The 72089-nt window shown below is 33.9% G+C and overlaps 4 protein-coding genes across 4 annotated transcripts in view; 1 reads left to right on the top strand and 3 right to left on the bottom strand.

Annotated features, from left to right (window-relative positions):
• The window catches only part of LOC139902381 (uncharacterized mitochondrial protein AtMg00810-like), a 986-nt gene extending 662 nt beyond the window's left edge, over nt 1-324 (bottom strand). Inside the window, exon 1 of the mRNA XM_071885014.1 lies at nt 1-324. This exon is cut by the window's left edge and continues 250 nt beyond it. Coding sequence (XP_071741115.1) covers nt 1-324 — 324 coding nt within the window.
• A 46805-nt stretch (nt 325-47129) lies between these two features.
• Nucleotides 47130-58643, bottom strand: LOC139902380 (uncharacterized). The gene is made up of 2 exons (XM_071885013.1): nt 58118-58643; nt 47130-47137 (listed from the first exon to the last, which is right to left on the bottom strand). Exons 1-2 carry the CDS (start codon nt 58641-58643, stop codon nt 47130-47132), a joined length of 534 nt encoding a protein of 177 aa, XP_071741114.1.
• A 380-nt stretch (nt 58644-59023) lies between these two features.
• LOC139902379 (uncharacterized) lies at nt 59024-68166 on the bottom strand. The gene is made up of 11 exons (XM_071885012.1): nt 68093-68166; nt 67387-67441; nt 67070-67077; nt 66504-66882; nt 65395-66322; nt 64919-65160; nt 64801-64814; nt 64615-64752; nt 63694-64522; nt 59844-60039; nt 59024-59358 (listed from the first exon to the last, which is right to left on the bottom strand). The coding sequence occupies exons 1-11, from the start codon at nt 68164-68166 to the stop codon at nt 59024-59026; spliced, it is 3198 nt and encodes a 1065-aa protein (XP_071741113.1).
• Nucleotides 68167-68970: 804 nt separating this feature from the next.
• LOC139902378 (protein ALP1-like) lies at nt 68971-69702 on the top strand. The gene has a single exon (XM_071885011.1). It carries the CDS (start codon nt 68971-68973, stop codon nt 69700-69702), a length of 732 nt encoding a protein of 243 aa, XP_071741112.1.
• Nucleotides 69703-72089: the final 2387 nt, after the last annotated feature.

The raw sequence follows: 72089 nt of genomic DNA, 5'->3' as shown, positions 1-72089 counted from the left end.
ATTTAAGTGTGAATTTAAAGGAGCATGCATATGTTGACTTAAACAATGAACATCATAGGCAATATCAGGTCTGGTCAGTATAATGTAAATAAGTTTTCCAATAAGTTTTTGATAATCACTTATATTAGATAAAGGATAATTAGTATCAGAATGATTATCAATACTGGAAAAGACAACACCAGATTCCATAGGAGTAATAGCAGGTTTACTAGCTAACAAACCAAATTCATCAATTACTTCTAAAGTATATTTTCTTTGTGTCATACTTAAACCTCCATTTTGATCTAAAAGTTCAATACCAAGAAAATATTTTAATAAACCCATTTCTTTAACTTTGAATTTAGTTTGCAAGAAATGCTTACACTCACTAATACAACTATCACTATTGCCAGTAATAATAATATCATGAACATAAACAAGTGAAACAACCCAACCCGTATTCTATACGATAAATTTTTTTTTATATAATACACATTTACGCACCAATTAAATATGTAAACCATTCCACAAGTTCCACTTAAACGTACATCAATTTAAATGTTTACAAAAGGCACGAAGGCCATTAATTAAGTTTTATACAAGTTTGACCCACTACAATGATAGTTTATAATCTAAACGACACTCGAGCACGGTTTGGGGCTAAACTACCCAAAACATTAGGCCAAACTTCAAAAGCTATGCCAAAAGCACCCCCTGTCAACATAAACGGGAGACAACTAATCCAACCGTATGCCCTTACCCTTGTCCAAGCCGGAACCTATAAAATGATAAACAACGAAAGGGTAAGCAATGCTTAGTGAGTGCAACAATTATACATACATATATATAACCCATCCATTTGCAATCACAATACCAAATACTCCGTACGAACTTGTAACTCAATTAGCATGTCAACATACCCGTAACACTAACAAGTCGTACATTATCACATCACTTCATTAGCATATACTCAACTCAATATATATTATATGCTAAACAAAACAATAATCTCAATATGGTTAACCAATAACGCTATGGTGCTACCGGCTCGAGGTTCACACCATACGCTTGAGTCATACTCTTTTATAGTGCTACCGGCTCGTGGTTCACACACGATGCTATCGGCTCGTGGTTCACATCTTATTTTATAGTGCTACCGGCTCGTGGTTCACACTCGATGCTACTGGCTCGTGGTTCACATCCTATCTCACACATGTTATGGCACTACCGGCACGTGGTTCATAACATAACATTCACAAATAAACACGCCATATACATGAACGCATAATTATTCCACTCACCTTGTCACAAGGATGATGATTTAGCACTTTCAAGCTTCAACGCAATGTACCTAAATCATTAAGTGCACATTCAATTTCACAACTAGTGGGATTAACCACAATACTCCCACTTGAGCATTTAATGACCCTAGTTGCATTAAATGACTCAACTACTCACAACCGCCCATAAATGGCCAAGACTCGACTTTAATCGTTAAGACTAGTGAATTAAAGTCTATTAACTTCAATTAACACAAAACTTAGGGTAATCCATACCTATTTCATCTAATTAGGTCAACTAGTACATTTTGACCCATTTTATTTTACTTAAACTCACAATCAAGTCAAACCTACCCATTAACACTTCTTTCATAAATCTTAAAGTGCATTAGTGACTAACAACACCAATTGACACTTATAACCTCAAATCACAAGGCCAAAACCCTAGATTGTGGCTTTTAGGGTTTCATTACAACAACATAACCCAAACTCACCCATTTTACCACCAAATGGGTCTTACAAATATCTAGTAACCAAAACCCTAGCCATTAACCAATTAAAACTCAAGACTTAGAGTTAGAACTTACCGAGACTATCTGTAGCGACCCCGACAAATCGTCAATTGACGGCGTCGACTACTTAGGTCCCTTTACGTGGTCATAGGTCTTTAACGTGACATTTGACCAAAGATATATCGCATTCCTTTCAAAAATAAAGATTGTTTCAAAGTTTACAAGAATTGTTCATCCAAAAGTTACGTTACAAAGTTATAGTTACATGTGAAACCTATGCGACACAGTTTTAAAGAAAGTCAAAAGACGCTCCATGAAATGCATGTATACTCGACATCCAATGCAAGTATCAAAATAATGAGCGGAAGCATGTATCATGTATCGTTCAAGGACCTGAGAAAAACATAGAAATCTGTCAACGAAAACGTTGGTGAAATCATAGGTTTAAGTAAGTAAGTACAAGTGAACCACAAGATTTGCATCAATGAAATAATAGTAATACATTCCAAAAGTTTGTTTCACGAGCACCCAATTATCAATGCTTAACATTTCCTTCCATTGAACCCCATCACTTAGTGCTAGAACATACACTGTTTCTCGAAAATATATTTCATTCGTAAACGGTAGCGAACCGTTTAAATGAGGGTTTGTCAAACCCATATGGATCCATACAACATAAGTTCTCGCTTACACCCGGCAAGTGTAACTAATGATAATCGAATTGAGGATTTTGTTCTAAACTCGTATGTAGAATGTTTGTTTTCCTGTACTTGTGTTCACTTAGTAAAGAAATGTTTATGTTTTCTCATCCCAAATGTAAGTTCAAAAAGAGTAAAAGTGGGACTATGATCTCACCTTGAGTGCACGAGTAGTAAAGTACTTCAACAAGTAAACGTGTGCAAAGAACAATGCTAGTCTTGACCTAAACAATAGGTTGTATCAATAACGGTAAACACGATAGGTCAAAGATGTTCAATTAGTCCTATGGCTCGTTAAGACTCGATCATAATAGCATGTGAATCAAATTGTCATGTTTCATGCAAGGTACAAGTATAAAAACATGTTAGAACGATTGCACAAATATTTGGTTAAGTTTGATTAAAAGTCAACTTGGTCGGGTCAAAGTTAACGAAAAAGTCAACATGTTCGGGTCAGGTCCCGAACTATTTTTCTGAGGTTTTTAATCATATATGAGCATGTTAGAACAAGTTTCATGTGAATCGGAGGTCCGTAGTATGCCAAACATTTTTCGTTTTTTGGACATGGAGGTCAGAGCCTGGACACGGCTTATGCCGCGCCGCGGCCCACAATTGTCGCGCCGCGACAATACACGGGAGCTGGTACCTGGCCAGTTTCAATTGTTCAAGTCTTGATCCAAAATTCGTTTTAGCACAAAATGCAAACCGTAAACATTTAGAACTCGCACCTTATATCGTTGGAAAGCTCTTTTGACAAAGAACATAACTAAACATGTTTCATCAAACAATCTACCTATTACAACAACCAAAACCGCATCTAATGCTTAACATTAACCGCATACAAGTTCATAAATGCAATTCAATGATTCGGGCAACCAATTTACATGAATGATATGCCGTTTCGAAGGTAATCAAGCATACAATCCAACTAAACACTTACCAATAATAATCCATGGCATTCAATGCATCAAAAGTCCATTTCAAGTTCATCAAACCCTAACCCAAATTCACCAAAATCCATAATCAAGTTCATGAAGTTTTCTAAGGCAACCTACACATCAAATTGAAGCTAGTTATGCTAGTAACACAATTAAAACATCAACTTTTAACATCTAACAACATATGATCATCCAAAATTCAAGAACAACACACCAAAATTCAAGTTCATGCTAGTTACACTAAAACAACGAGATCGAGCATATAAATCATATATTCATGTTAGACTTGAGCCATAGACACTAATTAACACTTTTATAAGTTAAAAACATCAAGAACACAAAATCTAGTGATTTTAGAAAGTTACCCAAACGAGATGAAGTTGGTACCAAAATGAAGAGGATGAAGAGAGGATCACGAATATGTAATTTATTTTGTTGTAAGCCTCCTAGATCGAATTTAGATGATGATTGAATGAATTTGGAAATTGGGTGTGTGTTCTTGCTAGAGAGAAAGAGAGAGATGGAGATGAAAGTGAATGGGTGAAAGGGGTTTGACCCTTTGACCTAGTCAAGGGTTTGATCCCTTGTCAAGTTTAGTCCCTCAACTTTCGTTCGGGTGCGGGAATTACCTAAACGAGATAATTTAAAACGCGTATCAACGGGAGATGTTATAAACATATAACGGACTTTATATTAGTATAACGGAAAAGTAAATGGAAAAAGGCGGGATGTTACATTACCTACTCCTTAAAAGAAATTTCGTCCCGAAATTTAAGTAGGCGTAGTAGTCGTTGTTTCTTCCTCGAGATCTTGCGTTTCCGAATTCACGAATAGATGAGGATACTTCCTTTGCATTTGATCTTGTCTTTCCCAAGTAAACTCGGGTCCTCTTTTGGCATTCCAACGAACCTTGACAATCGGGATTCGGCTTTGTTTCAATGTCTTGACGGAGGTGTCCACAATTTCAACCGGTTCCTCCACAAAATGAAGTTTGTCATCAATGGTAAGCTCCTCGAGAGGAATGACGATATCGGGTTCGGCAAGACACTTTTTCAAGTTGGATACATGGAAAGTAGGATGAACGGAGCTCAATTGAGGCGGAAGATCTAAACGATAAGCAACGGTTCCAATACGCTCCAAGATTTCGAAAGGACCAATATACCGCGGATTTAGCTTCCCGCGTTTCCCAAAACGGATTACACCCTTCCAAGGTGCGACTTTTAACATTACTCGGTCACCGACTTGAAATTCAAGATCGTTGCGTCGTTTGTCGGTATAGCTCTTTTGACGACTTCGGGCCGTCCTAAGCCTATCTCGGATTTGAACGATTTTCTCGGTGGTTTCGTGAATGAGTTCGGGTCCGGTGATTTGCACGTCGCCTACCTCGGCCCAACAAAGAGGTGAACGACATTTGCGGCCATATAGCGCTTCAAAAGGTGCGGCTTTAATACTCGCGTGATAACTATTGTTGTAAGAGAACTCGGCGAGAGGTAAGTGCTTGTCCCAAGCTTTTCCGAAATCAACCACGCAAGCTCGTAACATGTCCTCTAAGGTTTGAATTGTACGTTCGCTTTGTCCATCGGTTTGAGGATGATATGCGGTGCTCATGCCTAAACGCGTTCCCAACGCTTCTTGCAATGTACGCCAAAATCTAGAAACGAAACGGCCATCTCGGTCGGAGATAATCGATAAAGGTACACCGTGTCGGGCTACGATCTCCTTAATGTAAAGTTGTGCAAGTTTCTCCATTTTGTCCGTTTCTTTCATGGCAAGGAAGTGTGCGGATTTGGTGAGACGGTCAACAATAACCCAAATGGTATCATAACCGCCCGTCGTTTTTGGTAGCTTGGTGATAAAATCCATCGTTATCCTTTCCCACTTCCATTGCGGGATCTCGGGTTGTTGAAGTAGTCCGGACGGTCTTTGGTGTTCGGCTTTGACTTTGGAACATGTCAAACACTTGGAAACATAAGTAGCTACGTCCCTTTTGATGTTCGGCCACCAATATAGTTGTTTAAGGTCGTGGTACATCTTATTGGCACCGGGGTGAATCGAGTATCGTGACTTATGGGCTTCATCTAAAATAAGGCTTCGTAGATCCCCATAACTAGGCACCCAAATTCTTCCGGCGAAATATTGGAGTCCGGTTTCTTTAACTTCGAATCGAGAGGTGAGGACGTTCAAGTGTTCGAGAGAGATGTTTTCATCCTTGAGAGCCTCATCTTGGGCTACCCGAATTTGGCTATTAAGGTTGGTGTGAATGGTGATGTTTAAAGCTCGGACACGGAGAGGCACCGCTCTTTCTTTTCGACTTAAGGCATCGGCTACTATGTTTGCCTTCCCGGGATGGTAACGAAGCTCGCAATCGTAATCGTTCAAAGTTTCAATCCACCGTCGTTGTCTCATGTTTAGTTGCTTTTGATCGAAAATGTGTTGGAGACTTTTGTGGTCGGTAAAGATAGTACTCTTGGTTCCATAAAGATAGTGTCTCCACATTTTAAGTGCAAAGACGACGGCTCCGAGTTCGAGATCATGTGTCGTATAGTTTCGTTCATGAATTTTGAGTTGTCGAGAAGCATAAGCAATGACTTTCGTTCGTTGCATCAATACACACCCAAAACCATGTTTTGAGGCATCGCAATATACAACAAAGTCATCATTGCCTTCGGGAAGTGACAAGATAGGAGCGGTGGTTAGCTTCGTTTTCAAGATTTGGAATGCGGATTCATGTTCGGTCGCCCAAATGAATTTCTTTCCCTTGTGAGTCAATGCGGTTAGAGGACGTGCAACCAAAGAGAAATTTTCGATGAATCTACGATAGTACCCGGCGAGACCCAAAAATTGACGAATGTGAGTAGGAGTAGTAGGAGTCTCCCATTTGCTAATGGCTTCGATTTTCGTTGGATCGACTTTAATACCTTGGTCACTTACAACATGACCAAGAAATTGAACTTCCTTTAACCAAAATTCACACTTGGAGAATTTGGCATAGAGTTGTTCTTGTCTTAAAAGTTCAAGCACGAGTCGGAGATGTTGTTCGTGCTCTTCTTCATTTTTAGAATAGATCAATATGTCATCGATGAACACAATAACAAATTTATCGAGATACGGTTTGCACACGCGGTTCATAAGATCCATGAACACCGCCGGTGCGTTAGTGAGACCAAATGGCATGACAAGGAATTCATAACTACCGTAACGAGTCCGGAAAGCGGTTTTGGAGATATCTTCCCCCTTAACCCTTAATTGATGATAACCCGAGCGGAGATCGATTTTCGAATATACACAAGACCCTTGTAGTTGATCAAAGAGGTCATCGATGCGAGGAAGAGGATATTGGTTCTTAACCGTCAATTTATTTAGTTCACGATAATCAATGCACATTCGTAGGGATCCGTCTTTCTTTTTAACAAACAAAATCGGAGTGCCCCAAGGTGAATGGCTAGGTTGGATAAAACCACGATCAAGTAGTTCTTGGATTTGACTTTGCAATTCTTGCATTTCAGATGGAGCGAGTCTATATGGTGCACGTGCTACGGGTGCGGCTCCCGGAATAAGATCGATTTGGAATTCAACCGGTCGATGAGGCGGAAGACCCGGCAATTCGTCGGGAAATACATCGGAATAGTCACTAACAATTGGCACATCATCGATGTGCTTCTCATCGGACTCGACTTTCTTAACGTGAGCAAGGATCGCAAAACAACCCTTACGGAGTAGTTTTCTAACTTTAACACACGAAACGAGGTTGAGTCCGGTGCAACTCTTATCGACATAGACGATCAAAGGTTCACCATTCTCGATAGGAATTCGGATTGCGTTAAGATCACAAAGAATGTGAGATTTCGTTTTGACTAACCAATTCATACCGATTATTACATCAAAGCTTCCTAGTTCCATGGGTATCAAATCAATTTCAAATTCCTTACCCAAAATGTTTATCGTACACCCCCGGTAATATGTGTCGGCACTTAATAGTTTCCCGTTAGCCACTTCAATGGTGTAAGTGGTATCTAATGGAAGAGGTGGAGTGCTAAAAGAAGGAGTCAAAGTCTTGGATACAAAGCATTTATCGGCACCTGAATCGAATAAGCAAGAGACATAAGAATTGTTGAGAAGAAACGTACCCGTGACTAGTTCAGTGTCATCCCGGGCTTCCTCGGTGTTGATGTTGAAAGCTCGGCCGCGCGTATTGGTGTTATCTTTCCTTTTCGGGCATGCATTTCTATAATGACCCGTTTGACCACATTCGTAACAAGTGCCCGTCTTTGGTGCATTGGGCCACTTTCGAGCAACGGGAGTGGCACTTTTACAATCGTTGGCCTTATGACCAACTCCTTGGCACCGGTGGCAAATTAACTTGCCACATTCACCAAAGTGATGTTTGTTGCATTTGTTGCAAAGAGGTAGATTCCCGGCATAACCCTTCTTGCCGTCGGAAGTGAAAGATTTCTTGGCAAAGTTGTTGTTGCTTGATTGGGAGGGTTCCCACTTTCTTTTGTTGCCGCCCGATTTATCCTCGGCCTTAGGTGCCGGAACTACGATTTCGTCAACCGTTTCAATTAGTTGGCGAGCCATGTTCATAGAGGCTTGATGAGTAGTGGGTTTGGATGACATCACCCCTTGTTTGATGCTTTTTGGAAGACCGAGCATGTAGAGCTCAATCCTTTGAGATTCGGGGTTAACAAGATTAGGACACATCAAGGATAGTTCGGCGAAGCGTTGATTATAAGCTTTAAGATCGTTTCCGACCGCTTTCAAAGCTCTTAGTTCTTCCTCAAGCTTTCGAGTTTCTTCGCGCGGAAAATATTCAACAATCATCTTTTCCTTTAGATCGGCCCAAGAGAGGGCATGAGCTTCATCGGTACCCACCGATTGAACATAGGTGTTCCACCATGTTAGAGCAATTCCGGAGAAAGTGTGAGTGGAGTATTTGACCTTGTCTTGGTCCCGACAACCGCTTATGCTAAAGACGACTTCCGTTTGCTCAAACCATCGGGTGAGCACGACCGGTCCCCCGGTTCCATCAAAAGTGTGAGGTTTGCACCCCATGAAAGCTTTATAGGAGCATCCCTCATTTGAGTTTCCGGCTCCATTGTTGTTGTTGTTGTTGTTGTTGTGGTTGTTATTATTATTGTTGTTGGATGAGTGACCGGCCATGGCCGCATCTACGGCGGTAGCTATCATCCGTTCGAGAGCTTGTTCGGGAGTTTCATTGCGGCGTACACGACGAGGAGCCATTGTTCCTTCAAGACACAAGAATATCATTGATTAGTATTCTCAATAATACTAACCGTGATATAGAATAAAGATAAAGAGAAGTTTTTCCTCGACTCGCCTTAAATTCTTTATGTCATAATGTCGGAACGTTCATATGAGTCACCGTAATATAATCCCGGAAATTATATTACCCTGATTCATATGTGCATTCGACATCATTTCATATAGTCAAGCTGGCGCGTCAATCAAATTAAACAACGTGAGATTAAGATGAACTAAGAGTAGATATGAGTAGAAACGTTCGAGTATAAATGCACAAGTAGTCAAGTAATTCCTACTTCAAGTCTATATGCCGGTTGTAGTCTAGACTCACCAATGTACCCTATGACTCGAGGTTGACACCAATGAACTCTAAATCCCTACAACCAATGCTCTGATACCACTTGTAGCGACCCCGACAAATCGTCAATTGACGGCGTCGACTACTTAGGTCCCGTTGCGTGGTCATAGGTCTTTAACGTGACATTTGACCAAAGATATGTCGCATTCCTTTCAAAAATAAAGATTGTTTCAAAGTTTACAAGAATTGTTCATCCAAAAGTTACGTTACAAAGTTATAGTTACATGTGAAACCTATGCGACACAGTTTTAAAGAAAGTCAAAAGACGCTCCATGAAATGCATGTATACTCGACATCCAATGCAAGTATCAAAATAATGAGCGGAAGCATGTATCATGTATCGTTCAAGGACCTGAGAAAAACATAGAAATCTGTCAACGAAAACGTTGGTGAAATCATAGGTTTAAGTAAGTAAGTACAAGTGAACCACAAGATTTGCATCAATGAAATAATAGTAATACATTCCAAAAGTTTGTTTCACGAGCACCCAATTATCAATGCTTAACATTTCCTTCCATTGAACCCCATCACTTAGTGCTAGAACATACACTGTTTCTCGAAAATATATTTCATTCGTAAACGGTAGCGAACCGTTTAAATGAGGGTTTGTCAAACCCATATGGATCCATACAACATAAGTTCTCGCTTACACCCGGCAAGTGTAACTAATGATAATCGAATTGAGGATTTTGTTCTAAACTCGTATGTAGAATGTTTGTTTTCCTGTACTTGTGTTCACTTAGTAAAGAAATGTTTATGTTTTCTCATCCCAAATGTAAGTTCAAAAAGAGTAAAAGTGGGACTATGATCTCACCTTGAGTGCACGAGTAGTAAAGTACTTCAACAAGTAAACGTGTGCAAAGAACAATGCTAGTCTTGACCTAAACAATAGGTTGTATCAATAACGGTAAACACGATAGGTCAAAGATGTTCAATTAGTCCTATGGCTCGTTAAGACTCGATCATAATAGCATGTGAATCAAATTGTCATGTTTCATGCAAGGTACAAGTATAAAAACATGTTAGAACGATTGCACAAATATTTGGTTAAGTTTGATTAAAAGTCAACTTGGTCGGGTCAAAGTCAACGAAAAAGTCAACATGTTCGGGTCAGGTCCCGAACTATTTTTCTGAGGTTTTTAATCATATATGAGCATGTTAGAACAAGTTTCATGTGAATCGGAGGTCCGTAGTATGCCAAACATTTTTCGTTTTTTGGACATGGAGGTCAGAGCCTGGACACGGCTTATGCCGCGCCGCGGCCCACAATTGTCGCGCCGCGACAATACACGGGAGCTGGTACCTGGCCAGTTTCAAATGTTCAAGTCTTGATCCAAAATTCGTTTTAGCACAAAATGCAAACCGTAAACATTTAGAACTCGCACCTTATATCGTTGGAAAGCTCTTTTGACAAAGAACATAACTAAACATGTTTCATCAAACAATCTACCTATTACAACAACCAAAACCGCATCTAATGCTTAACATTAACCGCATACAAGTTCATAAATGCAATTCAATGATTCGGGCAACCAATTTACATGAATGATATGCCGTTTCGAAGGTAATCAAGCATACGATCCAACTAAACACTTACCAATAATAATCCATGGCATTCAATGCATCAAAAGTCCATTTCAAGTTCATCAAACCCTAACCCAAATTCACCAAAATCCATAATCAAGTTCATGAAGTTTTCTAAGGCAACCTACACATCAAATTGAAGCTAGTGATGCTAGTAACACAATTAAAACATCAACTTTTAACATCTAACAACATATGATCATCCAAAATTCAAGAACAACACACCAAAATTCAAGTTCATGCTAGTTACACTAAAACAACGAGATCGAGCATATAAATCATATATTCATGTTAGACTTGAGCCATAGACACTAATTAACACTTTTATAAGTTAAAAACATCAAGAACACAAAATCTAGTGATTTTAGAAAGTTACCCAAACGAGATGAAGTTGGTACCAAAATGAAGAGGATGAAGAGAGGATCACGAATATGTAATTTATTTTGTTGTAAGCCTCCTAGATCGAATTTAGATGATGATTGAATGAATTTGGAAATTGGGTGTGTGTTCTTGCTAGAGAGAAAGAGAGAGATGGAGATGAAAGTGAATGGGTGAAAGGGGTTTGACCCTTTGACCTAGTCAAGGGTTTGATCCCTTGTCAAGTTTAGTCCCTCAACTTTCGTTCGGGTGCGGGAATTACCTAAACGAGATAATTTAAAACGCGTATCAACGGGAGATGTTATAAACATATAACGGACTTTATATTAGTATAACGGAAAAGTAAATGGAAAAAGGCGGGATGTTACACTATCAACGCGTAGCTAGAGACACAAGGAACGACTTTAATTCTTGTTCCAAAGATCAACCCTCAATCCTTCACTCTCAAATCTCACTTTTAATCCAAATGAGTTTTAAGTTTTGGGAGAGAAAATGGAGAGAAAAGAGAAAAAGAAATGAATTAAATGGATATGTGGTGGAGAGTTAATGCTCCCATCAGATCCACATGTCAATTTACTATTTTGCCCCTTAAAATCCCTTAAATTGAGCTAAGTTCGACACCAGTTCAGCAGAACTGTCGCGGCGCGGCCTTAGTCGTCGCGGCGCGACACGTAAAGGGAAAATAGGCCCTTCTTAACCCAATCTCTGATCCAGGTTTGCTCTGTTTGTCGCGGCGCGGTCCCGCCCGTCGCGGCGCGGCGTTTGCCTGAGCCTGGTCACTTCGACCATTTAACACAAAACGATGGTTCAAACAACTAGCACACCTCATTCACACTTCCTATGCACGCCTAAGCTTCAACCTTAAGTCTCGCACGACTCAACTCCATCGCGACGTATTATATATACTCATAAGCACGCATTCACGTATATATATATATATAATTATAAATTTACTCATAAACTAACACTTTGGCTCATTTAATCACATAAACGAACATGTATAATCGTGCTAATAATTTAGTTTGTACCTTTAAATATGTACGGGAAAAACGGGATGTTACAACAAGCAGAAACAAAGAGCAAACATCAGTATGTTTGGTAAAAAGAGAATAATCATTCACACTTTGAACAAAGCCATATTCAAACAATATTTCACAAAATTTCTCATTCCATTTCCTAGGAGCTTGTTTTAACCCATAAAGAGACTTAACAAGTTTACAGACTATTTTGTCATCTTTATCAAAATATCCCTCAGGTAAAGTCATATAAACATCTTCAGTTAAGTCACCGTAAAGAAAGGCATTATTTATGTCAAGTTGATGTAAAGACCAGTCATTTTGAATAGCAACAGTAAGAATGACTCTAACTGTCACGTCCCTACTTTTTCCGTTATCTTTTACCGTTTATTATTTAACGCCTATTAATTGTTATTCGTGTCACGTCATTTCTATGACCTATATTATTATTTTAGTAATAATATATTAATTATTATGTGTTAAGTGAATATTTGTATTCATATTTAAATTCTACGTTTCTACGTGTCGTGAATTTCTATCCGGCGAATCTTTTCGGTTTTCAATCTAACGGTCAGACTTTTGAGATTTTCGAATCCTAATTATTTTAAATATGATATTTTTATGTCATATGTTTATATATAGTGTTCATATATTTTATTTGTCGCGTATATGTTATCTCTCCGAAGATTTAATCGCGTAGTAGCGTTTTCGCGTTTCAGGCTTTGTTCGGGCTTTCGGGCCACAAATAAACTCTCTAGTCATCAAAATGGTCCAATTTGGGGCCCACTCTAACCATTTTTGGCCAAAAACCCCTTAGGGAGGGGAGTATTTTGTCAAACTTGCAAACTAGTGACCTTTACTCTAAACTTCACTACTTACTCTCATTTCTAAGCTAATCATCTAATTTTTTTTCACCTTCTTCCTCCCTCTCCTCCCTTGAACGTCCCCTTTCATCATCATCATCACCATTTCATCATCAAATCAAGGTTAAGAATTAGGGCTTTCTACATAAATGGATTCCTCTCATCGTTCTCTACGCGTCTATATCAATTGATTATTGATTTGGGTATAAACACAAACCCTAGATTTTTTATTTTTATTTATTTTGACTGATTATGATCTTATTTTGATATGATAGTACTTGTGTATGACTGTGTTGTTGATTTGATGCTTAGAAATACTCGATTTCATGTGTTTTCGGTATGATTAAAAGCGGACAGCATACTTTTTGTTAAAATCAGTGCACTTAACTTATGTTTATGACTAATTAAAGTGTATAAATGATTTCCTCTCATCAATAGCATAATTTTAGGCTTTGGATTCATGTCATTTCGAGTTACGGATCATAAAATATGCATGATTTAGTGTTTTGTTGAAATTGAAATATGATAACTTGTAAGATCAGTTTTGGTCCGACTTTTTGTCCATATTTGGAGCCTTTAGGGTGTACCATTGGGTTAGGATTGATGATTGGACAAACATTCATGTCCGGGTCATCGAAATCCGAGCCACGGATAACCCGGAATGGCAAAAACAAGTTTTAAATCGGATCAAAGAAAAGTTTGGTTCATGGCTGTTCTTCACGACCCCATGAACTGATATTAGGGTGTTCATGAGTGTTTTAAGGTGTCGGGTTGATTGATTAGACGAGAATATATATAAAATTTATCAAAAACCGACCCCCGAGGCTCAAGTTATGACCCGGCGAACTTTTAATTAAACTTATGGTTATGAAATTGAAACTTAGGTTATAAATAATGATTTTCATTATAATAAAATTACTTATGATATAAAAATAATTATTTTTTAATTAATACTTATGATATATATTTATTATATCATTTAATAATTACATTATGATTTAATTATTTTTATAATTAAATTTATGATTAATAATACATTTATTATTAATGAAATACTTATGATAAGTATAAAACTTATGTTATGAGATTATTATATAAAGACTTATAATAAAGGATAATTATTTATTTATTTATTATAAGACTTAGTTATTATTTAATTATAATACAATTTTATTATTAAATACTTATGGTTTAATAATTATAGTAAAATACTTATGATATGTGTAACATTTCATAATTAAATCAAGATACTTATATTATGATTAATAATTCTTTATTAATTAATAGTACTTATGATATGATTAATATTTAATTAATTAATTAAATACTTATGTTATATCTATTATATCATTTAAACTTATATTAACTTTATAATTCGATTTAATTCAATTAAACTTATGATATAACATGATTATACAAATATTATTTTAAATAATATTATAACTTATATTATTAATGTAATTTACAATATTGACTAAGTTTGACCAAGGTTGACTTTTGAGTTGACTTTCGGTTAACTTTGACTTTCAGTTGACTTTTGTTGACTTTTCTAATTAAGGAAACTTTCCAAAGATAAAAACTTTCTAAAAATAGAAACTTTCTAAAAATAGAAACTTTCCTAAAATAGAAAATTTCCTAAAATAGAAACTTTCCTAAAATGGGAACTTGCTAAAAATAGAAACTTTCTAAAAATAGAAAGTACGTATTATATGCTGTCCTGCTCATACCGAATCATACCGAGTGATTTTCTCTGCTTTACTACAACAAGTACTATGGTTATCATATAAAGACTTGACCTAAGTTAGTTATTTATATCGACTTGCTTTATTTATGGGTCGGCGTTGTGGTCATTCTTGATCACTTTACCTTTTGCTGTTTGCATTTCTGTGTCGTTGCTTCATTTGCTTTAAGGTGAGTTATAGTCCCATTTTTCATACTATTTTAAAGTATCTTTGGGATGTGATTACATGCATTTTTGTTTTATGTTTAGACACAAGTGGCAATTAAATTTAAATTATTCATTATGAGTTGAACAAAAATATTCCCTAGTCTGGTAACTGTAATCACTGGTTTCTACTGGTGAACGCGAATCCTATGGATAGATCTATCGGGTTTGACAGCCCCATTTCGAGCTAGTCGCGGTAGCAATTTATAATCGGAATGTATTAGTACTTCGTTATTATTTGAAGATACAATTGTTCAGTGTATATTGTGTTTGGTAAGGGTATGGAAATGGTTAAGTGGTTACCAGGTGAATCATGGATTAATGGAATAATATTTTATGTTTTCTAACCTTTGAAATCTTGTGGTCTAAAGTTTATACGTTTATTTAAACCTAAAATTCACTCAACATTTTTGTTGACAGTTTACTCGCATGTTTTCACAGGTACTTGATTATTTGGGCTTCCGCTATGTTAGAGAGTCTGCATGCATTTTGGTAGATTTTGTTAAACATTAAACTTTGCATTCTCTTTTTGGTTTGTTAAACTGTGGGTGTTGGTTGACATTGTTTTGGTCAACTTTGGATATATTAATAAGTTGGGTTTGTTTAGAACTACTTATTTTGGTAATTTCCTTTTTGGGAAACTATTTTGAATAAAGAATGCAATGTTGCTTAATAAATTCATTTAGAGTTCGATCAAGCTGTGGGACCAAGTGACGGAGCCGTTAAGGGTACTTGACAGGCCATCACAGTTGGTATCAGAGCTCTGGTTGTAGGGAACTAGGCGATCATAATGTGGTCTACCCTTGGCCTTTAGGGTGCATTAGAGTCTAGTCTACAGCCCGACCTTTCTTGTTATAGCATTATTATGCATTTTATTTCATATGAGGAATAATCATAAGTTATTGCTTATGTTGTTTTTATTTTGTATGTGGTATGTGGTTTTGCTGTTTGCAGATGTCAGCTTCAAGCAACAGTTCCGTTCCTGCTCCTGTTTCCCCATCTGCCGCTCGACTTCGTGCTCGTTAGCCTTTGATTGATGACCCGGTTAACTACTACATGTCTGTTGTTACCCACATGACCCAGGCTTTTTAGCATGAGACCCGTATTGATGCCTTGAGTGACTGCATGCGTGTTCTGCCGCATGTGGACGTGATTGATGAAGTTGAGCGTGATGTGGCTAGGTTCGATAGCTTCGAGAACGGTGTTGAGTTCGGGATTCATAAGCGCGAACGTGATGTGGACGCGAAGTTTAAGGCATTGGAGGGTTAGATGCGTAGCATCAAAGCTGAGTTGGAGGTGGTGAAGGATAAATTGAGAAAGTATGAGACTCCCGAGGAGCCTCATGCTGGACCAGCTTATCATACCCGCTCCAAGAAGATGTGATATGATATGATCATGAGTGATTTATTTATTTCATAGACCTATTTCCTATATACATACATCTCTCTTATGTTCTGACTCCGGGAGGAACTCCCATTTCGATTAAACGTATTCTCCGACTCATGCGTGAATATTTTTTTTTTATAAAACCACCTCGGTTAGTGAAACCGAGGGATGTCATTCCTGACTTCTAGAATACTATTATATCTATGTATATAACATTCTTGTTCTATTACCTGCCTTTGTGCCTTTGTGCTTTGGTTTACGAACTGGTAACGTCGTTCTTGACTTTTAAAGATTCTCGACATTTCGAACACATTTTATGCCATCATTATTCATGTTCATTACTCTTGATATTTTTGTCCCTTCGTGCTATCCTTAGCACACTGTTTAAGAAATCGTTTTAGAGAAAATTGTGTAGAAAACCGAAGTTGATCACGTATCCTGACCTTATGGGGTGATATTGAAATGGAAGTATGAATTAGTGTAATATAATGACGAATGGCCAACGAGATTATATTAGGGTAAATCATATAGAAGTTTCAATATTGTTTCACGAGGAATAGAAAGTGAATCAAAGAAAATTCTAGTAAGCACTACTTGTGTATTTGAATGATGGCCTGCCGGAGATTTGAGAAAGAATGACCACGTAGCCAAGGACTATACAAGAAGGATTTTTATTGAACATTCGTTAACCTTGGAAATTTGTTATAGATTCGAACGCCCTAAGCACTTAAGGAACAAGTGCTTAAATAGAATAAACTCTGGACTTGCTCGTGATAGGACAATATTTATCTTAATTTGAGAGGCTCACAGGGATCCTGATTTCGATGATAGTGTATTCCTTCTCAAGATTTTATGATTTCTATGATTTTTTTAGCACTGGTACGGTAGAAGCCGTATATCCTAGAAATTTGGTGTTGCGACATATGATCCACCAACAACCATGGACGTTAAAATTTCTATAGAACCCAGTAAATGGTAAAATGATGAAGGTGGATGAATGATTTGAAGTTGTGCTTTAAATTTAACGGGAAGGTCATTTGAAGATGACCTCATACCAATAAAGCTAAGAAGGTTTGATGTCGTAATTGGTAAGGATTGGCTATCGAAGAATAGAGCTGGTATCGTTTGCCTTAGTAACCCATTCGTATTCCTCAAGTAGATGGAGAATCGTTAATGATATTCGGAGATAAGAAATGCAGACAGTTAAATCTTATTAGCTGTTTGAAAGTTCATAAATATCTTCGCAAAGGCTGTCATGCTATTCTTGCTCATGTGAGCAAACCCGATTTAGATGGAAGGCGACTGGATGATGTGGTTGTCGTTAAAGATTTTCTTGAGGTATTTCCCGAGGATTTACCTGGACTTCTGCTGCGTCGAGGGTAGAATTTCGAATTGATCTTGTACCCGGTGCTACTCCTGTAGCACGTGCTCCTTATAGACTCGCTCCTTTTGAACTTCAAGAATTGTCAACTCAACTTCATGAGTTGTTAGACAAAGGTTTCATTCATCCCAGTTCATCCCATTGGGGAGCTCCTGTTTTGTTTGTTAAGAAGATAGATGGTTCGTTTTGATTGTGTATTGATTATCGCGAGTTGAACAAGCTTACTGTTAAGATTCGTTACCCTCTTCCAAGAATTGATGATCTGTTCGATCAGCTTCAAGGTTCATCAATTTATTCTAAGATCGATCTCCGTTCTGGTTATCATCAATTACGCGTTAAAGAAACTGATATTCCGAAAACCGCTTTTCGTACTCGTTATGGTTATTACGAATTTTTGGTTATGCCATTCAGATTGACTAATGCACCTGCGGTGTTCATGGACCTCATGAACCGTGTGTAGTCCTTATCTGAACAAGTTCGTTATTATTTTCATTGATGATATTCTTATCTACTCCTAGAGTGATCAAGAGCATGAAGAGCATCTGAGATTCGTGCTTGATTTGTTAAGAAAAGAAGAGTTGTATGCTAAGTTTTCAAAGTGTGCATTATGGTTAAAAGAAGTTCAATTCCTTGGGCACGTTGTTAGTAAATAGGGAATTCAAGTTGATCCTACTAAGATTGGGGCAATTGAGAAGTGGGAAATTCCGAAGACTCCTACTCAGGGTTGTCAGTTTCTAGGTTTGGCAGGCTATTATAGAAGGTTCATTCAAGATTTCTCACGAGTAGCGAAATCTCTGACTGCTTTAATGCATAAGGGGAAGAAGTACGAGTGGAAGAGTGAACAAGAGTCTGCTTTCCAAACTCTGAAGAAGAAGTTAACTTCTGCACCGATATTATCACTACCTGAGGGTAATGATGAATTTGTTATCTATTGTGACGCATCGTGTCAGGCCTTTGGTTGTGTTTTGATGCTGCAAAAGAAAGTCTTTGCTTACGCATCACGTCAGTTGAAGATTCATGAACAGAATCACACGACCCATGATTTAGAATTGGGAGCTGTTGTGTTTTGCACTCAAGATTTGGAGACATTACTTGTATGGGGTCAAAAGTACATTGTACACTGATCACAAAAGTTTTCAACACATCCTTGATCAAAAACAGTTGAATATGAGACATCGAAGATGGGTTGAGTTGTTGAACGATTATGATTGTGAACTCCTTTATCATCCGGGAAAGGCCAATGTTGTGGCTGATGCGTTAAGTCGAAAGAAGAGAGTTGAACCTCGTATTTTTCGAGCCTTGAATATGAATATTCAGACAAACCTCGCAAGGTAGATTCTTGCGGCACAACAAGAAGCCTTGAAGGAGGAGAATGTTGTGAACAAAAAGATGAAAGGCTTGAGTAAACAGTTACAGGTACGAGCAGATGGTACTTGGTATTTTGCGGGACGTCTTTGGGTTCCGAAATTTGGTGATTTGCGACAACTTGTTTTAGATGAAGCTTATAAGTCTATATACTTTATTCATCCTGGTTCAGGAAAGATGTATCATGATCTTAAGGAGTTATATTGGTGGCCTAATTTGAAGGCTGCTGTGGCTACTTATGTGGCTAAGTGTTTGACCTGCGCCAAGGTTAAAGCTGAACATCAGAAATCGTCCGGACTTCTGGTGCAACCTGAGATTCCCGAGTGGAAGTGAGAAGGTATTACGATGGACTTTATCACGAAGTTACCGAGAGTTGTGGGTGGTTACGATACCATTTGGGTGATTGTTGACCGACTCACAAAGTCAGCTCACTTTTTGCCGATTAAGGAAACAGATTCGATGGAAAAACTTACTCGTTTGTATTTGAAGGAGATTGTTTCGAGGCATGGTGTTCCTGTGTCTATTATTTCAGACCGAGACAGTCGATTCACATCGAGGTTTTGGCAATCCTTACAGGAAGCTTTGAGAACTAAGTTGGATATGAGCGCCGCTTATCATTCACAGTCAGATGGTCAGAGTGAAAGGACCATTTAAACGTTGGAGGACATGTTGAGAGCGTGCTTGACTGATTTTGGTAATGGTTGGGATATGTACTTGCCACTGGCTGAATTTTCTTATAACAACAGTTATCATGCAAGTAGTAAAGCCGCACCGTTCGAGGCACTGTATGGTAGAAAGTGTAGGTCTCCTATCTATTGGAATGAGGTTGGGGATGCTCAACTCACAGGCCCAGAGATTATTCATGCGACTACCGAGAAGATCGTACAGATTAAAGAAAGATTGAGAATCGCCAGAAGTCGGCAAAAGAGTTACACCGATGTTAGAAGAAAAGATTTAGAATTTCAGGTCGGTGACCATGTTATGTTGAAGGTATCACCTTGGAAGGGTGTGGTACAATTTGGTAAAAGAGGAAAGTTGAATCCTCGATTTGTTGGACCGTTTGAGATTACAAAGAGGGTTGGACCCGTGGCTTATCGTTTGAAATTGCCACAAGAACTTAGCGCCGTTCATGGTGTTTTTCATGTGTCAAACTTGAAGAAGTGTTTGGGCGAGGTCGATGAAACCATTCCTCTTGATGAACTTCATGTTGTTAAACAACTCCATTTTATTGAGGAACCTGTCAAGATTATGGATCGAGAGGTTAAGACCCTCAAGCAAAGTAAAATTCTTATCGTCCGAGTTAGATGGAATGCCAGACGCGGTCTCGAGTTCACTTGGGAACGTGAAGATCAGATGAGGCAGAAGTACCCGCATTTGTTCCCAAATGACGAGTCAACCCCTGCACCTGCTTAAATTTTGGGACGAAATTTTCGTAACAGGAAGGTACTGTCACGACCCTACTTTTTCCGTTATCTTTTACCGTTTATTATTTAACGCCTGTTAATTGTTATTCGTGTCACGTCATTTCTATGACCTATATTATTATTTTAGTAATAATATATTAATTATTATGTGTTAAGTGAATATTTGTATTCATATTTAAATTCTACGTTTCTACGTGTCGTGGATTTCTATCCGGCGAATCTTTTCGGTTTTCAAACCAACGGTCAGACTTTTGAGATTTTTGAATCCTAATTATTTTAAATATAATATTTTTATGTCATATGTTTATATATAGTGTTTATATATTTTATTTGTCGCGTATATGTTATCTCTCCGAAGATTTAATCGCGTAGTAGCGTTTTCGCATTTCGGGATTCGTTTGGGCTTTCGGGCCACAAGTAAACTCTCTAGTCATCAAAATGGTCCAATTTGGGGCCCACTCTAACCATTTTTGGCTGAAAACCCCTTAGGGAGAGGAGTATTTTGTCAAACTTGCAAACTAGTGACCTTTACTCTAAACTTCACTACTTACTCTCATTTCTAACCTAATCATCTTATTTTTTTTCACCTTCTTCCTCCCTCTCCTCCCTTGAACGTCCCCTTTCATCATCATCATCACCATTTTATTATCAAATCAAGGTTAAGAATTAGGGCTTTCTACATAAACGGATTCCTCTCATCGTTCTCTACGCGTCTATATCAATTGATTATTGATTTGGGTATAAACACAAACCCTAGATTTTTCATTTTTATTTATTTTGACTGATTATGATCTTATTTTGATATGATAGTACTTGTGTATGATTGTGTTGTCGATTTGATGCTTAGAAATACTCTATTTCATGTGTTTTCGGTATGATTAAAAGCGGACAGCATACTTTTTGTTAAAATCAGTGCACTTAACTTATGTTTATAACTAATTAAAGTGTATAAATGAGTTCCTCTCATCAAGAGCATAATATTAGGCTTTGGATTCATGTCATTTCGAGTTACGGATCATAAAATATGCATGATTTAGTGTTTTGTTGAAATTGAAATGTGATAACTTGTAAGATCAGTTTTGGTCCGACTTTGTGGCCATATTTGGAGCCTTTAGGGTGTACCATTGGGTTAGGATTGATGATTGGATGGACATTCATGTTCGGCTCATCGAAATCCGAGCCACGGATCACCCGGAATGGCAAAAACAAGTTTTAAATCGGATCAAAGAAAAGTTTGGTTCATGGCAGTTCTTCACGACCCAATGAACTGATATTAGGGTGTTCTTGAGTGTTTTAAGGTGTCGGGATGATTGGTTAGACGAGGATATATATAAAATTTGTCAAAAATCGACACCCGAGGCTCAAGTTATGACCCGACGAACTTTTAATTAAACTTATGGTCATGAAATTGAAACTTAGGTTATAAATAATGATTTTCATTATAATAAAATTACTTATGATATAAAAATAATTATTTTTTAATTAATACTTATGATATATATTTATTATATCATTTAATAATTACATTATGATTTAATTATTCTTATAATTAAATTTATGATTAATAATACATTTATTATTAATGAAATACTTATGATAAGTATAAAATTTATGTTATGAGATTATTATATCAAGACTTATAATAAAAGATAATTATTATTTATTTATTATAAGACTTAGTTATTATTTAATTATAATACAATTTTATTATTAAATACTTATGGTTTAATAATTATAGTAAAATACTTATGATATGTGATGTGTAAAATCGCGTCTATAATTTATAATTGGAAATGTAAAGACCCGTCCTAATCAATCTGGACGAATACATTACATTTGGTTACATCGCGAGGTACTTGACCTCTATATGATACATTTTACAAACATTGCATTCTTTTTTAAAAGACAAACTTTCATTTCATCGAAAGTTGACGGCATGCATACCATTTCAGAATATGTCCAACTATAATTGACTTAATAATAATCTTGATGAACTCGACAACTCGAATGCAACGTCTTTTGAAATATGCCATGAATGACTCCAAGTAATATCTCTAAGATGAGCAAATACACAGCGGAAGAATTCTTTCGTACCTGAGAATAAACATGCTTTCAAGTGTCAACCAAAAAGGTTGGTGAGTTCATTAGTTTATCATAAATAATCATTTCATAATTTTAATAGACCACAAGATTTCATATTTCCATTTCTCATAAACATACGTCCCATGCATAGAGACAAAAATCATTCATATGGATTGAACACCTGGTAACCGACATTAACAAGATGCATATAAGAATATCCCCATCATTCCGGGACTCCCTTCGGACATGATAAATTTCGAAGTACTAAAGCATCTGGTACTTTGGATGGGGCTTATTGGGCCCAATAGATCTATCTTTAGGATTCGCGTCAATTAGGGGTGCACTAATTCTCAAAATTAGTGATGTTCCCTAATTCTTAGATTACCAGGCTAAAAGGGGCATATTCAGCTTCGATCATTCAACCATATAATGTAGTTTCAATTACTTATGTCTATTTCGTCAAACATTTATAAAAGCGCATGTATTCTCAGTCCCAAAAATATATATTGCAAAAGCATTTAAAAAGGGAGTAATGAAACTCACAATACTGTATTTTGTAGTATAAACACATATGACGATATTGAACAATGCAGGGTTGGCCTCGGATTCACGAACCTATATCATTCGTATATATATTAAAACATATACTCGTAATCTAACAATTATAACTTTATATATTATGTAATTAATTTGTATATATATTTGAAAATAATTATTATTTATATATATATATATATATATGTGTGTGTGTGTGTGTGTGTGTGTGTTAAAAATACATAATTTGTTTTATATGATTATTTATATAAAAAAATTGTTAATATGATATATTCATACTTATATGAAATATTACTTATAAGTATATAAGTATATTTTTTTATAGACTTAATAATATAGTAATTAAAAGTTATATTTGATTATAATGATAATATTAATAATAACATTACTTATACTAATAATTATAATAAGAATCTTAGTAATAATAATAGTGATATTTATAATAATACTTGTAACAATATTGATTTTTTTGTTAATGATAGTCATGATAATGATTTTAGTATTTACATAATACTAATACTTGCGATAATAATATTACTTATGTCAATATTAGCACTTCTATTATTTATAAAAAGATACTAATACTAATATTTACGGAAATGATAATAATTTATATTACTTTCATAATAACAATAATAGTAAACATATTGATGATAATATTATAAATGTTCTAAATTTAAGAGTAATATCATAATTAATATTTATAATAATAATAATAAATATAATACTTATAATTATGATAATAATAATAATAACCATAATCTTAATGATGATACCAATACTAAAATATTAAAGTAATAATAATAATAATAATATTAATAATAATAATACTACTTGTAATAATTATAATAAATGAATAATAATAATAGTAACAATAATAAAAATAATAATAATAACAATATCAAAATTAGAAATAAAAACTACCTTAAGAAATTCTTTAAAAAGAAACTGCCCAAAGCCAAGATTGAACCCGCGACCTCTTGAATCCCGACACACTCATCAAACCACCTAGTCTTATCTGTCTTTCTGATTTATACCCGTTTTAATGTATTATGTATCTATTTTCTTTATTCATTAATCTTCTTCATCGTGACATCGACCAGAGATCAATCCCAAGTAATAACATGTTTCTTAATTGGTTTTTGGACTAGAAAATTATACACAAACAATTCTCATATTTCGATTAAATCAATTCGAACAACATAAAAGGAACTTGAGCTGTAACAGTCAAAGAACACTCTAATGAACTCAATAATCGATTTCAACTTTTAAGAAGTTTTTAGAGTACGATTCCTAAATGAAAAGTTTGAAAATCCTCTTTATGAACTATCTGAATCAACGATTTAATTCAAAACATTAAAACGACCACGAATTTCACTATGAACACTCGTTTGACTTTTTGAAAAAAATACGTTTGACTTGAGAATTAGAACACGATACGGAAAATTGGACTTTAAGACTTCGCAGATAGTTCGAAATAGAGATTATAAACACAACTATGTTAATAAATTTTGAAATTGAACTCAAATTCTAGGTATTTGATTTAAAACTGCACGAACAGGGTAGTTTCCAGCTCCGTTCCCTTTTTCTGATTGAATTCGATGATTGTAAAGCTGTAAAGGATAATTGGAGTTGGTAGTTGATAATGTGTGTCGAATACTATCACTTAACAATGAATTTGATCAATTATGTACCACTGGTTACGTCGACAGAAATTTCACAAGGACAGAAGAAATATAAAAAAATATAAAGTGGAAATTGACTTGAAACAGTTTTTGGATGTTATTGAAAAATCGATTTCAACTGGTACCAATTTAGAGACATAAACAAAATATAAAACAGTGTGATTGTGATGCACAACCGAATCTCATGCTGTAAATAATTTTTATTTATAATTAATATTCAGATTAATAATTATTAAATATAAATATACTAATATTATAAATAAAAATACTGATAATTATAATAATAGAATAATAATAATATTATTATTAATCAAAATAAGTCTAATATTAATAATAGAAATAGTGATAATAGTATTTATAATACTAATATTTTTAATTATTATATTAATAATAATGATACAAATATTAAAATAAATCATGGAAAGTATGAAAATAAAATGATAATAATAATATTATTAATGTTATTAATAATGATTTTTAATGTTAAAGGTAATAATAATATTTGATAATTCTACAAATAATAATTAAGATATGACAAGTTAAATGTATCAAATATCATATTTATAATAATGTTGTTAATAATGATAACAATGATAACTATAACAGGTTAAGTGTATCAAATTTTCATAGTATATTTTAATTAATAATACTGATATCAATATAATAATAATAAGATAATAATAATATTAATAATTATATCACCTTACATGTATTAACCTTCATATATATTCTATATATTATATATTGAAAACAATCATTTAATAAATAATGATATTAATATTAATGTTAATAATAATAATGGAAGTAATAATATCATTAGTATAACAATTATATTTTAAACTTGTAATACATTTGATGTAATATTTAATAGGTATATAATATATATATTACATAATATCTTTTATCAAATTTTAAATATTTATATATATTACTAAATATATACCATTACTTATATATATAGATCTCATAAATATATATATTCATAGCAACTTAATTATTCTGTTCATTAGTTTACATTTTTAATTTCAATTGATTAAATTGTATTTTATTATTTCAAATTATTATATATATACCTTTGTTTATATATATATATATATATATATATATATATATATATATATATATATATATATATATATATATATATACATACACTTATTTATGTATCTATATTTATTTATTTGTAACTAAATGTTCGTGAATCGTCGGAGATGGTCAAAGGGTAATTGATTACATGAATATAATTCCAAAGTTTTTGAGACTCACATTACAGACTTTGCTCATTTGTCGAAATCTTATAAAGATTAAGTTTAAATTTGGTCGGAAATTTCCGGGTCGTCACAGTACCTACCCGTTAAAGAAATTTCGTCCCGAAATTTGATTGGAATCGTCATGGCTGACAATAAGTATGTTTTCATGACACATACGAGCTGAAAATTAGAGTTTTATCATCATTGAGTAATATAGATAAAATAACTCGATTATGTGAAGAGTACGAGTGAAGCTATCACAAAAGATTGAGATAGAGACTTAACTTTTGACGTAGTCACAGTTGATTTTTGAAATTCAAAGGATTTAAAGAAAATCTTTGAAATCTAAAGATTTGATTCTTCGGCGAATAAAGAAATTAAGATCTCTATAATTAAATACGGTGATCTGCCTCGATTACTCTGTCTGGTATTTCCATTATAAATTAAATTTTTTCCGTTCCATTAATTTTCCACCACTCCTATTTTTCTATACTTTAATTCATATTTCCAAATCATCAGTCAATATGCTTCATTCAGTTTTAATTCTGGATATATTCCTGACTTTCATATCAATCATTCTCCTTTTTCATTTACCACCGGAGGAATCTGTCTACTTCTACTATGCTCATGGGTTTATAGTATTTTTGGTTCTCCCAAGTGTTTATATTGCTATTCGTATTAATATCCAGGGTTTGTAACTTCCGTGTTGTTATTGGGCTTTATATTTTCTCTTATATTTTGGAGCTCTTTGCCTTTTTATTATCTTCTCGACCTCTAGTAAAGCGGGTAATGGTCCAGAATTTGTAAGTATGGAGTTTCGAATGATCTTAATGTTCTAAACAAAAAAGAACATAATAGCACGATTTGATTTGTCAAATTACCAGAATCACTGAGAATAGAACTATCAAGAATATACTTTCTTGATATGTTCAGAAGTTAAGCAGAATGAGAGAGTTATGTAACATGGCACATGATGACGTTATAATCTGTGAATCATCATGTCCCATTAGAAACTCAGCATGACTTACTATAATATAATCACTTTGATCAAGTGTCATTATATTATACTAACTCATGCATCAATTTCCAACACTACTTCAAAAAAATTCATATTTTAAACTCGAAGGTTTACAGAATATAGAAACTAAATAGTTTCCTATATGATGTAATACAGATAGCGCGAAGAGATATATGATTTCAGATAAGAATAATTATGAAGATATCTTCAGAAATTTCAAGGATATTTATAATGAAAGATACGATGATATCATAGAATTTTTAATATCGATGGATGATGATGAAGATTTGTCCGTAAAGGTTTAGAATTAGGAGTAAGGTATTCGTTAATGAATTTAGCAGATACTGAATCTTTTGGATTCTTTGAAGGCAGGTTTAGTCTTTGCGATTTGTCTACGGCCTTCTTCATAGTTTCGCGTAATCCGCTTTTCGGTACTAAATTTTCTATTGAGTGTTTCCAACACTCCATTCTTTATCATCATACTTTTGACTGTTAAGGTCATTTACAGTTTTTGCTGCTTCATCATCATTTTCAACATTCAGATTATAAATTCGTAGACTGGGTGCTTTTCAGAATTTCAGAATTGAAGATCATAATTCCAAGAGATAAATGTTATATGTATACATATAACTGTTGATCTAGTAACACTGCGAGATTTCAAAATACTGATTTCTAATTCTCAGTAATTGATATGGCAATTCTTGTTGCAAGATGCAGATGAGTATATGATAGAGTTTTAATGAACAAATATAATGGTTTTTCGAAGAGACTTAAGCCAATGAGTAATGATGTTGCTGATAAGTTTATGATGTGTGCGAGGTGTAGTACGAAATACTATTATTGTTTAATACGAAATACGACGAAATATTTCACAAGTTTTATTATTTATTTACGGATGGAATATACCTAAACCTTGCTACAACACTATAGGCAGTGCACCTAATCGTAGAGTAGTGTAGTTTTTAGTAAGTCCGGTTCGTTCCACAGGGAGCTAGTGACTACGTACTATATTTTTATAGAACTCTATTTTTACAAAATATATATAATTATATATAGCTAGTAATATTATAAAAGGGGGTTTTACCGTTTAATGACCGGGATGCTGAATTCGAGCAGAATGCATGAGCTTTTATAGGCCCACTTTGAACTGTACAGCTCTGCGAGTGCGGTACTTTTGTGCCTTACAGCTCCACGAGTGCGGAGCTTCGGATTCCAGCTCATCAAATTGAGTTAAACTTGGGCTGCTGAATTTTATAATATAATATATAATATATATATATATAATTAATTATATATTATATAATATTCTTATGCATAGTTGACTTGTAATTTTAGCTCCGTTGAGTCGCGCATTGATAGTTGGTTCATGTCTCGATTCCGGATTTTTGAACGTCTTTTCGTACGCTTAGATATCTTGTACTTTGCGTTCCGTGGCTTGTACTCTTGTCATTTTTAGACGTTTCTCATCAATAAATTGAACCACTTGGATTGTATCTTGTACATTTGAGCTTTTTGGTCATTTGCGTCTTCAAATCGTCAATTCTGTCTTTTGTCTTCGCACTTATTTATTTAATCGAATATTACTTGAAAATAGAACAATTTCAACTGAAAACTTTACATATTGGAAGGATATTGCGACTTAATATATGATCATTTGGAGCACTATCAAATATCCCCACACTTGAACGTTGCTTGTCCTCAAGTAATACAGAACTTGAAATTAAATCACACTTCACTCGAATCACTTTTTTATTCTCACACTTTATACATTAGTGATTTTGATACGGCGGTATAAACAATGATAGTAACATTGTGGTTTACAGTCCCACATGACTATGAAAATTTAGATCCTTTAAGAAAATTGGATCTTTATGAAAACATTTGATCTTTTGAAAATTCATTCTAGCTTTTACCCTAGATAAGTTTTCCGTAATAGCCCTTCACCGGTGTTTGCAAAATGTTTTTGTGGGTTGCGTGGGTTGCATGTTTTAAAATTTTAGCTCAAAACTTGCGATTTTGTGTCACCCACTTGCTAACCTTGTATTAGGAAAGCACACGTCCAGTTTACTTGTCCCGTATATTACCTTTCGGTAAACGACCATCCGGTTGTAAAGGAAAGCGATGAACAAGAAACTGTTAAGGCAATGTCTAATGACATGCAGACAATTATGGTCAAAAACGTGTCGGATGCATTTTCTATCCTTCGTAGGAGAAATAGTAAAATCACCCTATAATTTTTCGGTCGGGCACAAGGTCCTGTCTTCGACCATGCTATGCAACCACCGTTCTTACGGTTGACACCCGATTTGGTTCAGGTGACCTAATGAATTCCAATTGAATTCTCAGGATTTTACGTTCAATGGTAATGAACGCATTGAAAATAGGTTTTACAGAAAACAAATCGGTTTTATTTTGATCAAAATATTTTCTCGTTCAAGCTCGAGTTTAGATATCATCGAATTTCATGAGTTTGAATTCTCAATCTTTAAGGTCAATCTCAAGGATTGAGTAATATCAGGCTTAAAAGCTGATTTTTAATCTTTATAGAGATTATCTTTTCTGGGGGTCTGATTCATTAGTCTTATCAAGCTAATTTGCATGGCGCCCTCCCCATTTTACGAGACAGACCCTCTCATGGTTAGGATAAGTCTGACCACTTGGCGACCCTGTTTGATGCTGAGGTCCGTGGATTTCCTGCTGATTTTAGAGATGACTTTTCTATATTTTTCGTCAACCTACAGCTGGTCTGGACGACAACTTCTTGACCTAAATCAAGAAGTGCGTGTCTTTTTCGGAAGACTTTACTTCCTTTTAATGATGGAATTGATTCATCGTGTAGATCCATCTTTCTTTCAAATATATTACAGTAATTCGGGTAAAACTGATTAGTATTATCCAAAACAAAAGTACCTGCAATAATCTTGTACAAAAATATGTGATATATGTCTTTCTTTGCCTTTTTATTCTCTTCTATTCCATTGTAAAACTGATTAGTTTTGGGTTGTTTCTCAATTTATGTCCTTTCCGAGTTAACAATAATTTCGGTATTATCACATAGTTTTATCGTTCATAAATATGTATAAACATGATTTTGAATTCATTTAATTGAAATTTTTTTAAATTTTCACAAAATTTGGCAATTAAACTAAGTGTAAACCCGAGAGAATTTATAACCTTTCCCCACACTTGAGATCATGCAATGCCCTCATTTGCATGAAATCAGACTATAATTATAAATTCATGAGGATGATTAGTGTAGAAAAGTGATTAAAAATACCTAGTTTGCAAACATATTATTTTATATCACATTTGATATGTTGCGTCTTGTCGTCAAAATTAGTAGCTTTTGCTGAACTTTAATGCCAGTCTTTGAAAATGCGCCGTTTTACCCTGTTTTGTACATAAGATAAACTACAAACATATATATATATATATATATATATATATATATATATATATATATATATATATATATATATATATATATATATATATATATATATATATATGTATATATATGTACATATACATATATATGTACATATATATGTACATATATATATATATGTACATATATATGTACATATATATATATATGTACATATATATATATATGTACATATATATATATATATATATATATATATATATATATATATATATGTACATATATATATATGTACATATATATATATATATATATATATATATATATATATATATATATATATATATATATATGTACATATATATATATATATATATATATATATATATATATAACCATTATTTATTAAAACAATTTAAAAGAATAATTTTTTAAAATTTTGTTTCCTTTTACTTTAGGTAGTTTCGGTACGTTTACCTAGTCCGCCCCTCGACAAAATTTAAAATTTGTCGTTTTTAAAGCGATTGTTTTAAAAGCAAAGATTTTTGGGTTTTTTTTAATTTTTTTGGTATACTTTAGATCAATAATATTAAAAATAATAATAACAAAATTTTTCGCCCCGCCATCGGGTAAAGCAATTTCGGTTCCATGACCTAGTCTCTAACTTATGACGAATTTTAGAATTCATTTTTTTAAACTTAATGAAATAAAGTAAATTTTGTTTTTAAATTAACACAAAACTTAAATTTAAAAATGCATATAAATTTCATATAAAAGCTATAAAACAAAAAATTTAGAATGGGGGGATAAAACTAGTTCTTTAGTGTCTGCTAGTGGAAAAGACCAATTGGATTCCATTCTCGGAACTACATGAGAACAGAACAACTAACTCTAGACAACGTTTTCTTTTTAGAACATTTGAATCTCCCCACACTTAGGTAGCTGTGGTGTCGAAATTGTGATTAACTTCATTGTCAATTTCTTTTGGACCATAATCAACTTGCATATCTGTGACTTTTGTTTTAAATCATTGGTCGAATTCCTGTGTAATATCTACAAATTCAACTAGTTTCGCTTTTTCTTTAGGCGATAGATTGGATACTAACCGGTTACATAACTTAAAGTTCCCATTGATTCTAGCATCACGAATCCGTTTAATAAGTTTCTTCATTGAACTGTTAATAACGGAGTTATTTAATTTCGTATCAACAACGGGGTTCTTTGTTATCAAGTCATCATTAGGTGTTACTTCATTTTCCCCACACTTAGGCGTTTTATTATTGTTAAGCACTACCGTTGGAGTTGGTAAAACAACATGGTTCTTACCAATAGTTTTTGTTGGTTCAACGGTTTTGGTTGGTGGAGATTTAGACTTTCAACTCACAAAGGTGCTCGATTTTTCATCATTACTAAGTGTCATTCTACCATCTCTTACATCAAATAACGCCCCGGTGGACGCTAAGAATGGTCGACCTAAAATTAGAGGAATGTTTGAGTCCTCTTCTATGTCAATGACAATAAATTTGACTAGAAAGGTTAAATTACCTACTTGAACGGGTAGATTGTCAGCAATTCTAACTGGGTGCCTAATGGTTTGATCAAAGAGTCGAACACTCATTTCCGTTGGACTTAACTCACCTACTCCTAATCTCTTATATAATGAAAGAGGCATAACACTCACACTCGCACCTAAATCTGCTAGTGCATCATACATGACACAATCACTAAGTAGGCAAGGAACAATAAATTCACCCGGATCACCCACTTTGGGTGGAGGTTTTGGTGGAACTATCTTCACCGGGTTTACTTCTATTGTTTTTGTTTCTTGCACTTTCTTATTTTTCTTCTTCTTCTTTCCAAAGGTATCATAAACCTTATTACCTATCACTTGCTCATACTCAACTCCTTTTCTTGGAAACGGGATGGGTGGTCTGTATGGTGCCACCACTGGCTTTACATACTCGGTTGGTGGTGGTGGTGTTGTAACTTCTTCATTGTTACTCACATCTAAAACCTTCCCATCTTCTGGAGCTGGTTTTTCAGAATTTGTTGACACCATATTAACATTCTCATTTCGAGAATTTACTTCAGTATTACTCGGTAGCTTTCCTTATTCCCTCTCACTCATCATGCTAGCAAGAGTATATACGTGTTTTTCTAGATTCAAAATGAAAGGTTGTTGAGTTCTTAATGGCTGATCAAACCTCTCATTTGTTTGGGTTTGAGATGTAATAAATTGTGTTTGAGATTCCATTAGCTTTGCCATCATTTCTTTTAGATTTGGCTTTTTCTCTTCGATTTGTTGTGGTGGTTTATACAAGCCAGGTCTTTGTTGATTAAAAGTGTTGTTTTTAGTTGGTTGGTTATTCGGACCTTGTTGGTTGTACGAGTTATTGTTGGGTCCATTTGGATTGTAAAGAATGTTTTGATTTCGATTGAAGTTTGGCCTTGGCAGTTGATAATTATTTTGATAATTATTTCCCGGCCTTTGGTTCATGTAGGAAACATTCTCTCGTTGTTCCATCATTTGTTCAATGTGACATTCTTTCATTAAGTGTGGTCCACCGCATTGCTCACAACTGCTTCGTATTGCGTGAATATCTTTAGTCATCTTTTCCATTCGTCTTTCGAAAGCATCTATTTTTGCGGAAACGGAATCAAAGTCATGGCTAGAATCGGCTCTAGCCACTTTAGATGAACGAAAAATATCTTTTTTTTGGTGCCACTCATGTGAGTGGGAGGCTGTGTTATCAATAATTTTGTGAGCTTCGGTTACGGTTTTCTTCATAATGGAACCACCAGCTGCTGTGTCGATGTCTTTTCGTGTAGCAACGTCGACACCTTGGTAGAAAATTTGTACTATTTGATAAGTGTCTAAACCGTGTTGAGGACATCCTCTCAACAACTTTCTGAATCTTGTCCACGCCTCATATAGAGTTTCATTTGGCTTTTACGCGAACGTAACAATTTCTTCTTGAAGTCTCACGGCTTTAGATGCCGGAAAGAATCTTTTAAGAAAATTTTCAACTAAGACATCCCATGTGTCAATCGCTCCTTCGGGTAACGATTCTAACCAATCTTTGGCTTCTCCCTTTAAAGTCCAGGGAAACAACATGAGATAGATCTGTTCATCCTCAACTTCTCTGATTTTGAATAGAGTACAGATCCTATTAAAGGTTCGAAGATGTTCGTTTGGATCTTCTTTTGGCGTACCACTATATTGGCATTGATTAGTTACCATGTGTAGGATTTGTCCTTTGATTTCATAGTCTGGCGCATTAACGTCTGGCCAAATAATGGCACAACCTTGGCCAGTGCGTGTGGATCTCATTCGGTCTTCCATACTTTGAGGTTCCGTTACTTCCATAATTGAAATTTTTGAATACGAATCACTAGAGGATTCTGATTTAACGGTTTGTGGTTCAAGAGGAATGATTAGTGGTTCAGGGTCTTGGAATTGTCCTTGAATATCCTCCGGGTTCTCAATTGTGAAGTCGGGTTCAAAAAAATGGATTATTGGAAATTTGAATTGGGGTACTTGGTCGACTAGATGACGATTCTAAAGAAAAATCAACGGCGACAATATTGGCTAGATGTCTTGATCGAGTTACAGGTGGTGAACGTATGAAAGGTGGTGAACGTTTTGCTCGGTGCATTCACTGAATATCCTATTAGTTATAAAAAAAAATTATATAAGTTATCAAATTAATTGACTTTTCTGCTTTTGCCCACGTTTCGATTAGCCAAAAGATGCAGCAGGGAGCCATGATCCTTTAAGTCAGAAAATCCACAACTCAGCCACTAACAAATCCAACTATTATTACGAAGCAGAAAATTTGGATATCTATCAATTTAACCGCTTAAAATAATTTTTTGTCGAAATTTAAAGAAAATAAAGAAAATTCTATGTCCTAAAAACTAGAGCTTAGAAATGAGAAAGAAAAAGCTTGTCGAAAAATAAGAGGTCGAAAAACAAGTGTCGAAAAACAAAAAGTCGAAAAATAATAATAAGAAAGTAGAGCGCCGAAACTTAAAAGTCTAAAAACTAAAAATTTAAACTTGTGTCTAAAGGTATTAAAGCTTAAAAGGAATTCTATATCCAAAACGGCAATAACTTAAAAGGTACTAAAATATATAAACTGCGTTGCAAAATTCTAAAGCGCCTAAATCTTAATCTAAAGATAATGTACTTAAGGGATTTTACGGTAAAACTAAAAATCTAGAAATATAAAAATAACTATGGCAAAAACTAACTTAAAACTAATTACGAACGACAAATATTACGAAATAAACGATAAAAATATGAATTATAACTAAAATGACAAAATACAAATTTTATAAAAATATTATTTTTATATTATTTATATAAAAGGATTAATATAAATATGTAAATAATAATAATTAAAACTTAAAATACAAATTTAATTAAAAACTAAAACTAAATATTACATATAAACCCTATTTAGGTTTTAAATAATAATAATTAAAAATTAAAACCCTAATTATGTAATTAATGTGTACTAGATTACCTGTCAGAGACGGCTCCGTGACTGCGGTGTTCTGTTACTGAGTAGCTCCGCGACTGCGGAGATTAATAGTAATGGGTTCTGTATTGGGCTAAAACAGTTAGGCCCAGTCACGATTTTAATTAATAATTGTTTTGGGCTTCGAACTTAATCCGGCCCAGTAGGAATTTTTATGTTTATTTGTTTTTTAAGTTTTATAAAATAATATGTAGAAAATTTATAAAAAATAAACTTATATTTTAAAAACTTAAAATAAAAATACAAATACTTGATAATTTTATATATTTTGAACAAACTCTTAAAAAAATATTTTTTTTATATTTTTATATTTTTTCAAACTTATATATAATTATATTTTTACAAATATAGATTAAAAATATAGTGTTTCGCCGAGTCCCCGGCATCGACGCCAAAAACTTGATGTGTGCGAGGTGTAGTACGAAATACTATTATTGTTTACTACGAAATACAACGAAATATTACACAAGTTTTATTATTTATTTACGGATGGAATATACCTAAAACTTGCTACAATACTATAGACAGTTTACCTAATCGTAGAATAGTGTAGTTTTTAGAAAGTCCGATCCGTTCCACAGGGAGCTAGTGATTACGTACTATATTTTTATAGAACTATATTTTTACAAAATATATATAATTATATATAGGTAGTAATATTATAAAAAGGGGTTTTACCGTTTAATGACCGGTTTGTCGATTTTATATTTTAAGCGTAAAGATAAATGACAATAATTAAAATGCGTAAAATAAATAACAATAATTAAATGACGTAATATAAAATTGCGAATAATAAAATGACAGTAAATGAAAGTACGATGAGAAATACAATAAAATAATTATGCTTATTTAAACTTCCGTAATCATGATGTTTGACGTTTTGATTTTAATTTATTACTCTGGGTTAATTGTCCTTTGTCCTGGCTTATTTGATACCTATCTGGGTTTTGCCCATAATAGTCCATCGGTCATAATTATAATATGCTCGTCAAATTAACCTTATTCTCAAAGTCAAATATTCCAACTAATTAGGGATTCGAATTGTAACAAGGTTTTAATACTTTGTTAATAATTACACCAGGTTATCGACTGCGTGTAATCTAAGGTTTTAATACTTTGTTAATAATTACACCAATTATCCTTGTATGTAATCCACCCCTGTTTTAATTAGTCCATGATACATTAATTTATTCACTTGGCCATAATGAATAATCAATTACCCAATCCAATTGATTAATTAAATGATTGTAAACGATGTCGTATAAACGTCACTAAATAGGACATTCGTAATCAATTTAATAATTATTAGATTAACTAATTTGAAGATAGGTTCAACAGGTTCCAATGAGTTGTCATTCAATTAGACAATACCCCCTACCTATTAATAGTCAATAGTCCAATGTTCACAAGTGTCGGTCTTTTGTCCAAACCCAAATTATGGTACAAAATCCAATAACTCCGTCTTTAATATTTAGTCTAACATCACGATTAATTCGGCTCAAATAAGCATAATTATAACTTAGTTACGATACATTAATTGAAAAAGGAAGAACATAACTTACAGTGATTATTTATCGCGTAGCGTTACACGGACAGAGTTCCGACTTTAAAACCCGTAAAACATTTCTTACAATAACCCAAATTATTATTAATCTTAAATTAAACTTTAATATTGTAAATATAAATTATAAATATAAATATATATCATATATAGATAGAGAGATTGAGTGAAAAAGGGATGCTGAATTCGAGCAGAATGCGTGAGCTTTTATAGGCCCACTTTGAACTGTACAGCTCTGCGAGTGCGGTACTTTTGTGCCTTACAGCTCCACGAGTGCGGAGCTTCGGATTCCAGCTCATCAAATTGAGTTAAACGTGGGCTGCTGAATTTTATAATATAATATATAATATATATATATAATTAATTATATATTATATTATATTCTTGTGCATAGTTGACTTGTAATTTTAGCTCCGTTGAGTTACGCGTTGATAGTTGGTTCATGTCTCGATTCCGGATTTTCGAACGTCTTTTCGTACGCTTAGATATCTTGTACTTTGCATTCCGTGGCTTGTACTCTTGTCATTTTTAGACGTTTTTCATCAATAAATTGAACCACTTGGATTGTATCTTGTACATTTGAGCTTTTTGGTCATTTGCGTCTTCAAATCGTCAATTCTGTCTTTTGTCTTCGCACTTATTTATTTAAACGAATATTACTTGAAAATAGAACAATTTCAACTGAAAACTTTACATATTGGAAGGATATTGCAACTTAATATATGATCATTTGGAGCACTATCAGTTTACTGCTAATGCGGTGGAATATAAACAGTTCTCCGGTAACGATAACGAAAGGCAAACGTATATATCAAAGTTATAATAAAACTTATTCGAATAAAAGGTCGATGTTGATTTGCTGGAGCTGTGACAAAATTGGCTAATTTGAAAAAAAAAATTGTAATGTTATTTTCGGTAATATCAATGCCAAGGAGCTAGCACAGATACGTGTTAAACGTTTACTCATGTTCCGAGTGTTTTTCAGGTGCATAACTATATGCATCAATATTTTCTTCCGTAGATGAAGTGCGGTTGGTTCATCCTCTCGATTGAGGTGTTTTCAAGATTCGTGAAAGATTTGAACACAGATTGGAATTGTTAAGATACAAATGAGGTTTAAGATGAAATCAAATGGCAAACTTGAAGAATTGTTTAGTTTCATATGTTATAATCAATATTTTAATCCATTTTAATTGTAAAATATTGGTGGTCCACAGTTAGCAGTCCACAGTTACTAATTCAATAATTCATATATAGTTTAATATATAATATTCGAATTAATTAATACGTATCGTGACCCGTGTACATGTCTTAGACTCGATTACAACTCAAAGTATATATATTATTGTAGAATCAACCTCAACCCTGTATAGCGAACTCGAACATTACAGCATATAGAGTGTCTATGGTTATTCCAAATAATATATATAGAGTCGTCGATATGATATGTCAAAACCTTGTATACGTGTCCCGATATTTAAAGTGCGTAAAATAAATAACAGAAATTAAATGACAATAAATAAAATTACGATAAATAAATTGCGATAAATAAAATGTAATCAGTTAGCTAGGAACAGTTAGCTAGAAACAGTTAGCGTGGATTCTTAACAAAATTTTTCTCATAGTTAATTTGTTTGTTTCTAACAAATTTTATTTTGTCCAAATGTTTTCTTCATTATGGCACTTGTTGGATTCTGATAAGTCAAAATCCAAATATGAAATTAAATGAAAATGGTTACTCTGTGGTGAACGGATTCGTATATCTGTGGATGTAGATAGGATAGTAAATGACCGTTGAATCAGATTCGAAGAATGTACAGTGTAACTTATTAATGTGAAATCTAAATATTCCTCGGGTATTACCTACCCGTTAAAATATTTTCACCATTAACAGTTTGTACAAAAGAATTTTTAATTACAATCTTTATGAAAACATATATACATATATATTTTCTTCAGATGTAACCATGGATTTAATGAGTTAATATGATATTAATCTCATTTGCTTTTCGGTTTGAGCTAGAATAAGTAATCTCTAAAACTATTAGGAACCACATATTCTTCGCAAAATATTTTTTCAATGAAGTTATGGATCAATACTTCATCGTTCATTGTTGTTGGTACTCCTTGGTATCTTTGGTGCGTATGATGTTGATGTTCGAGGTATCGATTGTGATGTCGAGACGTGTGATGCGGATGTTGCTGTTGGTGGTGGTGATGGTACTGTTAATGTTGCAGATGGTGGTACTGTTGTGAATGTTGATGTTGTAGACGTAAGTCTATCTTCCAAATTGCGTACTGTACTTTCCAGAGACTCCATTCTTTCTTCAAACCTAGCATGAAGCTCTCTGACTTCTTCCACTAATCCTACCTGATTAATAGTCGGGAATAGAGGTTAAATCACCAACATAACTCTATGAATGCGTTCTTCGAGGCGGAATATTCTGGCATAGAGTGTAAAAAAGGTATTGCGGATTGGTTGACCGGTGAGCGCGTCAAGTTCTCCGATGTCGGGAGGTAAATTTGGTTCGCGGTAGGGTTCTCCCTCTTCATTTCTCCAGCGAGTGAGTATGTCTCGAACCCATCCCTATCTCCTCCAGAAAGAAGTGCAGTCAACCAGTTGGGGCACTTCGGTCACACTACTTTCAGAGTCTCCAGAATTGTCTTCGGAATTATATTAATTCGAATTTGGTACAGGATCCATCTGACATGATCAGCTAAAGGATTGTCGATATGAAATGATTTTTGGATTCGGATGATATTCTAATTACATAGGATATCTATATATAGTCCAAAAAGATTCCGTAGATTACGGAGGAACTTTCGGAAGCTGTCGGGCAAAGTTTACAGTAACAGATATGCTAAGATATGAATTAGCAGATACGCTAAGATATAAATTTTGTCTATACACTATTCATGGTCAATGCAGTAAGATGTGTCTAGACTAAGAATGATAAACAAATAATTTTTGACACGAAATGATAAGCAAAATTTTTGACATGCAGACACGGTCGAAGTCCAGACCCACTAATGCATCTATACAACTATCAATTAGACACACTAATGCAAGACCTGGTTCGCTAAGACCACCGCTCTGATACCACCTTTAAAGACCCGTCCTAATCCATCTGGACGAATACATTACATTTGGTTACATCGCGAGGTACTTGACCTCTATATGATACATTTTACAAACATTGCATTCGTTTTTAAAAGACAAACTTTCATTTCATCGAAAGTTGACGGCATGCATACCATTTCATAATATATCTAACTATAATTGACTTAATAATAATCTTGATGAACTCAACGACTCGAATGCAACGTCTTTTGAAATATGCCATGAATGACTCCAAGTAATATCTCTAAGATGAGTAAATACACAGCGGAAGATTTCTTTCATACCTAAGAATAAACATGCCTTCAAGTGTCAACCAAAAAGGTTGGTGAGTTCATTAGTTTATCATAAATAATCATTTCATAATTTTAATAGACCACAAGATTTCATATTTCCATTTCTCATAAACATACGTCCCATGCATAGAGACAAAAATCATTCATATGGATTGAACACCTGGTAACCGACATTAACAAGATGCATATAAGAATATCCCCATCATTCCGGGACTCCCTTCGGACACGATAAATTTCGAAGTACTAAAACATCTGGTACTTTGGATGGGGCTTATTGGGCCCAATAGATCTATCTTTAGGATTCGCGTCAATTAGGGGTGCACTAATTCTCAAAATTAGTGATGTTCCCTAATTCTTAGATTACTAGACTAAAAGAGGCATATTCAGCTTCGATCATTCAACCATATAATGTAGTTTCAATTACTTGTGTTTATTTCGTCAAACATTTATAAAAGCGCATGTATTCTCAGTCCCAAAAATATATATTGCAAAAGCATTTAAAAAGGGAGTAATGAAACTCACAATAATGTATTTTGTAGTAAAAACACATATGACGATATTGAACAATGCAGGGTTGGCCTCGGATTCACGAACCTATATCATTCGTATATATATTAAAACATATACTCGTAATCTAACAATTATAACTTTATATATTATGTAATTAATTTGTATATATATTTGAAAATAATTATTATTTATATATATATATATATATATATATATATATATATATATATATATATGTGTGTGTGTGTGTGTATGTGTGTGTGTGTGTGTGTGTGTTAAAAATACCTAATTTGTTTTATATGATTATTTATATAAAAAAAATTGTTAATATGATATATTCATACTTATATGAAATATTACTTATAAGTATATTTTTTTTATAGACTTAATAATATAGTAATTAAAAGTTATATTTGATTATAATGATAATATTAATAATAACATTACTTATACTAATAATTATAATAAGAATCATAGTAATAATAATAATAGTGATATTTATAATAATACTTGTGACAATATTGATTTTGCTGTTAATGATAGTCATGATAATGATTTTAGTATTTACATAATACTAATACTTGCGATAATAATATTACTTATGTCAATATTAGCACTTCTATTATTTATAAAAAGATACTAATACTAATATTTACGGAAATGATAATAATTTATATTACTTTCATAATAACAATAATAGTAAACATATTCATGATAATATTATAAATGTTCAAAATTTAATAGTAATATCATAATTAATATTTATAATAATAATAATAAATATAATACTTATAATTATGATAATAATAATAATAACCATAATCTTAATGATGATAACAATACTAAAATATTAAAGTAATAATAATAATAATGATAATAATAATACTAATGATAATAATAATACTTGTAATAATTATAATAAATGAATAATAATAATAATAGTAACAATAATAAAAATAATAATAATTACAATATCAAAATTAGAAATAAAAACTACCTTAAGAAATTCTTTAAAAAGAAACTGCCCAAAGCCAAGATTGAACCCGCGACCTCTTGAATCCCGACACACTCATCAAACCATCTAGTCTGATCCGTCTTTCTGATTTATACCCGTTTATATGTATTATGTATCAGTTTTCTTTGTTCATTCATCTTCTTCATCGTGACATCGACCAGGGATCAAACCCAAGTAATAACATGTTTCTTAATTGGTTTTTGGACTAGAAAATTATACACAAACGATTCTCATATTTCGATTAAATCAGTTTGAACAACATAAAAGGAACTTGAGCAGTAACAGTCGAAGAACACTCTAATGAACTCAATAATCGATTTCAACTTTTAAGAAGTTTTTAGAGTACGATTCCTAAATGAAAAAGTTTGAAAATCCTCTTTATAAACTATCTGAATCAACGATTTAATTCAAAACATTAAAATGACCAAGAATTTCACTATGAACACTTGCTTGACTTTTTGAAAAAAATACGTTTGACTTGAGAATTAGAACACGATACGGAAAATTGGACTTTAAGACTTCGCAGATAGTTCGAAATAGAGATTATAAACACAACTGTGTTAATAAATTTTGAAATTGAACTCAAATTCTAGGTATTTGATTTAAAACTGCACGAACAGGGTAGTTTCCTGCTCAGTTCGCTTTTTATGATTGAATTCGATGATTGTAAAGCTGTAAAGGATAATTGGAGTTGGTAGTTGATAATGTGTGTCGAATACTATCACTTAACAATGAATTTGATCAATTATGCACCACTGGTTACGTCGACAGAAATTTCACAAGGACAGAAGAAATATAAAAAAATATAAAGTGGAAATTGACTTGAAACAGTTTTTGAATGTTATTGAAAAATTGATTTCAACTGGTATCAATTTAGAGACATAAACAAAATATAAAACAGTGTGATTATGATGCACAACCGAATCTCATGCTGTAAATAATTTTTATTTATAATTAATATTAAGATTAATAATTATTAAATATAAATATACTAATATTATAAAAATACTAATAATTATAATAATAGAATAATAATAATATTATTATTAATGAAAATAAGTTTAATATTAATAATAGAAATAGTGATAATAGTATTTATAATACTAATATTTATAATTATTATATTAATAATAATGATACAAATATTAAAATAAATCATGGAAAGTATGAAAATAAAATAATAATAATAATATTATTAATATTATTAATAATGATTTTTAATGTTAAAGGTAATAATAATATTTGATAATTCTACAAATAATAATTAAGATATGACAAGTTAAATGTATCAAATATCATATTTATAATAATGTGTTAACAATGATAACAATGATAACTATAACAGGTTAAGTGTATCAAATTTTCACAGTATATTTTAATTAATAATACTGATATCAATATAACAATAATAAGATAATAATAATATTAATAATTATATCACCTTACATGTATTAACCTTCATATCTATTCTATATATTATATATTGAAAACAATTATTTAACAAATAATGATATTAATATTAATGTTAATAATAATAATGGAAGTAATAATATCATTAGTATGACAATTATGTTTTAAACTTGTAATACATTTGATGTAATATTTAATAGGTATATAATATATATATTACATAATATCTTTTATCAAATTTTGAATATTTATATATATTACTAAATATATACCATTACTTATATATAGATCTCATAAATATATATATTCATAGCAACTTAATTATTCTGTTCATTAGTTTACATTTTTAATTTCAATTGATTAAATTGTATTTTATTATTTCAAATTATTATATATATACCTTTGTTTATATATATATATATATATATATATATATATATATATATATATATATATATAGACTTATTTATGTATCTATATTTATTTATTTGTAACTAAATGTTCGTGAATTGTCGGAGATGGTCAAAGGGTAATTGATTACATGAATATAATTCCAAAGTTTTTGAGACTCACATTACAGACTTTGCTTATTTGTCGAAATCTTATAAAAATTAAGTTTCAATTTGGTCAGAAATTTCCGGGTCGTCACAGGAAATACCGGTTTAGAGATTACTACACACTAACGGGCAGTGTACCCGATCGTGCAATAGTATAAATTTGGTAAATCCGTGATTGTTCCAAGGACAGTTTAAACGTGAGAATTAAGATTGTAACTAACGAAAATAAACTAAGTTAATCTAAGAAAATTTAAAGTACGAGATAGCTTGATTTATGGCTATTTAACGATTAGCCGAATCAAGAGTAACTTTAAAAGTAAAGACAATATTTTTGGTGTTTTATATTAATAAAACGTTTTTAAATAGATGTGATATCGATAAGATGAAAATATGTTCACCTAGACTTTCTTTACAAATGTTGGATGTTTCAAGATTACGCCCCGATCAATTGCTAAATGCTTGCAAATTAACTAATCGGTTCACCAAGAATTCCCTTGAGTAAACACTTCAAACTAGATTACACGACACAGAATTCACTGTAGCCTAAGACCTCTAATCTGTGATTAATCAAATTGACTGACTGATAGACCCAAACCGTGACCTAGGGTTCCTTAAGATCAACAATCGCGCCAACTCTCGTTGTACACAATCTATCCCTGCTTCAACTAATTATTTCCTATGATTCAATACCGTCTCCGGTTAAATGCACAAGTATCTAAAACAGTTTAATCAATTTACTTAATATGATAGACTCCAACAAACGTCACTAAATTGGACAACCAAATTAATCAATCAACTAAACGCTTAGAAATTAATGAACAATTGCAATAGACTCCAATGAAATCTCTTTCTATTAGACAACCACAGTTATCAATCAATTCAAGAATAAGTATCAACAAGAATAATAAAGTGTTCAAGCTATCAATCATTAAACAAATAATAATCAATCATAAAAATTACATCCAACAATGTATTTAGTCTAGATGAACATAAAGAAATTAGCCAACAACCATGTTAAAAGATAAAATCAAAATCAATTGGGAATTCATAAGTTTGAGGGAAGAATCAACCAAGGATGATGATGAATCTTCAATGTTTGTGGGATTGCAACGCGTTAATGGATCGATTGGATAAGATTGGTGACCTTGGAATTCCCCAAAAATCACCTTTTTTCGTCCTTCAAGCTCTGAAAATCGGCTGCCAAAAAGATATATCAATTAGGGTTGAAAATCAGCTTTTATACCCAAAAAGTCACCAGGTCTCGCGGCGCGGTGCGGCGCTCCATAACAAAGGAAATATCTTTTTCTTTTTATTTTTCTCGCGGCTTGGAAATGCTGTTATACGGAGCGGAGCGCTGATCTTTGGAGCGGAACGCCGACGGAGCGGGGCGCCAAATATTTGAGCGGAGCGCCGAATAGCTGACTCTTTGCTTTTCACTTTCCCTTCAACTCGAACGCATCATAACTCTAATAATTCCCTCGAAAAACCTTCAAATTCGTGATAATTAACTTCTCGGCTCCAAAACCATAATCCACAAAATAATCATGAATATCAACTAAAACCGTATCCAAATGGACTAAAAATGACAGACATTGCCATGATAAATATATGAGAAATGTGCAATATCAAATCACCCCACACTAGAGTCTTGCTTGCCCTCAAGCAAATTCGACTCGAAAATAATCTTCTACCAAATGATAACGTCTTCATAAGTGTAAGTAGAACCAACGAACATGAACCTAATGAGCAACTAGCATGGGTACGGTTTAAATAGAACAAATTAACCATGTGACTTCCACTTGTAATCCCAGATTCTCCAACATCCCCAAATAAAGAATCGGCACCAAAATAATAACTTGAACCAAGTGCACCAAATGTGTAATCCAAATAATTGTAGAGAATCTCGAACCTGATAATGTCTTCAAATAAATGAAACGTGGATACAAGTGGAAGCCATGAGCCGAGAAGGTAAAACCCTCGAACCAAAGAACCATACGAACCATACGGGCTACCCCGCCATTGGTCAAGCCAATGCCTCCCACAGTACCTAACATCGCGAGATGTCGGTAAGAAAATAATGTGCTTAGGAGGATACACATTACGTCCGGATATCATTGATAATCATGAGGTGATCATCTAATCCGTTAATTCAATCATAAAGATTGAATTTCATCAGGCTTAAAAGCTGATATCTTACCTTTTCGGAGGTTATCCACTGGGAATCTGATCAATCACTGACATTTTGTGTATCATGGTGCGCTTCCCATTTGGCTAGCAAATTTCCCTCATTGAGACAAACTTTGACTACCAGTTTCCCTGTTTGATGTTGAGGCCTGGTAGATTTCCAGTCGATGTTAGCAATGACTTTTCAAGATTTTTCGTCACCCTACAACTGGTCTGGACTACAACTTCTGAAATAAATCAGCAAGTGTGTCGTTCAGGAGACTTGACTCCCTTTAGAATGGAATGGATACATCCTGTGTGGTTAAATAAAGTGGTCGGACGCAAGATTGTCCTTATTAGGAGAAACAATGAGGATCGCCCTATTAAAAATGTTTCGATCTAGCGTATGGCCCGGTTTGACCACACGACCCAATCACCATTCATACGGTTAACACCCGCCTTGGTGCAGGTGACCTACGATTGAATTCTTAAAGAATTCTTAGGATTTCACGTTCAATGGTAATGAACGTGTTTGGAAGCTCAAGACTTCCAAGTTGCCTACTTCCTACATGACAAGCTTTTCTGCTTGTTATAAAAAAGGTAGGAACTAGATACTACCCTTTTGATAAATCCCAAAAAACTTTGGGTGCCATAGCTTTTGGCTATGGGTTGTGTTGTCTAAGCAAACACAAGCACGTAGCTATTGTTCCTAAAAAGGACAACACTGGTGAAGCTCAAGGCTCCTCTTCCCACAGTATCACACCATTAGATGATGTAATAATAAAATGGTATAGTTTTGGAAGTATGATATACCAAGTAACCAAAAGTTTTTGATCTGGCACGTGATTCGGTCACAATCACGCTATGCAATCATCGCTCTCTCACGGTTTACACCCGTTTTGGTACAGGTGACCTACTATCAAGTTCCCCGAACTCGTAGGATTTCATGCCCAAGAAAATGAACATGTGGAACAATTTTGGCTTCTTTGAAATCACGTATTAAACCATAAAAATTTTAAAATTCCCCAAAAATGACCTAAAACGTGATGTTTCACTCTCTTTAAAGTTCAAAATAACCGAACCTAAATTTAATAACCACGAGAATTCATACACCCACCCCACACTTGAGTTAAGTGATGTCCTCATTACGTTAAAATGAAAAATGAGTATGAATTTGAGAGGACATTAATATAAGATGAGTTATAATTCTCGAAAATAATATGAAATGAAATATACAAAACTTCACATGATCTCGAAAATAATATTTTTGTGTGTTTTAAGGGTTTTTCAACTTTTTAAGATTTTTAAAAGGTTCTCAAAACATCGTTTACAAACTCTACAACAAATCAAAATCCCGTAATTAGCCAGCTCTGGGATCGTAGGTTTCATCATCCGACAATTTTCTGGAACCTACTCCAATAACATCCACATCTGCCTTTGACATGAGCCATTCGTCGGCTTCTTTAGTAACCTGCACAAATTCAACAAGTTTCGCCTTTTCGATAGGCGATAAATTTGATACAAGCCGGTTACATAATTTATAGTTCCCTTTACTTCTAGCCTCATGAACTCTTTTGGACATTGATTAATATACGGGGCTGTTGGAAATTACAGGGCTGTTGGACATTACGAAACAGTTTATCAATCAATAAACAATGTGTAACCGGGACTGTTGGACATTACGAAATAGTTTCTCAATCAATAAACAATGTGTCAATAAACAAGTCATGCATTCTGGTTTTACATGTAGAAACAGTTTATTAATCAATAAACAATGAGTTAATAACATTTAACAAGATCGTTAACCTAAAGGTTTCAAAACAACATTTACATGTAACGACTAACGATGACTTAACGACTCAGTTAAAATGTATATACATGTAGTGTTTTAATATGTATTCTTACACTTTTAAAAGACTTCAAGACACTTATCAAAATACTTCTACTTAAAAAAAATGCTTACAATTACTTCCTCGTTCAGTTTCATCAACAATTCTACTCGTATGCACCCGTATTCATACTCGTACAATACACAGCTTTTAGATGTATGTACTATTGGTATATACACTCCAATGATTAGCTCTTAGCAGCCCATGTGAGTCACCTAACACATGTGGGAATCATCATTTGGCAACTAGCATGAAATATCTCATAAAATTACAAAAATATGAGTAATCATTCATGACTTATTTACATGTAAATAAAATTACACATCTCTTATATCTAATCCATATACCAACGACTAAAAACACCTACAAACATTTTCATTCTTCAATTTTCTTCATCTAATTGATCTCTCTCAAGTTCTATCTTCAAGTTCTAAGTGTTCTTCATAAATTCTATAAGTTCTAGTTTCATAAAATCAAGAATACTTCCAAGTTTGCTAGCTTACTTCCAATCTTGTAAAGTGATCATCCAACCTCAAGAAATCTTTCTTATTTACAGTAAGATATCTTTCTAATATAAGGTAATACTCATATTCAAACTTTGATTCAATTTCTATAACTATAACAATCTTATTTCGAGTGGAAATCTTACTTGAACTTGTTTTCGTGTCATCATTCTGCTTCAAGAACTTTCAATCCATCCAAGGATCCTTTGAAGCTAGATCTATTTATAATATCATTCGATTCATACATATAAAACTATCTTATTCGAAGATTTAAACTTGAAATCACTAGAACATAGTTTAGTTAATACTAAACTTGTTCGCAAACAAAAGTTAATCCTTCTAACTTGACTTTTAAAATCAACTAAACACATGTTCTATATCTATATGATATGCTAACTTAATGATTTAAAACCTGGAAACACGAAAAACAACGTAAAACCGGACATACGCCGTCGTAGTAACACCGCGGGCTGTTTTGGGTTTAATAATTAAAAACTTTGATAAACTTTGATTTAAAAGTTGTTCTTCTGGGAAAATGATTTTTCTTATGAATATGAAACTATATCCAAAAATCATGGTTAAACTCAAAGTGGAAGTATATTTTTCAAAATGGTCATCAAGACGTCGTTCTTTCGACTGAAATGACTACCTCTTACAAAAACGACTTGTAACTTATATTTCTGACTATAAACCTATACTTTTTCGGTTTAGATTCATAAAATAGAGTTTAATATGAAACCATAGCAATTTGATTCACTCAAAACGGATTTAAAACGAAGAAGTTATGGGTAAAACAAGATTGGATATTTTTTTGATTGTTGTAGCTACGGGAAATATTGTAACAATTCTATACAAATCATATCCTAGCTAACTTATATTGTATTATGCATGTATTCTAATATATTATGTAATCTTGGGATACCATAGACACGTATGCAAATGTTTTGACATATCATATCGACCCATCTATATATATTATTTGGAACAACCATAGGCACTCTATATGCAGTAATGTTGGAGTTAGCTATACAGGGTTGAGGTTGATTCCAAAAATATATATACTTTGAGTTGTGATCTAGCCTGAGACGTGTATACACTGGGTCATGGATTGGGTCAAGATAATATATATCAATATATTTCTGTACATCTAACTATGGACAACTAGTTGTAGGTTACTAACGAGGACAGCTGACTTAATAAACTTAAAACATTAAAACGTATTAAAAATGTTGTAATTATATTTTGAACATACTTTGATATATATGTACATATTTGTTATAGGTTCGTGAATCGACCAGTGGCCAAGTCTTACTTCCTGACGAAGTAAAAATCTGTGAAAGTGAGTTATAGTCCCACTTTTAAAATCTAATATTTTGGGATGAGAATACATGCAGTTTTATAAATATTTTACGAAATAGACACAAGTAAATGAAACTACATTATATGGGTGAATGATCGAAGCTGAATATGCCCATTTTGCTTGGTAGCCTAAGAATTAGTAAACCGATCTACTAATTGACGCGAATCCGAAAGATAGATCTATTGGGCCTAACGAACCCCATCCAAAGTACCGGATGCTTTAGTACTTCGAATTCATTTTTATCCGAATTCTATGGTATAGAACGCTGTAATAATAATTGGGCCATGAGAGACTTTTTTAAGTATTGCAAAGGAAAGGGCCTGCGATACTAGTTATCAGGTCAGAGAGAGGCCCGGCCCGTAAGCTAGCCCCCTTAAAAAGCCATTACTTAATAAGGATTTGTTATGCGCGATAGCTGGCCCGGCCTCTCTCTATCAGCAGGCCCTTTCTTTTGCAATACTTAAAAAAGTCTCTCATGGCCCTATTATTATTACAGCGTTCTCTACCATAGAATTCGGATAAAAACGAATTCGAAGTACTAAAGCATCTGGTACTTTGGATGGGGTTCGTTAGGCCCAATAGATCTATCTTTAGGATTCGCGTCAATTAGTAGATCGGTTTACTAATTCTTAGGCTACCAAGCAAAAGGGGCATATTTGGCTTCGATCATTCACCCATATAATGTAGTTTCATTTACTTGTGTCTATTTCGTAAAACATTTATAAAACTGCATGTATTCTCATCCCAAAATATTAGATTTTAAAAGTGGGACTATAACTCACTTTCACAGATTTTTACTTCGTCGGGAAGTAAGACTTGGCCACTGGTCGATTTACGAACCTATAACAAATATGTACATATATATCAAAGTATGTTCAAAATATAATTACAACATTTTTAATACGTTTTAATGTTTTAAGTTTATTAAGTCAGTTGTCCTCGTTAGTAACCTACAACTAGTTGTCCAAAGTTAGATGTACAGAAATAAATTGATATATATTATCTTGACCCAATCCACGACCCAGTGTATACACGTCTCAGGCTAGATCACAACTCAAAGTATATATATTTTTGGAATCAACCTCAACCCTGTATAGCTAACTCCAACATTACTGCATATAGAGTGTCTATGGTTGTTCCAAATAATATATATATATGGGTCGATATGATATGTCAAAACATTTGCATACGTGTCTATGGTATCCCAAGATTACATAATATATTAGAATGCATGTATAATACAATATAAGTTAGCTAGGATATGATTTGTATAGAATTGTTACAATATTTCCCGTAGCTACAACAATCAAAAAAATATCCAATCTTGTTTTACCCATAACTTCTTCGTTTTAAATCCGTTTTGAGTGAATCAAATTGCTATGGTTTCATATTGAACTCTATTTTATGAATCTAAACAGAAAAATTATAGGTTTTTAGTCGGAAATATAGGTTACAAATCGTTTTTGTAAGAGGTAGTCATTTCAGTCGAAAGAACGACGTCTTGATGACTATTTTGAAAAATATACTTCCATTTTGAGTTTAATCATGATTTTTGGATATAGTTTCATGTTCATAAGAAAAATCATTTTCCCATAAGAACAAATTTTAAATCAAAGTTTATCATAGTTTTTAATTATTAAAGCCAAAACAGCCCGCGGTGTTACTACGAAGGCGTATGTCCGGTTTTACGGTGTTTTTCGTGTTTCCAGGTTTTAAATCATTAAGTTAGCATATCATATAGATATAGAACATGTGTTTAGTTGATTTTAAAAGTCAAGTTAGAAGGATTAACTTTTGTTTGAGAACAAGTTTAGAATTAACTAAACTATGTTCTAGTGATTTCAAGTTTAAATCTTCGAATAAGATAGTTTTATATGTATGAATCGAATGATGTTATGAACATCATTACTACCTTAATTTTAGTAGGTAAACCTACTAAAAATGAGAAAAATATATCTAGCTTCAAAGGATCCTTGGATGGCTTGAAAGTTCTTGAAGCAGAATCATGACACGAAAACAAGTTCAAGTAAGATTTCCACTCGAAATAAGATTGTTATAGTTATAGAAATTGAATCAAAGTTTGAATATGAGTATTACATTGTATTAGAAAGATATCTTACTGTAAATAAGAAAGATTTCTTGAGGTTGGATGATCACTTTACAAGATTGGAAGTAAGCTAGCAAACTTAGAAGTATTCTTGATTTTATGAAACTAGAACTTATAGAATTTATGAAGAACACTTAGAACTTGAAGATAGAACTTGAGAGAGATTAATTAGATGAAGAAAATTGAAGAATGAATGTGTTTGTAGGTATTTTTGGTCATTGGTATATGGATTAGATATAAAGGATGTGTAATTTTGTTTACATGTAAATAAGTCATGAATGATTACTCATATTTTTATAATTTTATGAGATATTTCATGTTAGTTGCCAAATGATGGTTTCCACATGTGTTAGGTAACTCACATGGGCTACTAAGAGCTGATAATTGGAGTGTATATACCAATAGTACATACATCTAAAAGCTGTGTATTGTACGAGTACGAATACGGGTGCATACGAGTAGAATTGTTGATGAAACTGAATGAGGAAGTAATTGTAAGCATTTTTGTTAAGTAGAAGTATTTTGATAAGTGTCTTGAAGTCTTTTAAAAGTGTAAGAATACATATTAAAACACTACATGTATATACATTTTAACTGAGTCGTTAAGTCATCGTTAGTCGTTACATGTAAATGTTGTTTTGAAACCTTTAGGTTAACGATCTTGTTAAATGTTGTTAACTCATTAGTTATTATATCTAAAGAGATGTTAAATTATTACATTATCATGATATTATGATATATTAATATATCTTAGTATGATATATATACAGTTAAATGTTGTTACAACGATAATCGTTACATATATGTCTCGTTTCGAAATCATTAAGTTCGTAGTCTTGTTTTTACATATGTAGTTCATTGTTAATACACTTAATGACATGTTTACTTATCATTTATCATGATTAAACATAGTGTATCAATATCTTAATATGATTCATATGTATTTAGTAATACGTTGTTATAACGATAATCGTTGTATATATCGTTTCGAGTTTCTTAATTCAATAAACTCAATTTTATGTATATAACACTTTGTTAAAATACCTAATGAGATACTTACTTATCATAATATCATGTTAACTATATATATAATCATATATATGTCATCATAGTTTTTACAAGTTTTAACGTTCGTGAATCACCGGTCAACTGGGGTGGTCAATTGTCTATATGAAACCTATTTAAATTAATCAAGTCTTAACAAGTTTAATTGCTTAACATGTTGGAAACACTTAATCATATAAATAATAATTTCATTTAATATATATATAAACATGGAAAAATTCGGGTCACTACAGTACCTACCCGTTAAATAAATTTCGTCCCGAAATTTTAAGCAATTGGAGGTGTTGACGTATCTTCTGGAAATAAGTGCGGGTATTTCTTCTTCATCTGATCTTCTCGTTCCAAGGTGAACTCGGGTCCTCTACGAGCATTCCATCGAACCTTAATAATTGGTATCTTGTTTTGTTTAAGTCTTTTAACCTCACGATCCATTATTTCGACGGGTTCTTCGATGAATTGAAGTTTTTTGTTGATTTGGATTTCGTCTAACGGAATAGTGAGATCTTCTTTAGCAAAACATTTCTTCAAATTCGAGACGTGGAAAGTGTTATGTACAGCCGCGAGTTGTTGAGGTAACTCAAGTCGGTAAGCTACTGGTCCGAGGGATCAATAATCTTGAATGGTCCTATATACCTTGGATTTAATTTCCCTCGTTTACCAAATCGAACAGCGCCTTTCCAAGGTGCAACCTTAAGCATGACCATCTCTCCAATTTCAAATTCTATATCTTTTCTTTTAATGTCGGCGTAGCTCTTTTGTCGACTTTGGGCGGTTTTCAACCGTTGTTGAATTTGGATGATCTTCTCGGTAGTTTCTTGTATTATCTCCGGACCCGTAATCTGTCTATCCCCCACTTCACTCCAATAAATTGGAGACCTGCACTTTCTACCATAAAGTGTTTCAAACGGCGTCATCTCAATGCTTGAATGGTAGCTGTTGTTGTAGGAAAATTCTGCTAACGGTAGATGTCGATCCCAACTGTTTCCGAAATCAATAACACATGCTCGTAGCATGTCTTCAAGCGTTTGTATCGTCCTTTCGCTCTGCCCATCAGTTTATGGATGATAGGCAGTACTCATGTCTAGACGAGTTCCTAATGCTTGCTGTAATGTCTGCCAGAATCTTGAAATGAATCTGCCATCTCTATCAGAGATAATAGAGATTGGTATTCCATGTCTGGAGATGACTTCCTTCAAATACAGTCGTGCTAACTTCTCCATCTTGTCATCTTCTCTTATTGATAGGAAGTGTGCTGATTTGGTGAGACGATCAACTATTACCCAAATAGTATCAAAACTACTTGCGGTCCTGGGCAATTTAGTGATGAAATCCATGGTAATGTTTTCCCATTTCCATTCCGGGATTTCGGGTTATTGAAGTGGACCTGATGGTTTCTGATGCTCAGCATTGACCTTAGAACACGTCAAACATTCTCCTACGTATTTAGCAACATCGGCTTTCATACCCAACCACCAAAAATGTTTCTTGAGATCCTTGTACATCTTCCCCGTTCCAGGATGTATTGAGTATCTGGTTTTATGAGCTTCTCTAAGTACCATTTCTCTCATATCTCCAAATTTTGGTACCCAAATCCTTTCAGCCCTATACCGGGTTCTGTCTTCCCGAATATTAAGATGCTCCTCCGATCCTTTGGGTATTTCATCCTTTAAATTTTCCTCTTTTAAAACTCCTTGTTGCGCCTCCTTTATTTGAGTAGTAAGGTTAGTTTGAATCATTATATTCATAGCTTTTACTCGAATGGGTTCTCTGTCCTTTCTGCTCAAGGCGTCGGCTACCACATTTGCCTTCCCCGGGTGATAACGAATCTCAAAGTCGTAATCATTCAACAATTCAATCCATCTGCGCTGCCTCATGTTCAGTTGTTTCTGATTAAATATGTGTTGAAGACTTTTGTGGTCGGTATATATAATACTTTTGACCCCATATAAGTAGTGCCTCCAAGTCTTTAATGCAAAAACAACCGCACCTAATTCCAAATCATGCGTCGTATAATTCTGCTCGTGAATCTTCAATTGTCTAGACGCATAAGCAATTACTTTCGTTCGTTGCATTAATACACAACCGAGACCTTGCTTTGAGGTGTCACAATATATCACAAAATCATCATCCCCTTCAGGTAATGACAATATAGGTGCCGTAGTTAACTTTTTCTTCAACAATTGAAACGCTTTTTCTTGTTCATCATTCCATTCAAATTTCCTCCCTTTATGCGTTAATGCAGTCAAGGGTTTTGCTATTTTGGGAAAATCTTGGATGAATCTCCTGTAATAACCAGCTAGCCCTAAAAATTGGCGTATGTGTTTCGGAGTTTTCGGGGTTTTCCACTTTTCAACGGTTTCAATCTTTACTGGATCCACCTGAATACCTTCTTTGTTCACTATATGACCGAGGAATTGAACTTCTTCCAACCAAAATGCACACTTTGAAAACTTACCGTACAGTTTTTCTTTTCTCAGCAACTCTAGCACTTTTCTCAAATGTTCTTCATGCTCTTGATCATTCTTCGAGTAAATAAGTATGTCATCGATGAAAACAATGACAAACTTGTCAAGATATGGCCCACATACTCGGTTCATGAGGTCCATGAACACAGCTGGTGCGTTAGTCAATCCAAACGGCATAACCATAAACTCGTAATGACCGTAACGCGTCCTAAAAGCAGTCTTCGGAATGTCATCCTCTTTCACCCTCATTTGGTGATATCCAGAACGTAAATCAATCTTTGAATAAACCGATGAGCCTTGTAGCTGATCAAATAAGTCGTCGATTCTCGATAATGGGTAACGGTTCTTGATGGTAAGTTTGTTCAACTCTCTGTAGTCGATACACAACCTGAATGTACCATCTTTCTTCTTGACAAACAGAACAGGAGCTCCCCATGGTGATGTACTTGGTCGAATGAAACCACGCTCTAAAAGTTCCTGTAACTGACTTTGTAATTCTTTCATTTCCCTGGGTGCGAGTCTGTATGGAGCACGAGCTATTGGTGCAGCTCCTGGTACAAGGTCTATTTGAAATTCAACGGATCGATGTGGGGGTAATCCCGGTAATTCTTTCAGAAATACATCGGAAAATTCTTTTGCGACGGGAACATCACTGATCTTCTTTTCTTCAGGTTTAACTTCCTCGATGTGTGCTAGAATGACGTAACAACCTTTTCTTATTAGTTTTTACGCCTTCAAACTACTAATAAGATTTAACTTCGCGTTGTTCTTTTATCCGTACACCATTAAAGGTTTTCCTTTTTCACGCATAATGCGAATCGCATTTTTGTAACAAACGACCTCTGCTCTCACCTTTTTCAACCAATCCATGCCAATTATTACGTCAAAACTCCCTAACTCGACTGGTATTAAATCAATTTTAAACGTTTCATCCCCCAGTCTAATTTCTCTCTCCCGACATATATTATCTGCTGAAATTAATTTACCGTTTGCTAATTCGAGTAAAAATTTACTATCCAAAGGTGTCAATGGGCAACTTAATTTAGCACAAAATTCTCTACTCATATAGCTTCTATCCGCACCCGAATCAAATAAAACATAAGCAGATTTATCGTCAATAAGAAACGTACCCGTAACAAGCTCCGGGTCTTCCTGTGCTTCTGCCGCATTAAAATTGAAAACTCTTCCACGGCCCTACCTATTAGTATTCCCCTGATTCAGGCAATTTCTAATAATGTGGCCCGGTTTTTCACATTTATAACAAACAGTGTTGGTATTACTTGCTCCGACACTATTCATTTCGGCATTACTTGTTCCGACATTATTTGTTCCTTTAGTTCTGTTAAACTTTGGTCCGTAGACCTCACACTTTGTCGCGCTATGACCATTTCTTTTACACCTATTGCAAAATGTCGTGCAAAACCCCTGATGATTTTCTTCACACCTATGACATTGCTGTTTTTGGTTTTTGTTGCCGTTGTTGTTATTGAGGTTGTTGTTGGGATTGTTATTGTTGTTGAAACGGTTGTTGTAGTTGTTGTTGTTGTTGGGATGTTTGTTGTAGTTATTGTTAGGATTGCGGTTATTGTTGCGATTGTTGTTGCGGTTGTTGGGATAGTTGTTGCGATTGTGGTTGTAATTGTTGTTGTTGTTGTACTGGTGACTCTTGTCACCGTTTTCCTCCCACTTCCTCTTGAGTTGTTTCGTGTTGGCTTCTTCGGCCGCCTGCACTTTAATTCTTCCCTCAATCTGATTTATGAGTTTATGAGCCATTCGACTTGCCTTCTGTATAGAAGCGGGCTCGTGTGAACTCACATCTTCTTGAATCCTTACTGGTAACCTTTTTACAAACGCGTCGATCTTCTCTTCTTCATCTTCGAATGCTCCCGGACACAATAGGCACAATTCTGTGAATCCTCGTTCATATGTGGTAATGTCGAACCCTTGTGTTCGTAACTCTCTAAGTTCTGCCTTAAGTTTATTGACTTCGTTTCTAGGACGGTACTGCTCGTTCATCAATTGCTTGAATGCCGACCACGGTAGTGCGTAAGCCGCATTTTGTCCTACATGTTCAAGATAGGTATTCCACCACGTTAACGCAGTACCTGTGAAGGTATGCGTAGCGTACTTAACTTTGTCCTCTTCAGTACACTTACTTATGGCAAACACCGATTCGACTTTCTCGGTCCACCGTTTCAATCCAATTGGTCCTTCGGTTCCATCAATTTCCAAAGGTTTGCAGGCAGTGAATTCTTTGTAGAAACATCCTACATGATTTCTTGCACCGTTAGCTGCATTGCTAGATTCAGAGTTATTGTTGGTATGTAGCGCAGCTTGTACTGCGGCTATGTTTGCAGCAAGAAAGGTACGAAATTCCTCTTCGCTCATATTCATGGTGTGTCGAGTAGTCGGTGCCATTTCCTTCAAAATAGCCAACTAAATCGAGTTAATCATACATAATATTAAGAGTAGTCAATAGTATTTCGTAGCATAATATGAACTCATTTATAAAGGCTTTTTCTTCATATTAGCGTTTTATAAGTTTAAATTCGGGTACTACCTACCCGTTAAGTTCATACTTAGTAGCTAATATACAATTCAACTACTACAATTTATTATGAAAAACTGATTATAATAATATATCACATATAAATATTCTTCAAACTTATAACATCGCTATATTACATATAACATGAAATATAGTACACTTTAATACAGGACAGTTTTTGAAGATAAACCTAGTTAATATGCAAGTTGTTCAGCAAAGGAAATAAAGACACGTAATTCATAAGTCCAGAAACAAGTCATGCATTCTGGTTTTACTAAGACGACTTCCCATCCTTAGTCTTGTGGAAAATAACCGTTATGACCATTGGCTAGGCAGCATGTTGTAAATTCGTCAAAAGGACGAGGGTTTCGTAATGTCCAACAGCCCCGTAATTTCTAGCAAGTAAGGGGAACTATAAATCTATGTCCAACAGCCCCGTAATGTCCAACGGCCCCGTAACCGTTATGACCAGAACTATAAATGTTGTTAACTCATTGGACATTACGAAACAGTTTATTGATTGATAAACTGTTGGACTTACAACTGTTTCTACATGTAAATGTTGTTTTAAAACCTTTAGGTTAACGATCTTGTTAAATATTGTTAACTCATTCTAGCACACATCTAATGTCCAACAGCCCCACACTTAGGTGTTTTACCCTTATCTTTTTCAACCGGGGTATCTAAAGGATCACAATTAGTTTTAACAGTTACAACCGTTCCTAAATACCCCATAACCTTAGTGGGTAGGTTTCTACGTTTCTTTCTCATTAAGGTGACCGATTTGTCACCTTCTCTCAACGTAAGCTTACTCGCTTCGTCATCAACTAACATACGGGCGGTAAAAAGAAAAGGTCTCTCGAAAATGAGAGGGACATCGGTGTCCTCCTCCACATCCATAACCACAAAATCCGCCAAGAAATTCATATCACCAATTCGGACATGTACATCTTCCGCCATACCCACCGGGCGTTTCTTGGCTTGGTCATATAAACTTATGCTAATGGTAGTGGGTGCTAAGTCAGGCAAACCTGATCTTTTATACAAAGCTAGAGGCATAACATTTAAACTCGCCCCTGAATTTGCCAACCCATTATACATAACAGAGTCTTTAAGTAAGCAAGAAATTATAAATTCACCCGGATCAACCAATTTGGGTGGAAATATCGGATGTTCAACTTTCATTGGAACTGCCCGCGCAGCCTTAAGTTCTTGCTTTGCTTGAAATTTGCTTCATGCTCCGCTCTTCTCTTTTCCTTCCTAGCCTCTTTTCGCATTTCTTTTTGCATCTTGGAAGTACCTGAAAAAGAGCTATCAATACAAACATTATTAAGGATAGAAGGTCTCTCCACCACCACGTATTCAACCCCCTTTCTCAAGAAGGGAATCGGTGGTCTATACGATTTAATTACCGGCTTTTCATTCTTAACAACTGGTGGAACATCTTCAACCTGTTTTAATTTTAACATACTCTTCTCATCACCCGACTTCTCTCCCGACGAAGACACCATCACATGCAAATTTTCACCTCTCGAGTTGAACTTCGCATCACTAGGCAACTCACCCTATTTCTTGTTATTCATATTTCCCGCAAGACTACCTATTTGCCTTTCTAAATTATGTATAGCGGCTTGTTGATTGCGAAACATTTGATCATTCTTCTCATTGGTTTGAGTAACAGTAGTGACAAGCTGAGTTTGAGACACCACAAGCTTTTCTAACATAGATTCAAGATTCGACTCTTTCTCTTCAACTTGGGGCTTTTGGAAATACCCCGGAGCTTGCTGTTGAAAACCTCCACTAGAACTGGGTTGAAACCTCGAACCCTGATTACCTTGAGGATTGTAAGGATTATTGAAATTTTTGTTAAATTGAGCTCGTCCCTGAATTGAGCTCGTCCCTGAAACTGATTGTTGTTCTGTTGACTAATAAAATTGATCTCTTCATTCTGGTTCATAGTCAACCCCGCATCGCAATCTTTACCTAAATGTAATCCCCCACAATATTCACAACCAACCTTCATACCGTGAATATCCTTATCCATTTTCTCTAGATGCCTACCAAATTTATCTAACTTAGCATTTATAGACCCATAATCATCATACGCACCAGTGGTTTCGGTTCTCTTAACTGAAGCTGAACGGGATGACTCATGATCTTGATGCCATTCGTGAGTGTAGGCAGCTTGCTTTTCAATAATTTCTAACGCCTCTTCTTCTGTCTTATCCATTACCGTACCTCCTGCTGCTTGATCAATACTCTGGTGAGTCGGTATGTCACAACCCTTATAGAAAATCTGGACCTTTTGTAAATCATTCAACCCGTGTTGCGGACACGAACGTAACATATTAGAATAACGGTCCCAAGCATCAAATAATGTCTCACTGCTCTTTTGTCTGAACTGTGAAATTTCAGCTTGAAGTCTAGGAGCTCGAGACGCAGGGAAAAACTTTGATAAAAACTTATCTACCAACCCATCCCAAGAGGTAAACGTACCCTCTGGTTGATTATCTAACCACCTCTTAGCTTCGCCCTTAAGAGTCCAGGGAAAAAGCCTTGTCATGATCGAAGTATCATTAACCTGATTCAGCTTGAATAAGTTGCAAACATCGTTGAAAACACGAAGATGCTCGTTAGCATCCTCACTATCCTTGCCATGAAATTGGCAATCAGTAGCTATCAAACTCAGAATTGGACCGGTGATTTGGAAAGGCTGAGTAATGTTTGGTTGAGTAATCGAATTGCCTTGGCCAGCTCAGGTGGCCTTCAACTTTTGTGCTATAGTCTGTGGACGAGGTGATTCTTCAGCCATCTCTTTAGTCTCGAAATTATCTAATGAAACGTAAGTGCCTTCCTCTTCGTTGATTTCAGGTGGTGTATTGGGCACCACAGTCTCAGAACTACTACCCAAATGAATTATATTATCACTCGAAGAAGCTGATGAATCCAATGTAGGCTGTTGCTCTTGACTTAACGCTCTAAAAAACTCTCTTTCGGGTTCATCAAATGGTTGAAGAATCAAAGAATTTGAAGAACGCGTATGTGGCATGCACTACCTGTTATCTTGCAAAACACAAACGATCAAACGATTAAACGCACCGACTCAACAAAAATAATCCAAAAACAAAAATAATCTAAAATAGTTAAACTTAACTAAGAACAATTAGAAAACAAACTTAATTTTCAACACAACTGTCCCCGGCAGCGGCGCCAAAAACTTGATGTGTAAAATCGCGTTTGTAATTTATAATTGGAAATATCTGTTTAGAGATTACTACACACTAACGGGCAGTGTACCCGATCGTGCAATAGTATAAATTTGGTAAATCCGTGATTGTTTCAAGGACAGTTTAAACGTGAAAATTAAGATTGTAACTAACGAAAATAAACTAAATAATCTAAGAAAATTTAAAGTACTAGATAGTTTGGTTTATGGCTATTTAACGATTAGCCGAATCAAGAGTAACTTTAAAAGTAAAGACAATATTTTTGGTGTTTTATGTTAATAAAATGTTTTTAAATAGATGTGATATCGATAAGATGAAAATATGTTCACCTAGACTTTCTTCACAAATGTTGGATGTTTCTAGATTACGCCCTGATCAATTGCCAAATGCTTGCAAATTAACTAATCGGTTCACCAAGAATTCCCTTGAGTAAACACTTCAAACTAGATTACACGACACAGAATTCCCTGTAGCCTAAGACCTCTAATCTGTGATTAATCAAATTGACTGACTGATAGACCCAAACTGTGACCTAGGGTTCCCTATGATCAATAATCGCGCCAACTCTCGTTGCACACAATCTATCCCTGCTTCAACTAATTATTTCCTATGATTCAATACCGTCTCCGGTTAAATGCACAAGTATCTAAAACAGTTTAATCAATTTACTTAATATGATAGACTCCAAAAAACGTCACTAAATTGGACAACCAAATTAATCAATCAACTAAACGCGTAGAACTTAATGAACAATTGCAATAGACTCCAATGAAATCTCTTTCTATTAGACAACCACAATTATCAATCAATTCAAGAATAAGTATCAACAAGAATAATAAAGTGTTCAAGCTATCAATCATCAAATAAATAATAATCAATCATAAAAATACATCCAACAATGTATTTAGTCTGGATGAACATAAAGAAATTAGCCAACAACCATGTTAAAAGATAAAATCAAAATCAATTGGGAATTCATAAGTTTGAGGGAAGAATCAACCAAGGATGATGATGAATCTTCAATGTTTGTGGGATTACAACGCGTTAATGGATCGATTGGATGAGATTGGTGACCTTGGAATTCCCCAAAAATCACCTTTTTCGTCCTTCAAGCTCTGAAAATCGGCTGCCAAAAAGATATATCAATTAGGGTTGAAAATCAGCTTTTATACCCAAAAAGTCACCAGGACGCGCGGTGCGGCGCGGCGCTCCGCTAAACGGTGCGGCGCTCCATAACAAAGGAAATATCTTTTTCTTTTTATTTTTCTCTCAGCTTGGAAATGCTATTATACGGAGCGGAGCGCCGATGGAGCGGGGCGCCAAATATTTGAGCGGAGCGCCGAATAGCTAACTCTTTGCTTTTCACTTTTCCTTCAACTCGAACGCGTCATAACTCTAATAATTCCCTCGAAAAACCTTCAAATGCGTGATAATTAACTTCTCAGCTCCAAAACCATAATCTACAAAATAATCATGAATATCAACTAAAACCGTATCCAAATGGACTGAAAATGACGGACATTGCCATGATAAATATATAAGAAATGTGCAATATCAATATGTGTAACATTTCATAATTAAATCAAGATACTTATATTATGATTAGTAATTCATTATTAATTAATTGTACTTATGATATGATTAATATTTAATTAATTAATTAAATACTTATGTTATATCTATTATATCATTTAAACTTATTTTAACTTTATAATTCGATTTAATTCAATTAAACTTATGATATGACATGATTATACAAATATTATTTTAAATAATATTATAACTTATATTATTAATATAAATTACAATGTTGACTAAGTTTGAACAAGGTTGACTTTTGAGTTGACTTCCGGTTGACTTTGACTTTCAGTTGACTTTTATAATTAAGGAAACTTCCCAAAGATAAAAACTTTCTAAAAATAGAAACTTTCTAAAAATAGAAACTTTCCTAAAATAGAAACTTTCCAAAAATAGAAACTTTCCAAAAATGGGAACTTGCTAAAAATAGAAACTTTCTAAAAATAGAAAGTATATATTATACGCTGTCCTGCTCATACCGAATCATACTGAGTGATTTTCTATGCTTTACTAAAACAAGTACTATGGTTATCATATAAAGACTTGACCTAAGTTAGTTATTTATATCGACCTACTTTATTTATAGGTCGGCGTTGTGGTCATTCTTGATCACTTTACCTTTTGCTGTTTGCATTTCTGTGTCGTTGCTTCATTTGCTTTAAGGTGAGTTATAGTCCCATTTTTTATACTATTTTAAAGTATTTTTGGAATGTGATTACATGCATTTATGTTTTACAGTTAGACACAAGTGGCAATTAAATTTAAATTATTCATTATGAGTTGAACAAAAATATTCCCTAGCCTGGTAACTGTAATCACTGATTTCTACTGGTGAACGCGAATTCTATGGATAGATCTATCGGGCTTGACAGCCCCGTTTTGAGCTAGTCGCGCTAGCAATTTATAATCGGAATGTATTAATACTTCGTTATTATTTGAAGATACATCTGTTCAGTGTATATTGTGTTTGGTAAGGGTATGGAAATGGTTAAGTGGTTACCAGGTAAATCATGGATTAATGGAATAATATTTTATGTTTTCTAACATTTGAAATCTTGTGGTCTAAAGTTTATACGTTTATTTAAACCTATAATTCACTCAACATTTTTGTTGACAGTTTACTCGCATGTTTTCACAGGTACTTGATTATTTGCGCTTCCGCTGTGTTAGAGAGTCTGCATGCATTTTGGTAGATTTTGTTAAACATTAAACTTTGCATTCTCTTTTTGGTTTGTTAAACAGTGGGTGTTGGTTGACATTGTTTTGGTTAACTTTGGATATTTTAATAAGTTGGGTTTGTTTAGAACTACTTATTTTGATAAATTTCCTTTTTGGGAAATTATTTTGAATAAAGAATGCAATGTTGCTTAATAAATTCATTTAGAGTTCGATCAAGCTATGGGACCAAGTGACGGAGCCGTTAAGGGTACTTGATGGGCCATCACACTAACAGTAACCATTTTAACAACAGGAGAGAAGGTTTCATCAAAATCTAGACCTTCTCTTTGATTATAATCTTTGGCAACTAATCTAGCCTTGTATCTATCTATTTCACCAGAAGGCTTATATTTGATTCTATAAACCCACTTTGATCCTATAGGTTTTCTATCACAAGGCAAATCAGTAATAATCCAAGTATTATTTCTAAGAAGGGCTTCAATTTCCTCATTCATATCATTAACCCAATTCTTATCCTTTGATGCCTCTTGGTATGACTTAGGTTCTTGACTTTTATTTAAACAAGTGATAAAACAGAAATTTTCAGAACTAAGTTTAGAATATGTTAAGTAATTTTTAAGACCATACTTTACCTTATTATCAAGTACATAATCATTTAATCTTTTTGGTAAAGTTGTTCTTCTGCTTGTTCTTCTTAAATTTTCAGCATTTATATTAACAGTATCTTCTAATGTATCATCTACATTAGAAGTGCCCTCAGGGACAGCATTATGTCCACCAGATGTTCCTTCATAGGAAGTTGCATGTATGCCATCACTGGTTGACTCAGAAAAGTCAACTGGAGTAACATGTCTGCCATCATCCTTTGGACTGTGTCTCCCTTCATCATTGGGACTTATAGGATCCATTTGGTTTAAAACAGTTGACTTATCTATATTAGACTCATGAATAATTTCAGAATCATTTTCAAACATTGTAAAATCAAAGTAATTTAAATGATTTACACTATTTTCATCAAGGTTCACTTTGTAAACAGACTCAGTTTTGAAAGGATAAACATGCTCATAAAACTTAACATCTCTTGAAAAAAAATAAAGAATTTATTTTCTAAATCAAACAGTTTATATCCTTTTTGAGAAGTAGAATAACCTACAAAGACACATTTAAGAGACCTTGAAGAAAATTTATCAGTTTGATTTAAAACAGTAGCAAAACAAAGACAACCAAAGGATCTTAAATGGGAGAAATTAGGACAAGAACCATAAATCAACTCATAGGGACACTTTCCAGATAAGACAGAGGATGGAAGCCTGTTAATCAAATAAGTAGCAGTTAAGATACACTCGGATCAAAGATACAAAGGAATTCCCCCCTGAAACATAAGGGACCTAGCAATATTTAGAAGGTGCCTATGTTTTCTTTCAGCAATCCCATTCTGCTGAGGTGTGTAAGCACAAGATGTCTGATGTACAATACCTTTAGTTCTAGTAACATTTTCATTTTTTTGTTAACAAATTCAGTTCCATTATCAGTTCTTATAGTTTTAATTTTGACATTAAATTGATTGAATAAAAGATTGTAAAGACTTTCAATATGATCAAACACATTATCTTTGGTTTTTAAAAGATAAGTCCAAACAGCTCTAGAAAAATCATCCACAACAGTTAAGAAATACCTAAAACCTTCCTCACTTTTGACTTTATATGGACCCCAGACATCTAAATGCATCAACTACCCAACACCTTTTGTTTTATGTTCACTTAATGGAAAAGGTTCTCTGGTTTGTTTAGCTTTATGACATATATCACAAGGTTCATTAAAATCAGTATTATTTAAGTTAAGGTGTGTTTTAAGTCTATTTAACACTTGACTAGCAGGATGACCAAGTCTATTATGCCAAATACTGGTTTTAAACTTAGAATTATTTGAAACATTATACATGATAGTCTTACCATTAACACATTCATCAAAAAAATAAAGACCATCACTTTCACTACCAGCCCCCATCAATCTTTTTTGAAGCAAATCCTGAATATAGCATTTATTAATGTTAAAGCTCACAACTAAATTACTATCTTTTATTAATTTGTTAACAGATAACAGGCTAACACAGTACTGAGGAATAACCAGAACATCATACAGCTTAATATTATTGGAAACTTCTAAATTTCCCATTTGAAAAATCTTGGCATCAGTACCATTAGGATGATTAACAGATAAATTTAAATCAGATACATTAACAACATTGCTTAAATTTTGAGAAGAAGAAACCATACGTTGGTTTGCACCAGAATCAATTATCCACCCTTTAGAAGCCATATTATTGTTTTTTAAACTATTAGCACAAAAGAATTCACCAAAATTTGTGTTAAAGAAAACATTATTATTTGTGAAATTACCTGACATGTTAACATCCAGGTGGTTTAAAGAAGGTTTCTTATTTACCAAGCTAAGCAACTTCATAATTTGATCACTGGTTAACTGAACAAAAGAGCCAGAACTACCATTTTTATCAGTAGCACAGTTATTACTATTAAATCTAGGTGACCCTTGATTAAAAGGTTTTTTAATATATCCAGGTGGATAACCAATAAGTTCATAACACCTATCAACAGTATGACCTAGCATATTGCAGTTAGTACACTTTAAAGGTGGATTTCTGTATTTCTTCTTGTTATTGTAACCACTATTATTGTTGCTAGTATTGCTGGTTTTACTCACAAAGGCAGATGATTGATTTTTAACAGAGTTATTAGAGTGTAACCTATGAGACTCATCTCTAGAAATAATAGAGAAAGCAGTTTTAACATTAGGAACATGATCAGATGTAAAAATTTGATTCCTAATTGGCACATACACATCATCTAGACCCATTAAGAACTGCATGAGTTTCAAAAATTGATTATGTTCTTGAAAAGATTTATTAGCAGACACTATTATCATCAATTTTAATCATGTCATCAAACTATCTCCACATAGCATTCAACTTATGATAATAATCAGACAAAGGTTGGCCAGCTTGACTACAAAAAATAATATTTTGATATAAATTAAAAGTAACAGAAGCATCAATCTTATCATAGGTTTCTTTTAACTCGGTCCAAACAGATTCAGCAGTCTTAGAGAAAATTTGTCCATTATAAACATCTTCAGATAATGACATTAATATCCAAGTAAGCACAACAGAATTACATCTATCCCATTGACCAAGAAGAACATCATCATCTTCATATTCAAACCTAGCACAAGAACCATCAATAAATCCTAGCTTATTTTTAGTTTGTAATGCAAGTTTCAAAGCACAGGACCACACATTATAATTTCCAGTTCCTTTCAATTTATGTGTAATTAATGGTGCACCAGAAGTGTCACTAGGATGTAAATATAAAGGATTATTAAATTCAAGTTTGCTAATCTTGGTTGGACCAACAGTAGAATCACTATCAGACATAATGAAACACAGATAAAAACAAATAACAAGAAATCAAAGAGAATAACAAGAATAACAGTAAATCACAAAAGCAATTATCAAAGAGAAAACAAAAAAAAAACACATAAAATGTAACAAATCCACAGTTCAGACACCTGTAAAGATAAGAAACAAACCCCACTGGACTGGTTACTAACCAGGCAACCTGTAGAGATGATTTACAAGAAAAAATAGGTAAAGATCAATCTACGCTTGATCAGGTTTTCATAGATCTCAAGGATCTAGATCAAGAGTTGGGCGTAGAGATCAGGTTAGGGTAAAAGAAAGCTCAAATAAACACGAGACTCCCCTTTGAAGACAAATCTGCAGCGGAAGAACAAGAAGATCAAAACAAACAAACCCTAATTTATCAAACTAGGGTTTCTCACCAGAAATCTTCTAATCAACAGCAAATCGACCTAAAATAGAATCCACAAGTCGTTGTCGTACCCAAACACAGTAGAAACAGTAATACCTTTAACCGATCTTGAAAGAAACAATCGAAGAAAAGAAACCCTAATTTTTCAAATCTGAAAAATTAGAATCAATTGAACACCAAATCGAACGATATCAAGCCTTGCCGCTCTGATACCATGAACAGAATCAAGAAACTAAATCCACCAACCACAGGAGATGAAAAATCTCCTATCTCAGAAGTTAAAAATAAGTACCAAAAACAATACAAGATTCTTACAACGATTCACACACAATCAATCTCACAGTAATCTCTCTCAAGCTATCAAAAAGATAACTATGAATACAAATAATGAAAAATATGAAACCTTAGAATGAATTTCACACAGTTACAGAGATGAAAGAATTAATCAGAGAATGAGAAAATAAATTAGATAACTTAAATAATAACTTAATTTCTTTTCTGTTCCCTCAAGTTCCAAAATAGATGTTAAGCAACAAAGTCTTCTTTTTAATACTTTGACCACCAAACTATCTTTCAGAAAATGACTGCAAGGACCTGCAATTATTCTTAACCCAGAAATAAGAAGAAATACAAAAAAAAAAAAAAAAAAAAACATATGATCTTACATGTTTAGATTATGAATATGTATATAAATTTAACAATATAAAAAAGTTTTAGAAAAGTTTTCATATGTTTTAAAATTTAAGGTTCAAATTGTATTATAAACAAATTAAATAATGCAAAAAGAGAGGTTTAGACCTACTTTAACGCGTACGTGCTTGGAGTGTGCTGGCCAACACGCCTTTCAACACGCCGTAGCGTGGCGTGTTGGACCATATTTTTGATCGCGTGCATCAAGCTAACACGAGAGAAGTAGGTGAGTGTTGAACATTTGTGGCGACGTAGAGATATACAAACCATCAAAAACTAATGGATATATGCATATATTAATTAAAAAAATTTAATTTTCTCTATATATATACAATATACAAACACAATTTCAAACACACTCTCATTCAGTTTCCAATTTCAATTTCTACTATATCAACTATCACATTTTAATTAAAATGGATGCCTATTTAAAGATCGTCGACGATGATTCTTCGGACGATGAAATGTTATTAAGTGTTATGCGTTCGTGCGCCGAAGAGCTAGACTGAGAAGCTGATGAGGGCCCAAGTCAGCGACCTCGACGAGCCTGAATCTATATCCCTAGGGATCGCGAAGGTGCGACTGTACGTCTGCACAGAGACTATTTTGCTAAACAACCTACGTTTCCCGATCACAAATTTAAAAGATGTTATCGGATGAGTCCGTAATTATTCGAGCGTATCATAGCAGGTATACGCGACTGCACTATTAATCCTTTACCCGCACACTTTGCATATTTTAGGCACGCATACGACGCCATTGGTCGTCAAAGTTTTAATATATATCAAAAGTGCACATCTGCATTACGCCAGTTGGCGTGTGGTATGGGGGGTGATATGTGGGACGAATATTTGCATATGAGTGAGCTAACCTCATTAAACTGTTTAGACAACTTTTGTTTGTGTGTTACTGATTTGTACCAACAAGAATATCTAGGTAAACTAACTGCACGTGATATTCAACGAATATACGAAAGGCACGAAACAAAGCATGGTTTTAGGGGGATGCTTGGGAGCATCGATTGTATGCATTGGGAATGAAAAAATTGTCTCGTTGCATGGCAAGGTCAATACACAAGTGGGCATAAAAAAACCATCTCTTATTCTCGAAGCTGTAGCTTCATATGATATGTGGATATGGCACGCATATTTTGGTGTTGCAGGTTCCAACAATGACATCAATGTGTTAAACCGTTCCCCGTTGTTTGATTCTCTTAAGAACGGTTCCGCTCCACCTTCACCATTTACAGTAAATGGTCATGACTACACACATGGTTATTATCTCGCCGACGGTATTTATCCGGATTGGGCTACACTTATCAAAGCATACCAATCCCCAACCGATGAGCCATCAACAAAGTTTACACGTTTTCAAGAAAGTGCACGAAAAGATGTCGAGCGAACATTTGGTGTCCTTCAAGGAAGATTCAATATATTACATGTGCTTGGACGAGCTTGGAGAGCTAAAAAATTGCACCGCATATTATATTGTTGTGTTCTATTGCACAATATGATCCAAGAGGATAATGGTTTTGCTATAACGTCACTCGACGAAGAGTATCTAAATGAGCCAGAAAACCGACCCGTTTTTGTTAGGAATCGAAATACTACTCGAGCTGCACGAGAAAAGGAAATTCGCGACAAAGATGTGCATAATGCACTTCGTGCGGACTTAACCGCGCATATTTGGAATCTTCCATCAAACTACCGTCGTACCATTTAAGTAATGTTTAGTTATTGTAATGATTGTTTTAATTATTGTATTGTAATTTTCTATTTTTAGGACCTTTTTTAGGATTGTAATCGTATTTTTAATATTAATTTTAGTGTGTTTTATTAAATTAATTTGTTATTATAATTACAAAATAATAATATAAACTAATTAAACAAAATAAATTAAATGCAAGAAAAATGAAAAAGAAATAAAAAATACCCCAACACGTCACTCAGCACGCCACCTATTACCCAACAGTCTGGCAGCACGCTCATCAAGCACCCCACTCCACCCAGCAACACGCCATCATCCCCTTCATGTGACGACCCGAAAATTTCTGACCAAATTTAAACTTAATCTTATTATGATTCCGACACGATAAGCAAAGTCTGTAATGTTGAGTCTTAACGATTTTGAACTATTTCATATATTCAATTGACCTTCGACTGTTCTCGACGATTCACGAACAATTAATTCTAAATAAATATGTGTGTGTATATATATAAATAATAAATTGAAATATAATTTGAAGTATTGTATGTTGTTGTTATTAAAATTAATTATGTAAAATAAAATAAAAATAAGATATTATAATAATTATTATTTAAAATATATCTATATATATAAATAAAGTATATTAAATAAAAATATTAAATGATTGTAATACTCGTTTGATGTTCCGATTGATATTAAGCAAGTTAAATTCAAATTTGTATGATTTTAAAATAAACGGTAATCCGAAAATTAGTGATATAAATTATAGACTTATTAGAAATGTATTTAGGATCTAATTATTAAATTTTGACACTTTTTATATTTTACCTAAGATCGAGCGCGGATAGTGATTTAAAATTTTATTTAATAAATTTTAATTAGTTAAGGATCAATTTTAACACATTAATGATTGAGATAATTAAAGAAACTTAATATAAAATTTTGGGATCTTTTTCGAAGATTTTTATCCACCATTGATTATCAAAGGAGCACGAAATCCAGTCCGTGAAAGGAGTAGTAGACGACGGTTAAGAATTCACACGTTTATATTTTAAATTATATTATAAGTATTATATTTTAAAGGTACGGTTAAGAATTCGTACCTTTAGGAAGCAATCTCTTTTGCGCTAGAGTAGAGGGAGGGACGACCTTATCTAGGCGCGGGTTCTATACCCACGGGTGGAGTAGTGACTTCCTTCTAATCTAGGGTACGAGGAATGATTGTCTACACTCACCTCCCCCATACCCCACTTTCGTTGGATTGGGTAATGTTGATGTTGTTGTATTATTATATTATATATTTCTAATCTCAATCTGTTATTTATGTCCGTGAACTGAATTGAAATGGATATACTGTGTGTTTTCTGTTTCCTTTTCCTACCATTAACTCTTATTTTTTCATATATATATATATATTCATACATTAATCATAAGTAGAGGAGATACATGAATCTATCACCTCTCTTTTCTCTCTTGTATATCACCACCCTACAACATCAACTGTGTCTTCTCTTCACCTTCAGACCACCCATCGATCTCCATTAAAAACACGATCACCACCACTATCACCTTGAAACTACCTTGAGCCACCATCTTTGGGTTTGTACATGACCTTCACATCCGAAGAACCATCTAAAGTTTCTGTTTTTTTTCGGATCACCACTCAACCATCATCGCCAACCTTTCCCTCCTATTTCTTGCTTGTTGAAACCAAAACAAAACCGCCTTCCACCACCTCCGTTAAACCACACCCGGTAACTACCACAATTATAATCTTTAATTCCTTTCTTCCTGAACGAGAAGCACCACCACCATGATCAGGTATATCCTGTTTTTGCAGCAGTTAGATCATTTCTTTGTGTTACTATCTCATGTTCCATAGTGAGCCACAAACCATAAACCACCCTATGATCACCATTAACAAACCCGCTTATGTTTCTTCTCCAGCAACCCACGACAACCATCTAACCAATGGCCACCTTACAATCACCCATCATTACCCAAGAACCACCCTCACTACTCGATGTTCTGTTTCTATTCAACCCATGAATCACCACACCACCTTTAGTGCTTCACTGCAGCTACTGCCGTATACACCATCGAACAACCACAACCACCATGGTAAACCGCTACTAAACCCACTTCAACATTATCATTCAACTACCACCTTCTTTCTACTCTACTGTTCCTGTTCCTGTTCCGGTATGTTTGAACAACCCAACGCAGCTGCTGTTATTGCTTCTACTTCTTGTTAACATTAATGATAACGATTATGATGAGATGAAACAAAATCGCTGCTTTTAAGTTTCTTTTACTTGTTGTCCGACAATCCCTCAAAAGAAAACCCCACTTAGAATATTAATTGAGATAGTAGGATACATGTACATAAAGCTATTCAATTT

The sequence above is a fragment of the Rutidosis leptorrhynchoides genome, chromosome 3 (assembly GCF_046630445.1).
Source record: "Rutidosis leptorrhynchoides isolate AG116_Rl617_1_P2 chromosome 3, CSIRO_AGI_Rlap_v1, whole genome shotgun sequence".
Taxonomy (NCBI): domain Eukaryota; kingdom Viridiplantae; phylum Streptophyta; class Magnoliopsida; order Asterales; family Asteraceae; genus Rutidosis; species Rutidosis leptorrhynchoides.
Note: the sequence above shows the minus strand (reverse complement) of the source record. Positions and strands in the feature narration are given on the sequence as shown.

Bases quoted from the DNA above. Each gene is read 5' to 3' on its own strand.
- LOC139902379 (XM_071885012.1), bottom strand. From the start codon at position 68,166: ATGGTCCAACACGCCACGCTACGGCGTGTTGAAAGGCGTGTTGGCCAG. The intron at 60,040-63,693 runs GTACCCTTAACG...AAGCTGAATCAG, and splicing joins TTAGTGTGATGGCCCATCAA to GTTAATGATACTTCGATCAT. The intron at 59,359-59,843 runs GTGAGACATTAT...AATCAGTTTCAG, and splicing joins ACAGTTCAGACAAAAGAGCA to GGACGAGCTCAATTCAGGGA.
- LOC139902378 (XM_071885011.1), top strand. From the start codon at position 68,971: ATGGTTTTAGGGGGATGCTTGGGAGCATCGATTGTATGCATTGGGAAT.
- LOC139902380 (XM_071885013.1), bottom strand. From the start codon at position 58,643: ATGAAAGTTGAACATCCGATATTTCCACCCAAATTGGTTGATCCGGGT.